The sequence below is a fragment of the Malus sylvestris genome, chromosome 3 (genome assembly GCF_916048215.2).
Source record: "Malus sylvestris chromosome 3, drMalSylv7.2, whole genome shotgun sequence".
NCBI lineage: Eukaryota > Viridiplantae > Streptophyta > Magnoliopsida > Rosales > Rosaceae > Malus > Malus sylvestris.
The window spans coordinates 36,707,326-36,779,414 of NC_062262.1; the positions used below are offsets into that span (position 1 = coordinate 36,707,326).

At 38.8% G+C, this 72,089-nt stretch overlaps 5 protein-coding genes across 6 annotated transcripts; all 5 read left to right on the forward strand.

The window, feature by feature from the left end:
* The first annotated feature begins 2,557 nt into the window (after positions 1 to 2,557).
* Positions 2,558 to 4,497, forward strand: LOC126615073 (uncharacterized). The gene is made up of 3 exons (XM_050282795.1): positions 2,558 to 3,272; positions 3,376 to 3,771; positions 3,870 to 4,497. Exons 1-3 carry the CDS (start codon positions 2,759 to 2,761, stop codon positions 4,232 to 4,234), a joined length of 1,275 nt encoding a protein of 424 aa, XP_050138752.1. The 5' UTR covers positions 2,558 to 2,758; the 3' UTR covers positions 4,235 to 4,497.
* A 10,409-nt stretch (positions 4,498 to 14,906) lies between these two features.
* Positions 14,907 to 16,178, forward strand: LOC126615075 (uncharacterized). Its single transcript, XM_050282798.1, has 2 exons — positions 14,907 to 15,266; positions 15,451 to 16,178. The coding sequence occupies exons 1-2, from the start codon at positions 15,042 to 15,044 to the stop codon at positions 16,090 to 16,092; spliced, it is 867 nt and encodes a 288-aa protein (XP_050138755.1). The 5' UTR covers positions 14,907 to 15,041; the 3' UTR covers positions 16,093 to 16,178.
* A 2,436-nt stretch (positions 16,179 to 18,614) lies between these two features.
* On the forward strand, positions 18,615 to 20,946 carry LOC126615074 (uncharacterized). 2 transcript variants are annotated; one of them, XM_050282797.1, is made up of 3 exons: positions 18,641 to 18,668; positions 18,764 to 18,815; positions 19,153 to 20,946. In XM_050282797.1, the coding sequence occupies exon 3, from the start codon at positions 19,772 to 19,774 to the stop codon at positions 20,840 to 20,842; it is 1,071 nt and encodes a 356-aa protein (XP_050138754.1). In that variant the 5' UTR covers positions 18,641 to 18,668; positions 18,764 to 18,815; positions 19,153 to 19,771; the 3' UTR covers positions 20,843 to 20,946. The 2 variants fall into 2 exon arrangements, with proteins under 2 accessions (XP_050138753.1, XP_050138754.1); XM_050282796.1 differs by having other exon boundaries at positions 18,615 to 18,815.
* Positions 20,947 to 60,856: 39,910 nt separating this feature from the next.
* LOC126615076 (leucine-rich repeat extensin-like protein 3) lies at positions 60,857 to 62,104 on the forward strand. The gene has a single exon (XM_050282799.1). It carries the CDS (start codon positions 60,999 to 61,001, stop codon positions 61,605 to 61,607), a length of 609 nt encoding a protein of 202 aa, XP_050138756.1. The 5' UTR covers positions 60,857 to 60,998; the 3' UTR covers positions 61,608 to 62,104.
* A 4,255-nt stretch (positions 62,105 to 66,359) lies between these two features.
* Positions 66,360 to 67,240, forward strand: LOC126615077 (uncharacterized). Its single transcript, XM_050282800.1, has one exon. The coding sequence runs from the start codon at positions 66,588 to 66,590 to the stop codon at positions 67,038 to 67,040; it is 453 nt and encodes a 150-aa protein (XP_050138757.1). The 5' UTR covers positions 66,360 to 66,587; the 3' UTR covers positions 67,041 to 67,240.
* Positions 67,241 to 72,089: the final 4,849 nt, after the last annotated feature.

Consider the following 72,089-nt stretch of genomic DNA (forward strand, 5'->3'; position numbering starts at 1 on the left):
TGGGCCGTGGCTTTGGTGCCGTGAGCCTTGGATGGCACAGCTCGAGCCGTGGTGAAGGCACCATGGACCTCGCCACGGGTGGCTACCAAGGTAGCCACCGTGGTGGTTCCCATGGTGGAAACTCGTGGTGGTGGTGCTGCTCCACTTATTGTCGCATTTAGCGTCACGGATCTCCGCAATCCCATTTCTTGAACATTAGAATTTTCACTTGTGGAATTTTCTAAATTTCGAGCCATTATATTTTGCTTATATGTTTTATCAAAGAACCTTTGCAAATAAAAAATTCTAATAATAAGAACGTATGAAAAATATTCAAATGGACTAGAAAATAAAGAAAAAACCTTTTTGTGCCAGAGTCTTCTACGAGTATGGATTTCAACTCTCAATGAAAGCACCAATTTGTGGATGTAAATTTCTTCCTCCTTGGTCTTGGACAATTTTGCACCTACAAAACAATTAACACCTTAGGTTAAGGCCAAGAGCCTCACGCGCCCACGATGAATGGGGGGGCTTTGGCCAAAGAACCTCCGATGCCAAAGTTAGAATTTAGAGAGAAAGTGTTTAGAGAAATTTGGGATTTTTGCCAAAGTGTTGGAAATTGGCTTTTTGGTGAGAATGAGAGTATATTTATAGGGATAGGAGGTGGCTAGGGTTTTTTTGGGTTTAATTTAGGTTTAATTAGGAGTTACCAAATAATTAAAAAGGGAAAATGGTGGAAAAGGTAGAGAATATGATAGGATCTTTTTGGATGGGAATGGCCGGCCCTTGGTGTGATTTTTGGGGTATAATGGGTGATTAATTTGGTGATTAATGAATTAATTAGGAATTAATTCATTAATTAGCCAATTAATCTCTATTTTTATGGGATAATTTATAGGTTATGAAGTAATTACATATAATGAGGATGGATGAGATAAATTGGAATTGATTACCTTTTTTGGAGCATTTTTGACTTGGTTGAGGATGATTGTCCGCCGCTCGCGCGTAGGAATCTCGATATGCCTCAAGGGTATTTTTGTCCTCTTTTACCAAAAAATCCACGTGTCGCCTTGTGATTATTTTTGGTTCCACACCCTGCACACAACCGAATGACGTAGTTAGCTTATTAATTACTCAGCCTACACGTCACGTAGGCTTGGTAGTTTTTAAGGTCAACACTAATATATAAATATATAACTCGCAACACAATACGCATTCGAAATACCTTAGGTGTGTGAAACCAAAACTTCTTGTTCAAACATTTACTGCCGAGAAAGGAATCTCTCGGTCTGAATTTTCCACCCTTGAAACCAAGGCCTTGCTGATCGCTTCTATAGTCTGGGTCCTGGACACAAGGCTCAGTCTCGATCACAATTTTCTCAAACATCAAGGTTCGACAAACGGTATTTCAGATTAATCATATAAAGATACTTGAACTTCAAGGTCATTGAGCAATCCACACATGAAGAAGCTAGAAGACTAACTTGTGGGAATGTGAAGGTAGAAGAGTCCCACATTGGTAAAAGAGAAAACCTTGCAAGAGCTTATAAGAGATTGTAGTGCTTTTCATATTGCCAATTAGTTTTATGGTAGAATCTCAACTTTCTTCACAAGTTGCTTGCAAGAGTAAGCAAAGTTTCCTTAGCGAAGCACTACAGTGGAATTTCTTTCGTAGGGATTTTTCGTCGACCTTCAGTTGTAAATTCCTGTGAGTACAACCATTTAGCTTCCTTCACCTTATTAGTAGACGTCGGCGACTTCTGGTTAGACATCAATAATGCCACAAACGAGGCAAAAAATGTTTGATAAAACACATAACCCCCGAGAGAAATTTAATTGATAGATTGATGTGAGGCCTTTTACTCGGATGATCGTACTCTGTCTACGACTCGAATTTTGTTCCCAAACGAAACTCTCAGCGAGAATAAGGTTTGATTCTCGGTGAACCACTTTCACGAAGACTACATTTCCGAACTAAACTCTTAGACGAAATCCTATGAATGGCCAAAAATCAATTTACCCAGAATATTATAATCTGGACTTGGAATCAAAAGGCCCGAAATAACCCAAACAGTTCAACTTTAATCTAAGCCCAAAGGCCATATATGAATTTGGGTGCAAACAAAAACATCTAAAAAGTTGTATAAAATAAAATATCACCAGGTATTTGCACCGCAAAATAAAACAAATAAGATGCAACAAGTGACCATGCACGTTGGCGTAAGGCGAGACTACCCTTCACCATTCATCGCATGTGTCGTGTGTGGCTACTGGTTGTTGTGAAACACTGCTATGAAATTCAGAGGGGGATGGTAATTTTTTAGAGTATTAGAGAATTAAGAGATTTTGTATGTACTTATAAGAAGTTAATTATTAAACCTCAACTTCCTCTAAAAATAAGTGGATAAAAATGTCAAAAACTGATAATCCGTCCTTGATCTGGAATATCTGCTTCGTACGTTATGTCTCTAGTGTTGTACTAGTGCATGTGCTTATCATCACCATCAAGTGGAGGAAAGTGCGAGGAAGCAGCCATAAGGTAACGGACGTTGTTCCCGTGAGCCATGTGGACCTCCTTCATTCGTGGCGGGTAACTTTTCTCCATTTTGGAGATTGTCTAGCCTTTCGTTAAACTTGGACCATGCAAAAACACGAAACATACAATGTCCTACTGTTCACGCTCTCCCTTCATCGTTGATTAGTTTGAGGCCTCCAATTCCTAGCTACGTATCTAGAGAGGAAATTAATTAAGGAAGATCGATCGATAGATAGATATACGATGAAGGACCAGCTACTATTTTCCAGTGATGAATCAACAACAGATCATCCTGATGACTATTCTAATTCTTCAAGATCAATAGCTCCTAATGATAATGATAGTGATAATAACAACTATTATTGGTGGAGATGGGCTGCAGAGTTTGATCATGTAAAGAAGATGCAGATGAAGCTTGATCATGAGCGCCTCATATTCCCTGGCGGTGGCAGGGCATCTAGTCATTTTACAGCAGCAGCAAGGATGCGAGTGGTGAGAGAGTTGGAGAGACTGGCTTTGGTATCAACCCATCAGGAAGGGGTGAATGAGCTTCGGCACAAGTTGCTCATGTATCGCTCGGGTGACTTCTGGATGCCAACAGGAGGTCTTGCTAAGGAAAACATGGACATTCCGCCGGTGGCCACAATTCTCTTGGTTGGCTTCTCTGCTTCTGGTAAAAGCTCTCTTGTCAACCTCATGTACTCCGTTTTGGGTCGCTCTGGACTCGTACCCTTTGCTCAAACATCACCACCACCTGGTATGCTACCTTTTTATTTAACTCCATCACTTCTTATATATGCACATTGCACAGACACATAATAATAAATCATTAATTTTTATAATATTAATTAAAATTGTAGGAAGCTTTTCAAATAATCCGAAGAGTACTAGTATGATTCTGAAAGAGCACAATGTGCTGAGGTCTTTGCGAAGTGGCTTCTGTGTGTATGACTCGAGGGGATTTGACTACAACCGAATAGGCGAGGGCCTTCAAGAATTGTCAAGTTGGATGAGTGATGGGATTCACCATAACCAAGTGTGCTTGAGACCGGGCGATGACGTCGAAGAATCTGTGTTGACGAATCTTCCTGATATGGATGTGATTTCAAAGTTTGCGAGGAGGAAAGTCAATTGTGCAATGGTGGTGGCTAACATGGCAGAAATCTACAAGGCCTTTCAAGCTGGTGATTCTAAGCCAATGGACGCCACAAAACAGCTTTTCTGCTCTGTCAATAATGCTTTCACCAATATTTACAGTAAGTTAGTTTTCTGTAGTCTTAATGTATGCAAATCTTGTTTCCTTGAAATTTAATGAGTTGCTGCATATATATTATATATGTATATATGCATACAGATGATGAGAGCACCATTTTGATCTTGACACATGGTGACATGTTAACAACTGAGGAGAGGATTGAAGGGCGGCTGAAGATATGTGAGTGCCTCGGTGTATCGGAGACGAGTGGAGTATACGACATCGTAACGTGCCTTAGCGAGTATGGATTTCTGGCAGAAGAATCAGACCCGGTTTCAGCCTACGCCCTGAGTGAAGCAGTATATATGGCGTTGCTCCTATCAGACAGGACCCACTCTCCCAAAAAAACCCTTGGGGACTGGGCAGTGCTTATATTGTCCTCCATCATGTGCTTTCTTGCTTCTATATTTGGTCTCCTTGCTCAGATTTGCCTCACACTCGGTCGACACAGCAAAGATGTATAGAATCAATCAGGTTTAGCGGTGGGGGCTGTTGGAAAGTCACCCAGGCCTAGAGCAATTTGGTTTCTTTTTTTTTCTTTTTTTTTTTGCAGTAAGGTAAGGATTAGGATTCATTTCATTTTTTCTAGAATTCAAGATTATTATCCTGTTTGTTTCATGTTCAGGCTTTATATATAATTGCAACTGTAGGAAAGATTAAATCTTATAGAGATGTAGTCCTTTTATTATGTAGTTGTTTTGAAATAAGTTATCATAATTTGTAATCAGTTTTTCTTCCTTTCTCATTTTCAATTTTTTAACATTGGTATCAGAAAGAGTGATATGATTTTTACCACCGGAACAAATAAGAATAAAAATACTTAAAAATACTTGTAAGAATACAGGTTATGCTAGTATAACAGCTCAAGTAAGATCATTTTTCACAGGGATTGAATGAATAATTTATGTAAAATCCAAATCTTAATTAATTATTTGAAAACAAAGTTTGGAAAAAGTTGATTTTATGAACTAAAATATTAAAACTGAATTTAAAATAAAAACAATTAAATAAATCAACTAAAAAACAATTTAAAGAAAAACAATTTGAAGAGACACTAGGGTTCCGCCGTCACCTTAACACTCTACGTAGTTCTTTTAGTTACTTATGAATTACCCATGCATATTTTGACAGTTAGGTTTTCCTAATATATATGGTTTTCCTAATATATATCATACTTGGAACCTCCAACATAGAACATGTATTTAACATGCAATCCATCCGGCCGTTCAGATCATATACAACAACAACAACAACAACAACAACAAAGCCTTTTCCCACTAAGTGGGGTCGGCTATATGAATCCTAGAACGCCATTGCGCTCGGTTTTGTGTCATGTCCTCCGTTAGATCCAAGTACTCTAAGTCTTTTCTTAGAGTCTCTTCCAAAGTTTTCCTAGGTCTTCCTCTACCCCTTCGGCCCTGAACCTCTGTCCCGTAGTCACATCTTCGAACCGGAGCGTCAGTCGGCCTTCTTTGCACATGTCCAAATCACCGGAGCTGATTTTCTCTCATCTTTCCTACAATTTCGGCTACTCCTACTTTACCTCGGATATCCTCATTCCCAATCTTATCCTTTCTCGTGTGCCCACACATCCCACGAAGCATCCTCATCTCCGCTACACCCATTTTGTGTACGTGTTGATGCTTCACCGCCCAACATTCTTTGCCATACAACATCGCTGGCCTTATTGCCGTCCTATAAAATTTTCCCTTGAGCTTCAGTGGCCTACGACGGTCACACAACACGCCGGATGCACTCTTACACTTCATCCATCCAGCTCGTATTCTATGGTTGAGATCTCCATCTAATTCTCCGTTCTCTTGCAAGATAGATCCTAGGTAGCGAAAACGGTCGCTTTTTGTGATCTTTGCTAGATTGCTCCGGTCATTAGTGTGGATAAGTATATAAATGGATAGAGATAGGAAAGCAAACACAAGATGTACGTGGTTCACCCAGATTGGCTACGTCCACGGAATAGAAGAGTTCTCATTAATTGTGAAGGGTTTACACAAGTACATAGGTTCAAGCTCTCCTTTAGTGAGTACAAGTGAATGATTTAGTACAAATGACATTAGGAAATATTGTGGGAGAATGATCTCGTAATCACGAAACTTCTAAGTATCGGAGTGTGGTGTCGTCTTGACTTGCCTTATCTGTCTCATAGGTAGATGTGGCATCTTCTCTGGAAGTACTCTTCCTCCATCCAGGGGTGGTATCTTTAACTGGTGGAGATGCACAAGGTAATGTATCAATTTCACTTGAAGCTTACTTGTAGTTTCAGGCTTGGTCAAGCGCGATACAAACCATGTAGTAGGAGTCCCCCAAGTCGCCGAGCTAGGGGGTCTGCTGAAAGAGGTGACAGACAAGGTAAGCAATCAGAGCTCCGACTGATTGTTCACCTTCTCCCCATCTTGCAGCAGCATGAAGGATAAAGAGAAGAAAAATGAGAAGAGATGATATGAGATACTTTTGCTTTTAAAGAAGTAACTTTCCACAGGCTTATTCTTGAACTGAGCTGGAGGGTTTTCTGGTTTCCTCCAGAGTATAAGGCCGACTGAAGAATTTGAGGGTCAAAACAAGTCCATCAAATCTAGAGTACGTTCCATCCTGCTGATATGGGATACTTTTGCTTTTGACAGAGTAATGGATGTATCGGCACGTGTGCTGTTACGCTTGTCTCCACATGCTTCCTTGTATCCTTCGCACTTGCCCTATCTGTTCCTCAAGCAGATGCGGAATCTTCCCTGGAAACATAAGATGTTGAAGATGAGTACTCGAGAGCAATGCCAGGTAAGTAATCAGGTAAGGGGTTCCAGGCAGTCAGTTCCTGGCTGGAAGCTTGATTCCAAGTGCTGACTGATTGCTCTCTTTCTCCTTGTCTTGCAGGTAAAAACAAGGCCAAAGGAAAAGACAGGGAAAAAGCATGATATGGGATACTCTTGCTTTTAACCCTGATGATATGAGATATTCTTGCTCTAGTATAGCTTGTTTGCAGAGGTATTATCGGGGGGAAAGAAAGCTGAATATTTCGAAAGGCTTCGTTGGGAGTGCCCTCTCAAATATGATGAAGGGTTGAGCATTTTTGTAGGTCTGCCTGTCCGTTGGGGATGGAGGTCGACATATATAGGAGTCTCCATAACAACAAGTAGTAATGCTATTCCTTTACCCTGCTTGGTCATAGCACGGTAGTGGGAGCTGCCAGTTTCACATGTTTTAACTCTGTCAGAGCACTTTGAAAAAGTGGTATGTGGTATCTGGCTCTCGAGATTCGGAGAACGATGCCTCTTCGATTTTTGAGAAAGCAATCATGCTGGGGGTCTGGCTCTCGAGATTCGGAGAGCAGTGTCTCTTCGATTTTTGAGGAAGTAATCATGTTGGGAGTCTGGCTCTCGAGATTCGGAGGGCGGTGCCTCTTCGATTTTGGAGCAAGCAATCCTGTTGGGAGTTTTGTCTCGAATGTGAGTAAAGGTTGGGCATGTTTGCTAGTCTACCTTGCCACGAAGCACAAAGGTTGACACACAGGGACTTTCCAATTATCCAGCAATGGTACTGTTCCTTTACCCTCTCTTCGCTTTTGAGAAAGTAGTCATGTTGGGAGTCTGGCTCTCGAGATTCGGAGGATGGTGCCTCTTCGATTTTGGAGCAAGCAATCTTGTTGGGAGTGTTTTCTCGAATGTGAGTAAAGGTTGGGCATGTTTGCTAGTCTACCTTGCCACGAAGCACAGAGGTTGACACACAGGGACTTTCCAATTATCCAGCAGTGGTACTGTTCCTTTACCCTTGTGGGTAATAATATGGTAGCTAGACCTTCAAAATTTATGTGTCTAAACTTTGTTAGTGCTGTTTCTTTGCTATTCTTTTACCTTTCTTAGTCAGAGCGATGTAGTGGGAGCTGCAAGCTTCACGTGCTCAACTTTGGCAGAGAACTTTGGCAAAGTTATCTGTGATACCCATGAGCTATTGTTGCGTGTGGGAAGTGGGTGATTGAACAGTAAGATTCATGTGCTTTCTACTTCACCAGAAGTCTTCGACAGAATGCCCATAATTTCCGCAAAGCTGAGTGTGCGTGTGACAGGTGCTGACAAGACTAGAAAAGTAGGTGCATCTTCGATTTCTGAGATCGGCCCTCGTGGTCTCTGAGCAGCCCATATTTTGAGAAAGCGAGCGCCTCTTCGATTGATTCGGAGAACGATGCCTCATCGATTTTTGAGAAAGCAATCATGCTGGGGGTCTGGCTCTCGAAGATTCGGGGAGCAGTGTCTCTTCGATTTTTGAGAAAGTAATCATGTTGGGAGTCTGGCTCTCGAGATTCGGAGGGCGGTGCCTCTTCGATTTTGGAGCAAGCAATCTTGTTGGGAGTGTTTTCTCGAATGTGAGTAAAGGTTGGGCATGTTTGCTAGTTTACCTTGCCACGAAGCACAGAGGTTGACACACAGGGACTTTCCAATTATCCAGCAATGGTACTGTTCCTTTACCCTCTCTTCGATTTTTAAGAAAGTAGTCATGTTGGGAGTTTGGCTCTCGAGATTCGGAGGACGGTGCCTCTTCGATTTTGGAGCAAGCAATCTTATTGGGAGTGTTTTCTCGAATGTGAGTAAAGATTGGGCATGTTTGCTAGTCTACCTTGCCACGAAGCACAGAGGTTGACACACAGGGACTTTCCAATTATCCAGCAGTGGTACTGTTCCTTTACCCTTGTGGGTAATAATATGGTAGCTAGACCTTCAAAATTTATGGGTCTAAACTTTGTTAGTGCTGTTTCTTTGCTATTCTTTTACCCTTCTTAGTCAGAGCGATGTAGTGAGAGCTGCAAGCTTCACGTGCTCAACTTTGGCAGAGAACTTTGGCAAAGTTATCTGTGGTACCCATGAGCTATTGTTGCGTGTGGGAAGTGGGTGATTGAACAGTAAGATTCATGTGTTTTCTACTTCCCCAGAAGTCTTCGACAGAATGCCCATAATTTCCGCAAAGCTGAGTGTGCGTGTGACAGGTGCTGACAAGGCTGGAAAAGTAGGTGCCTCTTCGATTTCTGAGATCGGCCCTCGTGGTCTCTGGGGAGCCCAGCTTTTGAGAAAGCGAGCGCCTTTTCGATTTCTGAGATCGGCATTCGTGGTCTTTGAGCAGCCCAACTTTTGAGAAAGCAAACGCCTCTTCGATTTCTGAGATCAACCCTCGTGATCTCTAAGCAGCCCAGCTTTTGAGAAAGCAAACGCCTCTTCGATTTCTGAGCAGGCGCCTCTTCGATTTCTGAAGCTCTGTCGAGTGCAGATTTTTATAGGGGCTGGCATTAAGTTCCAAAGCACACTTGAATCTCCACCAGTAGAAGCTTCATTATTGCACTTCTAAGATCTTGATTTGTCCGACCTCTTCTCTCTTCAACACCTTTGAAAATGTCTGGCCCCTCCGACCGTCGTTTTGACTTGAACCTTGTTGAAGAGGCAGCCCCGCCTTCTCCAGACAACATATGGCGCCCATCCTTCGTCTCCCCTACTGGTCCTCTTACCGTTGGGGATTCCGTGATGAAGAATGATATGACCGCTGCGGTGGTGGCCAGGAACCTTCTCACTCCCAAAGATAACAGACTACTTTCCAAACGGTCTGATGAGTTAGCTGTTAAGGATTCGCTGGCTCTCAGTGTTCAGTGTGCAGGTTCTGTGTCTAATATGGCCCAACGCCTATTTGCTCGAACCCGCCAAGTTGAATCATTGGCGGCTGAAGTGATGAGTCTCAAACAGGAGATTAGAGGGCTCAAGCATGAGAATAAACAGTTGCACCGGCTCGCACATGACTATGCTACAAACATGAAGAGGAAGCTTGACCAGATGAAGGAAACTGATGGTCAGGTTTTACTTGATCATCAGAGATTTGTGGGTTTGTTCCAAAGGCATTTATTGCCTTCGTCTTCTGGGGCTGTACCGCGTAATGAAGCTCCGAATGATCAACCTCTGATGCCTCCTCCTTCTAGGGTTCTGTCCAGTACTGAGGCTCCAAATGATCCCCCTCCGGTGCCTTCTCTTTCTGGGGCTCTACCGACTGCTGAGACTTCTCCTAAGCAACCTTTGTGAAGGCTCCCTCTTGTGTGTTTATTTTGACTCATGTATATGTACATATTTGTAACTTATCGGGGATATCAATAAATAAGCTTTCCTTCATTTCAACGTATTGTGTTAAATACACCAAAGCCTTCTTCGCTAAGTTCTTTGAATTTTCTTTTGTTGAAGCTTGTATGTTGAAGCTTTCTGAGTGGAGCATGTAGGTTGGGGTAGTGTTCCCTTAATTTCCCGAGTGAGGAAAACTTCTCGGTTGGAGACTTGGAAAATCCAAGTCACTGAGTGGGATCGGCTATATGAATCTTAGAACGCCATTGTGCTCGATCCTGTGTCATGTCCTTCGTTAGATCCAAGTACTCTAAGTCTTTTCTTAGAGTCTCTTCCAAAGTTTTCCTAGGTCTTCCTCTACCCCTTCGGCCCTGAACCTCTGTCCCATAGTCGCATCTTCTAATCGGAGCGTCAGTAGGCCTTCTTTGCACATGTCCAAACCACCGTAACCGATTTTCTCTCATCTTTCCTTCAATTTCGGCTACTCCTACTTTACCCCGGATATCCTCATTCCTAATCTTATCCTTTCTCGTGTGCCCACACATCCAACGAAGCATCCTCATCTCTGCTACACCCATTTTGTGTACGTGTTGATGTTTCACCGCCCAACATTCTGTGCCATACAGCATCGCCGGCCTTATTGCCGTCCTATAAAATTTTCCCTTGAGCTTCAGTGGCATACGGCGGTCACACAACACGCCGGATGCACTCTTCCACTTCATCCATCCAGCTTGTATTCTATGGTTGAGATCTCCATCTAATTCTCCGTTCTTTTGCAAGATAGATCCTAGGTAACGAAAACGGTCGCTCTTTGGTATTTCTTGATCTCCGATCCTCACCCCTAACTCGTTTTGGCCTCCATTTGCACTGAACTTGCACTCCATATATTCTGTCTTTGATCGGCTTAGGCGAAGACCTTTAGATTCCAACACTTCTCTCCAAAGGTTAAGCTTTGCATTTACCCCTTCCTGAGTTTCATCTATCAACACTATATCGTCTGCGAAAAGCATACACCAAGGAATATCATCTTGAATATGTCCTGTTAACTCATCCATTACCAACGCAAAAAGGTAAGGACTTAAGGATGAGCCTTGATGTAATCCTACAGTTATGGGAAAGCTTTCGGTTTGTCCTTCATGAGTTCTTACGGCAGTCTTTGCTCCTTCATACATATCCTTTATAGCTTGGATATATGCTACTCGTACTCCTTTCTTCTCTAAAATCCTCCAAAGAATGTCTCTTGGGACCCTATCATACGCTTTTTCCAAATCTATAAAGACCATGTGTAAATCCTTTTTCCCATCTCTATATCTTTCCATCAATCTTCGTAAGAGATAGATTGCCTCCATGGTTGAGCGCCCTGGCATGAACCCGAATTGGTTGTCCGAAACCCGTGTCTCTTGCCTCAATCTATGCTCAATGACTCTCTCCCAGAGCTTCATTGTATGACTCATTAGCTTAATACCCCTATAGTTCATGCAATTTTGTACGTCGCCCTTATTCTTGTAGATAGGCACCAAAGTGCTCGTTCGCCACTCATTTGGCATCTTCTTCGTTTTCAAAATCCTATTGAAAAAGTCAGTGAGCCATGTTATACCTGTCTCTCCCAAAAGTTTCCACACTTCGATTGGTATATTGTCTGGGCCTATTGCTTTTTTATGCTTCATCTTCTTCAAAGCTACAACCACTTCTTCCTTCCGGATTCGACGATAAAAAGAGTAGTTTCTACACTCTTCTGAGTTACTCAACTCCCCTAAAGAAGCACTCATTTCATGTCCTTCATTGAAAAGATTATGAAAATAACCTCTCCATCTGTCTTTAACCGCGTTCTCTGTAGCAAGAACCTTTCCATCCTCATCCTTGATGCACCTCACTTGGTTTAGGTCCCTTGTCTTCTTTTCCCTTGCTCTAGATAGTTTATAGATATCCAACTCTCCTTCTTTGGTATCTAGTCGTTTATACATATCGTCGTAAGCCACTAACTTAGCTTCTCTGACAGCTTTCTTCGCCTCTTGCTTCGCTTTTCTATACCTTTCACCATTTTCATCGGTCCTCTCCTTGTATAAGGCTTTACAACATTCCTTCTTAGCCTTCACCTTTGTTTGTACCTCCTCATTCCACCACCAAGATTCCTTTTGGTGTGGGGCAAAGCCCTTGGACTCTCCTAATACCTCTTTTGCTACTTTTCGGATACAACTAGCCATGGAATCCCACATTTGGCTAGCTTCCCCCTCTCTATCCCACACACATGAACATGAAATACTCATTAAGTTTTTTGAAAACCTTTTGAAAAACCATGCAACCCTTAAAACGTGGTGTTCATCTTAAGTGAATTACCCATGTATATTTTGACAGTTAGGTTTTCCTACTATACATGGTTTTTCTAATATATATCCTACTTGGAACCTCCAACATAGAACGTGTATTTACCATGTGTTTGTACCATACTTGACCAATCTCGAAACTACTGAGCACCGGTCAACGTTATACCGTCAAGGACCCAGAAGAGCTTCCCTTCAACCAGGAGGCCAATCATAATGCGACACGTGTCGACATCAGAAGCCAATCACAGCGCGACACGTGTCAACATCAGAAGCCAATCACAACATGACACGTGTCAATGTCAGAACAAAACTAGAAACTCTCTTCTATAAATAGGGATCATTCTCCCACAATAATCTCTAATGTCATTTTGTACTAAACTATTCACTAGAACTCACAAAAGGAGAGCTTAAACCTATGTATTTGTGTAAACCCTTCACAATTAATGAGAACTCCTCTACTCCGTGGACGTAGCCAATCTAGGTGAACCACGTACATCTTGTGTTTGCTTCCCTGTCCCTATTTATTTACGTACTTATCTTCACTAGTGATCGAAGCAACCAAGCGAATGTCACGAACCTGACACTTTCTGTTGTACCAAAGTCCTCGCTGATTTTGTGCATCAACAACATGCAATCCATCCGGCCATTCAGAACATATATGAACATGAAATACTCATTAAGTTTTTTGAAAACCTTTTGAAAAACCATGCAACCCTTAAGACGTCGTATTCATCTTAAGTGAAATTACAATTATTAACCACAAGAAACCAGTGCCAAATTCAAGAAACCTTTCCACCAAAGTTGCATCAAATTACTTTTCTAAATATTCTATTAGTCGCGAATCACTAAGACAATTAGATAGTTTAAACACGATGATTAATAATTTAAAAAACATCCTGTTTCATTGAATTTCAAATGTTTTACGGGTAGAAGCATTGGTGTTAAAATAAGCTCTCATTTAGTTTTAGGCAGTTCGACTTCAACTGAAACATGATGTTGTGGAAGGAGACTAAAAAATCTTAATGTAAATTATGCAGAAACAATTACAAATTTCACAGCAAATTTAGTATCTTATACAAGACATATGACATCTTACAAGACAAAATCTATTATATGTTTCATCATATTTACATAAAAACCAATATGGCAGCAGATGACTCAACTAATTAATTAGGCCATAACTATGAGATGTATATGTTTGATTTTGTAATTTTTCCAAGTTATGCCTACGATTAATTTTGTTATGTACCGATTAGAGATCTATAGAAGTTTTCTTTGTAATTTTATTCCTTTGTCAAAAAAAAAAAGGGTTTTTATCAATTAACCCTCACCATCAAGATTTTCCCTAAAATTGAAAATCAATCAATGTAGTCCTTCAAATACGTGTCGTAAATTAATGTGGTCATTCCGTTACAATTCTGTTAAGTGCCACATAAATGGGCCCCATAAGTCATTTTTTCTCACAAATGGTCCTTAAAATTGAAAATTGACCAATGTAGTCACACAAGTAAGTGTCTCAAATCAATGTAGTCCTTCCATCACAATTATGTCAAAAATTATGTGATGTGCTAATGCGATACATAAATGGGTCACACAAGTGTAATTAAATTAAAAAAAATTACAAATAGGTTTAATAATTTAATAGTTAATAAAAAAATTGTCAACCCAAAAACCCCAATCTTGCAATCACCTCTGATCCCAGTCTATATTTCTCTACCTCCTTCACTCTCTATTCTCTAAAAAAAAATCAATACACTCATCTTTACACACTTCAACATCTTTCACCGAATTGAACTTAGATCGAGATCACCTTTGGTGACGACTTGCCCTATTGGCAACGACTTCTGGGACATCACCGTTAACATTTAGACGATTAACATCCTCACAACCTTAATCTTGGAGAGCTTATTCGGCGCTTCCCTGGTGGTCTGGTGATGCAAAGAATGGCGAGGTCTGCTTTGAGATAATAAGGTTATAACTGATGTGCTTCTATTGCTGGTTGAAAAATATTTCCACACCCCCTCTTAGGCCTTGGTTAAGCCTTGTGCCTTTGAGAATTTTTGGAAGAGATCTCTCTTTGGAGTAAGCAATACTATAAGAAAAAAATAGCCATTGTGCAAAAAGGTATTTAGACAACTTTTTTAATTAATTATTAAACTCACATCAGCACATAATAATTTTTTTTTACAAAATAGTGGCGGAATGATCATATCTATTTGCGACATCTATTTTCAAGCACTATATTGATTGATTTTTAATTTTAGAGACCATATTGATGGTGTGAGTCAATTTTAGGGACCATCTTGATGGTTTAGGTCAATTTCATGAATCATTTGTGGTAAAAACTCATAAATCTTATGAAGCCCATTTATGTGTCACATCAGCCCTTAATGGATTTTTTAACAAAATTATGACAGAATAACCATATTGATTTGCGATACCTATTTCAGGAACTACATTGAATAATTTTTAATTTTAGAAATCATCCTAATAGTGAGAGTTAATTTCATAAAAACCGAAATAGAAAATGCAAGTCCAACCAAAGCTTCTGGATTCCTCTTGCCTAGAAGGTGACACGCAAAGTACACCAAACATTCTAAACTGTTGCCACGTCAGTACATGTACATTACACTCCCAACCCCACTTGACGCAACCAATGGATCTGTATTCTATTCTATTCTATTCTAGCTGCTTCCATTCCATATGAATAAATTGTAGCAGCTACCAGGACTTCCCGGATCCAACTTTAGTCACTCCAACCCCATCAATTCAGTTTCAAGAAAAGCTTACAACTTGAATAACAATTGATACTTACGAGGCTTTAGCTAGTGAATACTGAATAGCGATCGATGTTCAAAATGCAATATTATTATTCAAGACTATCGTTGGGTGCAGCTTCTGTAGCAAAAAGCAGGTCGATTTGGGGCCATGGTCCTCATCAATTAGCCGCAGCTCGAGTAGTACTACTACGAGGACTTGTTTCTGCCACCGCTAGTCGCACCGGCACTGCTGACCCAGCCATTCACGCTGGTGGGGACTATGAATCTGACCCTGGTCTCACCACCGCAGACAAAGTAAGCTATGTTAACTTTTATATATATGGACATTAATTAATTTGTAGCTTTATCAAGTAAATTAATTCATATAATTCAGAGACATATCTATTTCTAAACTCCAATTATATATAATCAATTTTGCTCTCAAGTAGTGCATTAATTTATTTCTAAAATCCCAACATATACATACATATATGTTTAGGGTCCAGAAGATGTTGCACAGGAGAAACCAGCTGTTGTTGAGCAGCGCGGCGCCAGCGGCAGAGGAAAAGGAACAGAACCTCTTGCACCTCCTAATAAACCCTCGTATACAAACGCGAGTTCCCCAAGGCTAGAGAACACAGGAGTGAACCTGCAGCCCTCGGACCACCCAACCAATTATACTCAGAAGAGACATATAAGTAGCCACGGAAAAGCTGCTACTAGTTTGTTGGAAAAGGTGAGCTGTGTGGGGCTGGACGGCACACCATTGTCAATTGACTCATCAAATGAAATGGACACGCAGGAAAAAGAGCAGTCGATGAGAGATAGAGATAGAGACCGGAAGGAGGAGCGTGAAGAGGATGATAGAGAGTACTACAAGCATCACAAGGCCTCACCACTGTCAGAGGTTGAGTATGCAGACACCCGAAAGCCCATTACGCGTGCAACAGACGGCACGGCAGACTCTGTGTCGGAGTCTGGTGCAGGTAGAGATGTCATTGGATGGAGGCCCGAGCAGTTGGACACGGCTGAGGAGGCACTCCGTAGAGCTGCAAGGATATGGAAAGAGAATGCCATCCGTGGGGACCCTGATGCTCCTCAGTCCAGGGTGCTCAGAGCTTTACGTGGGGAGTCATTCTAACTCTGATCAGTTTACTCATTGTGTATATATATCTGTAAACAATTTCCCAATTCCGCATTTATTTTGATCATAATTAGCTTTATTAATTTACAGTACTGCATAAATATATCAAATGGCGTTAGGTACCGTTTGGTACGTGAGACGAGACGAAACGGGACGAGCCGTTCCATCCCACGTTTAGTGCACCTAAAAACTGTGGAACGGGTTGTTCCATGGGACGAAATTTGGCTGATTTTTCGTTTCATCTCTTCTTCCTAGAACGACATGTTCCACATCCGTGGAACAAAAATTTATAGCATTTTATGACAAAATTTCTCTTTATTCTTTTCAATATTTACATCGTCTGTTTTGTCATGTTCCGTCCCGTCCCATCTCATCCTGTTCCGTCCCGTCCCATCTCATCCTGTTCCGTCCAATCCCGTCCCGTTCCGTCCTATCTGCGTACCAAACGGTACCTATGATACCTATGAGCATGTTGTATGTAGCATCCTTGATCTCGAGCAAAAACCACTCCTTTGTATTACAGTCAGTAATATAGTCGGTTTTGTGTGTTACTCTTCTTAAAACTCAGCTCTGCACATTAGTCTGTTTTGATTTATTTCAATATAAATCAATCTTAAATGGTTTACAATATATAATAGAAATGTAATAGGAATGTAATAGTGGAGATTAATGTAGATATTGTAATTTGATTTTCATCTTTCAATTATAACCATATAAGGTTTACGTTGTCCCCTGCATTGTCCTTTATTTAAATACTAATTAAAAGATTGCAAGGGGTTTGTACCTAAAAACGTAGGTAATAAGTTCGGTTTGCTCTTCCTCAATTGTACAAAAATAGAATCGCAAGCGGGACTAATGCGGTAGCATATATATAAGGTCACGGTTAAATGAAACCTTCAACGTCTTGTTTGGTAAACGGGGTATTTAATCTACATGGTACTATTGACTATAACCATTCGGTTAGAGATACCAGTACTCTTTCTAAAAAAATAAAAAGGAAAAAATAAAAGAAGGGGTTCGTTTTAGGCTTATTGAGTTACTGCTCCCACTTGCGCGCCTAGTCATATGCAAACAATCCGTCATCCCTACACGATGTATGTACTCCTCAACCATTTACCAAGTGCCACAATAGGAATGCATGCTTCATAGGAATCGCTTGCCCAAATGGAAAGAGTCTTTAACACTACGATCTTTGATAGTGAAGATTAGCTTGCATAGGACTTTCACTACATTGAAGACATTTTGAAGGAAAAAGTGGGTTGGAATTCCTAATGAAGAAAATGTGTTTTTTAATGTTATCATATTGTCTGGACCAATGTATTAAATATCGATAATATCGGCGATATTTCGCCGATATTATCATTTTTCAGAGGCTCTGATATTTTCCCACGTATCTGTCTCATTATCGTCAAAATATCGCGATATTATCGATAATATCGCGATATATTCGATATTATCGAAAAAGTCGTCGTGGATCCGTCGACGGAAAGGCAGCCGAGGCTGCGTTATCCCCCCAGCTGCCCAGATCTCTCTGCAATCCATGCTTAAACCCAAGATCTGCACCTCAACGACGCCGATTCCCTGCCGTTGTCGAAGTCGCGGCGAAGGAGCTTGCAGAACGGATCGCAGTTGTAGATCCAGAACCCGTGGTCTGTCCCCACGGCGAAGCAGGCGTGGTCTTGGTTGAAGCAGACGTGGAACAGAGACGGAGGCGAGCGCGGCGCCGGCGGGGCAGGCTCCGAGAGGAGGAGGAGAATGGGTGGTTGTTGTGGAGGTTGAGGTTGGGGTTTGGGGGCGATTGGGGGTCGTCGCTGGAGTCAACGACAGAGGTGGGGTTATTATCGGTGGGATCGGTGAGGAAGGCGGAGAAGGATCAAGAGAACTTGCCAGAGAGTTCCTGGGTTCGCCGATGAGGCGGAATACGCGAACGAGGAGGAAGGCGAGGGAGGAGGAGAATGCCATGTGGAAGAAGGATCGAGAAAGGTCTCTGTGCGTGTGTATGGGAGAAGGGAGAAGAGAGAAGGATCGAGAATTCGAGAGATCTGTGAGATCTGTGTGTGTGTTTGTGGGAAAAAGGAGAGGGAGAAGAGAGAAGGATCCAGAGACGAGTTGTGTGTGCGTGTGTTGTTGTGCGTGTGTGGTGTGCGTGTGTGATCCCTGTGTGTGCGTGTGTGTGTGTGTCGGTGGCGTGTGTGTGTGTGTGAGAAAAGAAAAGCATCTAAATAATTCAACTTTGACAGCTTTTAGGAATGGTACAATTTTTTACAAGACAAAAATAATGGTGGTTTCATGCATCAACATTCAAAACCGTGTGCCACGCGTGATATTTTTTCACATTCTCAGAGGTGGAGTATCAGATGATCACACATTTTTTGACCATGGACAAAAATAATGGTGGTTTCATTCAAAAGCATCTAAATAATTCAAAACACAGACAACTTTTACAATTACAACTTGTACAATTTCAGAACATGGACAAAAATAATGGTGGAGTATTAGACCATGGACAACTTTTACAATTTCAGACCATTCAAAATCGTGTGCCACTGTGTTATTCTTTCACATTCTCAGAGGTGGAGTATCAGATCATCACACATTTTTTGACCATTCGAAAATTAAAACCTCTATTACACCTTTTCGTTTCTTCTTCTTCCCTTACCCCTTTCAGAGTCATTCCAGATCTATTCCAGAGGTTCAACACAAAGGGTTCCATATTTAAGGTAAGTTTACGAACTTATATTTATATTATTGTAATTTATACTTGCATGTTAATTTTTTGAAGTAATTAAGTAATGTTGTATAATTATTCCCTAGAATAATTTTAATATGTTTAATGTTATTTATTATTTTATTATCAAATTGGATTATTATTCATTAATATTAGGTTTTATTATTCCATATTATTTTTATAATTACGTAAATTCTTACAATCATTTTCTTTACTTCCTATTTAATTCTTCTGTAAAATAACTTTACTTCCTATTTAATATGTTTCTGTCACTACTATATTTTTTGGCCAAAAAATAATTGCCTAATTTTCATGAAAAATAAATATAGGTACGTTTAAGATGTCCAGTGGAGTTACTAAACGTGATCCAGCTTGGGAACATGGAGACCCAAAAGACGGAAACAAACAGGGCACAATTTGTAAATATTGTGGTCGGGTAATGAAGAGTGGCAGAGTGACACGACTTAAGTATCATCTTAGTGGATTAGATCCAGCACATAATGTCCAACGATGCGATAATGTCCCCCCAGAAGTGAAGGCATTCATCAGCACATTATTAAAAAATAAAAAACAGCAGAAGGAAAAGATAACACATGGAATGAAAAATATTCGAGCTGGGCTACGTGGAGAAGTCTATGGCCAAGCGGTTGACAGTGATGATGATGACGATGAGGACGAATGTGATGATGACATGGGACCTGAAGAACGACGCAGTTTGAAACAAGCATTACATGCCTCCAAACAATCAGCATGGGAAAGAGAACACCTTCATAAAATTCCTAATAGAGCACAAGGTTCCGGGACAAATGGTGGTGCACAAATGAGACGGGGAGGCAGTCTTAGAGAATCACAACCAACACCACCAATAGCCCCAAGTTTATATAAGTCATCCAAAGCACGTCAAAATAGTGTTTGAAGTTATTTCACTGGAGGTAATGTGAAGGAGGAATGGGGCGTCTAATTAGCAAGTTCTTTATCTATGAAAATGTCCCTGTTGAGAAAGCATCATCACATCATTTCAAAAATATGGTAGTGGGATGTCAACAGGCCGGTGTTGGAGTACAACCTCCCACTCCCTATGAGATAAGAAACAAATATTTGGATATGGAGTATAAAGACATTGGTGAGTATGTTAACAAGTTGAGGTCAAAGTGGGAAACTAATGGTTGCACAATCATGTGTGACGAATGGACTAGCCCGACCAGATTGTCTATCATAAACTTCATGGTATACTCCAAGGGAAAGACAATTTTTTTGAAATCTGTTGATGCTTCAGACAATATAAAGAACTACAAGTATATTTACAAATTATTGAGGGATGTAATCATAGAGGTGGGAGAGCATAATGTTGTCCAAGTCGTGACCGACAACGGTTCTGCATTTGTCAAAGCTGGAAAAAAGTTAATGAAGCATCATAATGTGTTTTGGACATCATGTGCAACACATTGTATTGATCTCATGTTTGAGGCAATGGGGAAGAGAGAGAATGTTGCTACTGTGGTAAAAAGAGCTAGAACGATCACAAATTATATTTATAATCACGGTTGGTTGTTGACAAAGATGCATGAATTTTGCAAAGGAGAAATTATTCGTCCAGCTACCACTCGATTCGCCACCAACTATATTGCATTAAACAGTCTACTTAAGAAGAAAGCAGGGTTGAATCAACTATTCACTAGTGACGATTGGGCCAACCACAATTTCAGCCGCTCAAATGCAGGTCGTATGGTGGAAAGTATAGTGCTTGATCATGCTTTTTGGACTCAATCAAAACATGTGTGCCAAATGTTTGAACCTCTTTACAAAGTTTTACGGATCGTTGACATAGAAGTGTATCCTACTATGGGGGCAATATATGAGTTGATGTGTGTAGTGAATGATGAATTGAAAAGAAAACATGGTGCAAGGTGGGTCATAAAGATAATTGAAGACCGATGGTATAAAACATTATACCACGATTTGCATGCAGCAGGTATAAATTATGTCATAATTTGCAATTCATTTATTTTAGTTGCATAAGTATTATTTCTCTTATTAGAGTATGTGTTTCTTTGAACAACATATTATTTGAATCCTCGATACCAATACAGACGCGATGTTGGAGATGATGGTACCCTTATACGTGTTGTACATAATGTATACTCTAAATTAGACCCTGCATTACTAGCAGTTGGCCAATTTGGAAATGAAGTACACAATTACTTAAATTATAATAATTATTTTGTTGGATTAAACTAACACGATTTATTGAATTCAGCTAACATGGTTTAAAGATGCAAGAAGAACTTTCGGAGAACCAACATCAGTTGCTGCTCAAACAAAAATGTCTCCTAGTGAGTGTAAACATATTTCACGATAAGTTTATAATAGAATTTGTTGGAGTTATTAGGCTTATCAACATTGTTTTTCATTGTAGCTGAATGGTGGATCATGTATGAGACCGATGCACCAACTGTGAGAAAGTTAGCAATCAAAGTATTATCACAAACAGCTTCTTCATCTGCTTGTGAAAGAAATTGGAGCACATTTGCACTCATACACACTGTTGATGCACAAAATCAGCGAGGACTTTGGTACAACAGAAAGTGTCAGGTTTTGTGACCTTCGCTTGGTTGCTTCGGTCACTAGTGAGGATAAGTACGTAAATGAATAGAAACAGAGAAGCAAACATAGGATGTACGTGGTTCACCCAAATTGGCTACGTCCACGGAGTAGAGGAGTTCTCATTAATTGTGAAGGGTTTACACAAATACATAGGTTCAAGCTCTGGTTTAGTGAGTTCTAGTGAATAGTTTAGTACAAAATGACATTAGAGATTATTGTGGGAGAATGATCCTTATTTATAGAGGAGAGTTTCTAGTTTTGTTCTAACATCGACACGTGTCGTGTTGTGATTGGCTTCTGATGTTGACACGTGTCGAGCTGTGATTGGCTTCTGATGTCGACACGTGTCGCATTGTGATTGGCCTCCTGGTTGAAGGGAAGCTCTTCTAGGTCCTTGACGGTATAACGTTGACCGGTGCTCAGTAGTTTCGGGATTGGTCAAGTATGGTACAAACAGTGCTCCCCTAAGTTCCCGAGTGAGGGAAGCTCCTCGGTTGGGGACTTGCAAGATCCAAGCCGCTGAGTAATCATGAAACTTCTAAGTACCGAGGTGTGGTATCATTTTCACTTGCCTTATCTGTCTCATATGTAGATGTGGCATCTTCTCTGGAAGTACTTTTCCTCTATCCAGGGGTGGTATCTTTAACCGATGAAGATGCACAAGGTAATGTATCAATTTCACTTGAAGCTTACTTGTAGTTTCGGGCTTGGTCAAGTGCGATACAAACCCTATAGTAGGAGTCCCCCAAGTCGCCGAGCTAAGAGATCTGCCGAAAGAGGTGACAGACAAGGTAAGCAGTCAAACTTCCAAGCAAGCAACCCAGGATCGAAGGTTCGTCTTCGGCTTCCGGTTGATTATTCTCCTTTTCCTTGTCTCTCATTCAGCTGCCAGGATAAGGAGAAACAAATGGAGAAGAGGTGATATGAGATACTTTTGCTTTTGAATAAGTAACTTTCCACAGGCTAATTCTTGAACTGTGCTGGAGGGTTTTCTGGTTCCCTTCAGAGTATAAGGCCGACTCAAGAATTTGAGGGTCAAAACAAGTCCATCAAATCTAGAGTATGTTCGACCTTGATGATATGGGATACTGTTGCTGTTGATGGAATAGTGAATGTGGTATGGAAAGGTGTCGTGCTGTAGTGATCTGTTTCAGCTCACCGTTGAACCTTCTGCTTCAATCTTTTGCATGGCAGAAGTGGTGTGCAACCTTTGCATTTAAATGGTCATTCAGAACATTCCTTCATAGTGACTCATCCACGCTTGGCAGCTTCAGTGTAAAGAGCCAATATCTGATCAACTGTCATGAGGTATTTGCTGGTGGAATTCGTGACCTTGACAGCAGTTGAGGATGAGTACTCGAGAGCAATGCTAAGTAAGCAACCAGGCAAAGGTTCCAGGCAGTCTGTTCCAGATTGGAGGTTTGATTTCAGCTTCCGACTGACTGCTATTTTTCTCCTTGTCCTGCAGGTGTGGACAAGGACAAAGACAAAGACAGGGAGAAAGCATGATATGGGATACTCTTGCTTTCGACCCTGATGATATGAGATACTCTTGTTCTTGGTTTGGCTTATTTGCTGAGGTATTATCGGGGGGAAATAAAGCTGAGTATTTCGAGAGGTTATGTTGAGGGTGCCTTCTCGAATGCGAGAAAGGGTTGAGCATTTTTGCAGGTTTGCCTGTCCGTTGAGGAGGGAGGTCGATGTATATAGGGATTTCCCAATAACAAGTAGTAATGCTATTCCTTTACCCTTCTTGGTCACAGCAATGTAGTGGGAGCTGCCAGCTTCACGTGTTTTAACTTTGTCAGAGCACTTTGAAAAAGTGGTATGTGGTATCTGGAAAGCTGAGGTTACGTGTGAAGATTACAGACAAGCTTTGTCTAAGGAAATCTGGCTCTCGAAGTTCTGAGAGTTGTGCCTCTTCGGTTTTCGAACAAGCAATCCTGTCGAGGATCTGACTCTCGAGATTCGGAAAGCGGTGCTACTTCAGTTTTTGAGAAAGTAATTATGTTGGGAGTCTTTTCTCGAATGTGAGTAAAGGTTGGACGTTCTTGCCAACCTGTCTTGCCGCAAAACACGGAGGTCGACACACATAGGGACTTTCCAGTTGTCAAGCAGTGGTGCTGTTCCTTTACCCTTGTGGGTAATAGTAGGGTAACTGGAACTTCGAAATTCTCGTGCCTAAAATTTGTCAGAGATCTTTGACAAAGTTATATGTGGTACCCGAGGAGTTGATGGTGCATGTGGAGAGTGGTGATTGAACAGTAAGATTCACGTGTTTTCTACTTCACCAGAAATCTTCGACAGATTGCCCGTAATTTCCGCAAAGCTGAGTGTGCATGTGACAGGTGCTGACGAGGCTGAAAAAGAAGGTGCTTCTTCGATTTCTAAGATCGGCCCTCGTGGTCTCTGAGCAGCCTAACTTTTGAGAAAGGAACCGCCTCTTCGATTTTTGAGATCAGCCCTCGTGGTCTCTGAGCAGCCCAGCTTTTGAGAAAGCAAACGCCTCTTCGATTTCTGAAGCTCCGTCGAGTGCAGATTTTTATAGAGACTGGCATTAAGTTCCACAGCATACTTGAATCTCTACCAGTAGAAGCTCCCTTCTTGCACTTCTAAGATCTTGATTTGTTTGACCTTTTCCCTCTTCAACACATTTGAAAATGTCTGGACCCTCCGACCGTCGTTTTGACTTGAACCTTGGAGAAGAGACAGCCACGCCTTCTCCAGACAACATATGGCGCCCATCCTTCATATCCCCTACTGGTCCTCTTACCGTTGGGGATTCTGTGATGAAGAATGATATGACCGCTGCAGTGGTGGCCAGGAACCTTCTCACTCCCAAAGATAACAGACTACTTTCCAAACGGTCTGATGAGTTGGCTGTTAAGGACTCTCTGGCTCTTAGTGTTCAGTGTGCAGGTTCTGTGTCTAATATGGCCCAACGCCTATTTGCTAGAACCCGCCAAGTTGAATCATTGGCTGCTGAAGTGATGAATCTCAAACAGGAGATTAGAGGGCTCAAGCATGAGAATAAACAGTTGTACCGGCTCGCCCATGACTATGCTACAAACATGAAGAGGAAGCTTGACCAGATGAAGGAATCTGATGGTAAGGTTTTACTTGATCATCAGCGGTTTGTGGGTTTGTTCCAAAGGCATTTATTGCCTTCATCCTCTGGGGCTGTACCTGGTAATGAAGCTTCAAATGATGAACCTCCAATGCCTCCTCCTTCTGGGGTTTTGTCAAGTACTGAGGCTCCGGATAACCACCCTCCGGTGCTTTCTCTTTCTGGGGCTCTACCGACTGCTGAGACTTCCCCTAAGCAACCTTTGTGAAGGCTCCCTTTTGTTTGTTTATTTTGACTCATGTATATGTACATATTTGTGGCTTTATCGAAAATATTAATAAATGAGCTTTGCTTCATTTCAACATATTGTGTTAAATACACCAAAGCCTTCTTCAGAAAGTTCTTTGAATTTTTTCTTTTGTTGAAACTTGTATTGTTGAAGCTTTGTGAGTGAAGCGTGTAGTTTGAGGTAGTGTTCCCTTAATTTCCCGAGTGAGGAAAACTTCTCGGTTGGAGACTTGAAAAATCCAAGTCACTGAGTGGTTGTGAGACTGTCGAGTATCAAGGTGCAGTAGCATATGGTGGGAGTCCCCCAAGTCTTCAGGCGAAGAGAGTTGCCGAATGAGGTGTCTCGCTTGTTACTAATTTGTCAAAGTAACGAATCCTTGTTTCGATGTCACACATTCGTATATGCTTTATCTAAAAATATTTCCAACTTTTGTGTGTTTGATGCTGCATGCTATTGACTAGACAAGATCAAGTGCAATTAGTAGCTTTTCTCTCTTTTTCATCTTTTCTTTGGTGGAATTGCTTTTCGTTTCCACTAATCAGCCTGAGTGGATGCAAGATAACACCATTCTCTATAGCTCAGATTGCAAAGTCGTCTTCATGAAAGTTGTTCCTTATCTTGTGAACTACAACATATCCAAATTTGAGATCCATCGGAGTAGTACAACTTCAGAAATTCAAGTATGATGAGTAACTATTCATCAATTTTCTGTTAACCCGTCAGACTTGTTGTGAGCTTCGAAACTCCATTTTCTCTTGTTCAGATCAACATACTTTCTTCATCGAAGTTGTTCCTCATCATCTCTTCCATAACATATCAAAAATTCAGAACAAACTAACGGTTGAATATTTCCAGATCTTCGAAACACCGCAGCAGCTTTGAAGCTTGCAGAAATCTGACCGTCATGTTTGGAGCTTCAACACTCTAACTTCCGTCGCTCAAATAGAAAAATTTCCTTCGTGAAAGTTGTTCATCTGCTCAAGAACTATAAGATGTCCAAAATTCAGCTCCACTGGAATTAGCTTCGCACTATCTTGATGAAGAGTGTGTGAAGCTTTTATGTGTTTTGGTGTTGAAATTTGGTATTGTAGGTGAAGCATTGGGGTTGAAGCTTGATATGTGAAGCTTTGGTGGTGAAGCTTTATAGGTGAAGCTTTGGTGTTGAAGCTTTGGGGTTGAAGCTTTATAGGTGAAGCTTTATAGGTGAAGCTTTGGTGTTGAAGCTTTATAGGTGAAGCTTTGGTGTTGACACCATAAATTGATTGTGCTTCGCACTATCTTGATGAACATAGTGAGAAGCTTTTGAGATTGATATTTGTCCTCCATTGATGAAGCTTTTGTTGGCACCATAAATTGATTGTGCTTCGCACTATCTTGATGAATATAGTGCGAAGCTTTTGAGATTTGTAGTTGTGTTCCATTGATGAAGCTTTGTTGAATTTCCCAATTTCCAATTTCCTCTTCTTTTTTTTTTTTTTTTTTTTTTTTTGGGAAAACTAGAAATTTGAAAATGTGGGAGAGACAACGTATACAAATTTTGCTTCCATACTGTTAAGCGAGAGATTGTGATGCAAGCCACCTCTTGTAGTAGTCGAAGGTTTGGATGAACCATATAAATTGAATTTGCTTCGAACAGTCTTGATCAAGAGCGTTTGAAGCTTTCTATGAGTTGTAGTGTTTGCATTGTTACAGAGGAGAAATGTCTGAAGCAGATGCAAGAGGGCTGAAGAGCTTGATCTTCGTATACCATGCATTAAAGCCATTGTGGGCTTGCAATAAGACTTTGTTGGTGACTATAGCTCTTGTTAGGCATAAGTGCTCCCCTAGTTGAGTTGTAAAGCTTGATGGTTTTTTATTATTTGTGAATGCTAGGAGTTCACATGTACAAGTTGTACCACTCGTCTTCTGGTTAATGGAATGAATGATAGGTTGCTTTCATCACTTGGTTGGTGGTACGAATGTGAATTCCTTAATCACCTTTCATCACATTTCATCACCTGGTTGGTGACATGAAGGAGAGTACGCGTTGTACATTTCATCACCTGGTTGGTGACATGAAGGAGAGTATGCGTTGCACATTTCATCACCTGGTTGGTGGCATGAAGATGAGTTCCTTCTTCACCTGATTGGTGATAAGGGTGGCAAGTTTCCAAATAATATTAGAGTACGGGTTGTACATTTCATCACCTAGTTGGTGGTACGAAGGTGAGTTCCTTCATCACCTAGTTGGTGAGAATAAGGGCAAGGTGTCGAGGCACATTGTGGCAAATGTCGAATGACACAAAGTGTGTTGAACCCTTTCGAAGCATAGTTGGCTTATGTATGGATGTGTTGGAATGTATGATGTTTATGCATGAATGTGTTGGAATGTATGATGTTTATGTATGAATGTATTGGAATGATGATGTTTATGTATGAATGTGTTGGAATGTATGATGTTTATGTATGAATGTGTTGGAATGTATGATGTAGATCCTTTGTATAGTCTTGTTGACACATACTTAGATTTTGTTTTGTATTGGAAACATTTGCGTTGAAGCTTCAACACTTGAGTGTTTCATTGCTCAGAATGGAAAAGAGTTTATGGCCGAGTTGGCTAAATCACTTCTTTATTGAATTCATACCAAATGGTCTTTGTTACATAGGATGCCGAACGGCTGTAGCTTAACACTTGTACAATGTGAGTCTATTTGTAATAGTACTTCAAGTGGTCAGCATTCCATGGATAGCCAAGGGTCTTGCCGTCGGAGTTTCTGAGCTTGTAGGAGCCAGGGCGGCTGATGCCGACGACCTCGAACGGTCCGTCCCAATTAGGACTGAATGTTCCTTCACTCGGGACTCTATCACAGAGTAATCTTTTCTTCAGTACCCATTCTCCCACTTTGAAAGAGCGAGGTTTGACCCTTGAGTCGTAGTAGTTGGAGATGCGCTGCTTGTAGGCGACATTCCTCAGGTGAGCCTGATTTCTGTGTTCCTCGACTAGATCCAGGTTGAGGGTGAGTTGCTTGTCGTTCTCACTCTGTATGTAGTTCTGGATTCGGTATGTTGCTTGCTCAAGCTCAACTGGGACAACTGCTTCTGTACCAAAAGCAAGTGAGAATGGAGTTTCTCCTGTGGAAGTCCGATATGAAGTGCGGTATGACCAAAGGACTTGGGGTACAAATTCTGGCCAACAACCTTTAGCTTTGTCCAAGCTAGTTTTCAGAGTGCGCTTGATTATTTTGTTAACGGCCTCGACTTGTCCGTTAGACTGGGGATGGGCTGGAGAGGCAAAACATAAGTTGATGTTGAACTTAGAGCAGAACATCTTGAACTTCTTGTTGTCGAACTGCCGCCCATTGTCCGTGACTATCGCATTGGGAATGCCGAATCTGCAGAGGATGTTCTTCCATACGAAGTCTTCTATTTTTCCCTCAGTAATGGTTGCCAAGGGTTCTACTTCAGCCCACTTTGTGAAGTAGTCAACTGCAACGATTGCATAGCGGACCTTGCCTTTCCCTGCAGGCATTGGGCCGATCAAATCAAGTCCCCATTGGGCGAAGGGCCAAGGGCTGATCATAGGAGTGAGCGGCTCGGGAGGGGAGTGAGGGATAGTTACGTAGCGTTGACATTTATCACATGAGCGAGATATTCTGATGGCATCTTGGTGGAGTGTTGGCCAATAGTATCCTTGGCGAAAAGTCTTGTGTGCTAGGGATCGAGACCCAGCATGATCTCCGCAGACTCCTTCATGTATTTCCCGAAGGACAATTTCCGCCTCCGCAGGTGTAAGGCATCTTAGGTATGGCAGGGTGAAACCGCGCTTGTAGAGTTGGTCATTAATGATCAGGTAGCGGGCAGACTTGTAACGAATCTGCTTAGCTTGGACTTTGTCAATTGGGAGGGTGCCATGAGCAAGGAATTTATAAATTGGGGTGATCCAACTATCTTCTTGTTGTAAATTGCACACCTCCGCGACCATGGTGCTTGGTTCTGCCAACAATTCGACATGAATTTTTCTCCCAATCTTGTCTTCCACTGCCGAGGCGAGGCGAGCCAAAGCGTCTGCATGACTGTTTGCCGCTCAAGGAACTTGGGTGATTTGGTAGTGGAAGTGCTTGAGCAAAAGTCGCGTTTGCGCAAGATATGCTGCCATGGAGCTATCCTTAGCATCAAAGTTGTTTGTGACTTGGTTGACCACTAATTGGGAGTCACTGAAGATATCAATTCGTTTAACCCCAAGATGTTTGGCTAAACGTAAGCATGCTAGAAGGGCTTCGTATTCGACCTCGTTGTTCGATGCCTTGAATTTGAAACGAATAGCGTATTCCATCGCCACTTTGTCGGGGGTAGTGAGGACTAATCCTGCTCCGCAGCCCTGTTGGTTGGATGAGCCATCAACATACAGACTCCATGTTGGGGTCGTTGATTCTACTTTCTGAGCTTCCGATGGTAATGAAGCTACTGCTTCAGGTGTAGAAGCAATGTCAACAGGATATGTGAAGTCGGCGATGAAATCTGCTACTGCTTGACCTTTTTCGGCTGGTTTTGGTTGGTAGGAGATGTCAAACTCACCCAATGCTATCGCCCATTTGATCATTCGTCCAGACGTGTCAGGACTCTGGAGTATCTGTCGAAGAGGGTGATTGGTAAGCACGATGATGGCGTGTGCTTGGAAATAAGGGCGAAGTTTCCGAGCAGACATGACCAATGCTAGAGCTAATTTCTCAATGTTAGAGTATCGTGTCTCCGCATCTTGTAGGGCCTTGCTAGCGTAGTAGACTGGCCTTTCGACCCCATTGTCCTTTCGAATAAGAACAGAACTAACTGCTGAAGCCGAAACCGATAGATAGATAATGAGAGTGTCACCAACTTCTGGTTTGGAGAGCAGAGGGGCTTTACTCATGTACTCTTTGAGGTTCCTGAATGCCTTGGCACATTCCTCCGTCCATGTAATGTACTTCTTATTTCCCTTGAGTGCTTTGAAGAAAGGAGCACATCTGTCTGTGGCCTTAGAGATGAATCTGGTTAAGGCTGCCACCTTGCCAGTAAGGCTTTGGATGTCTTTTGAAGTTACTGGCTCTTTCATGTCGATGATTGCTTTGATCTTTTCGGGGTTAGCTTCAATGCCTCGTTGGCTAATCATGAAGCCTAAGAATTTGCCAGAGCCCACGCCGAAGGCACATTTGTTGGGGTTCAACCTCATTCGATACCTCTTTAGAATGGTGAAAGTTTCAGATAGGTTGGTGATGTGTTGGTCAGCATATTTGCTCTTGACTAACATATCATCAACGTAAACTTCCATGCTCTTCCCAATCTGTTCGGCGAACATTGAATTGACCAGTCTCTGATAAGTTGCTCCTGCATTCTTTAGACCGAAGGGCATGACTTTGTAGCAATATAATCCCCTATCAGTAGTGAAGGCTGTGTGTTCTTGGTCTGAGGGGTTCATGAGGATTTGGTTGTATTCTGAATAAGCCACTACAAAACAAAGTGTCATTAGTGAGGGTCAAATACTGTTGGAAAAGGCATTTTGTCGTCGAAACTATTTATTTCCGACGGGAAAAAGCCCTCGCTGAGCGTCGGAAATTGTCCCATTGGAAATACTTTTGTTCCGACCAGCCGTTGGAATTAATGCATTTTCGACACACATGACTCGTTGTTAATAGTTATATTTATGTTGGAAATGAATGTTCAAAATGGCAAACTTATTTTATTTTCGACATGGAATTTTGGTCGCAAATACTTATAGAGTTGTCAGAATTACTTTTTAAGTGACGACAAATGTTTTTTGCAATCACGTTTTTCCGACCAAACAATTGTGTCAGAAAATCATTTTCCAACAAAATCATCTTTTTTTACAAGAGTGCACAATCATCGCAATTACAATTACTGACCATACAAGGTTGTCGAAAATACATAACGGCTTGACAGAAATAGGCATAAAAACATATTTGCTATGATCAAGCATCGTCGAAAATATGTACTTCCAACGGTGAAGTTTTGTCGGTAATACATATTTGCAATGGCAAGCTTCGTCAGGAATATATATATTTTCGACAATGAAGACTCGTCGAATATATATATATTTGCAATGGTAAAGTTTTGTCGTTAATATATATTTTTGACGGTGAAGCTTCATTGGAAATAAATATTATTGACCATATTTAGTCGTCGCAAATTTTTTCATAACCAATATTTGGTTGAAAATGGATTTTTTCTATATGAGCGTCTTTGTTAGAAATGTGCACATTAACAAGAGGAATTTACAATCAAAAAAGCTATTATTCTATTTATAATTAAATTATATATTGAAATTAAAATATGATAAAAATAGGTATGTAATCGTTACTAATAAATTAACCAAACCATTGTATTAAATTTCTCAATATCCAAGCAAGATTATTCATAAATTATTTAAAAAAGAAAATGGACAATAGTTAAATTGGAAAAAATAAAAAGAACAATATCCCACGAATAAAACCTAACAAGTTCAGATATTTGATAATATCAAAATGAAAGTATGATGCACTACTAATCTTCATGTTGAGCATCTGACTAACTTTCAACATTCTCCTGTCAAACAAACAATAAAGAGAGTAAGTAAAGAAATAATATATTATTCAACAGTAAGACAAACAATAAAAATGAAATAAAACAATTTACCATAGAAGCAGATGGTCCTGAGCGCGCATAATTATTTGAGTTGTTTGGCATCAATCTTTCAACTAATTCTTGCAAAGAATTCAACTTATTTGTTAAGTGTGGACTTGGTCCTTCAATTGCTCATGGCTTTCTTCACGTTCTAAGCACATACGTTTATTACAACTTTGGCTATTTGAGGGATATGCATCTTTAGTACTAAAGCCAGCACCTACACCAAGAAGACGACCATGACTTGGGCCACCAATCACCTCCTTGTATATAACCCAATCATTTACTTCATTTTGTTCTTCCATAGCAGTATTCTTTTTGTTGTCCATTTTTTCCTTCAATAAAATTGTAATATGTAAGCATAGGTAATACACACAATATCATGTAAAAAAAAGATTGAAATTATGATAACATACATAAAGTTCTTTAGCCTTTTCAAACCGATATAAATAAGGTACCTTGGACACTTGAAGGTTGATTCTCAATAGATGTTTGTTGTGTCTCATGTATTTCGCTACCATGTGATGGTTGGGTAACACCAAGTTGGTCTGAAGAGGATGTAGGTGAATGAGTAGTAGTGTGCGGTGCTCTATTTTGACTCATTCCTCTTGTTGCCGTGGCTACAATTTTACAAAGAAAACACAAAGCTAAGTAAGACATAATTATGAGACAATTAGTTTCTTTTAGCATGGGACAAAGTTTATAAAACAAACAACAACCTTTGAATCATGAAATTAAGCAAACGAAATATCACTCTCTTTTATCTTCAAGTATACTTTGAAGTTAAACTATACATTCCAATTTAATAATTGGTTTTATATCTAACCGTTCAACACTAGTTTGATATAATTTTTTTTAAGGATATATTATTAAAAATCGAACCAAATTAAATTGAATTTGTGCATATATTGTTTTTTTTTTTCATCATGATTTTAATAAGTGTGAGGCAAACGGGGTTAGTTAATTTAAACTGCAAAAAAATTAGTTTTTAATCAAGTGCATGGCAAACATGGTTGGATTGTTTTTAGCCTAACATCAAGATTTAAGAGTTGGCCTACTTGAAATTGACTTATTTATTTTGTTAACCAAAGAATAAAGTTTTCAACTGAGCATATGATTTACTTGTTTTTAATTTCTATCAAGCTTATTTGAACTCGGGGATGGGAGAAAAAAATTAGAGACGAATCATCTAGTCCTCTTAGTTGATCTTCCTTTGTCTTCAGGTATTTGATTATAAATTTTATGATCAAACCCATACATTTTTTATTTTAATTTCATGATGCGTGTTGTCAAACACAAAAATTGTTAGAAATTAGAATGATTCAAACTAATCCATCATATATATCATGGAAAAGCTACAAGTTTGATCGTCTAGTCATAGACCTAAAAACTACCAAATCAAAAAAACTAAAAGTTTGATCGTCTAGTCATAGACCTAAAAAGCTACAAGTTTGATCGTCTAGTCATGGAAAAGCTACAAGTCTGATGGCCAAGAACCCAGACTTGATTAGGCAAAGTCAAAATCCCATTGTAGCTTTTCTTTTTGTACATATAAATTAAAAATCCACATATAAAATTACCTTGTATATTTGCATGTTGGGTCTCTTGTATTTCATTGTCATGTAGTTCAGTGGTGGTATCATGTTGGTTTAAAGAGAGTCTAGATGACAGACGACGTGTGCTAGATGAATTTTTTTGGCTCCATTCCCTTTTTTGCCATATCTATCAATCATACAAATACAAGAAAATTAGATGCCAATAGTACCGAAAGATAGAAAAATGAAAAAACGAAACCATGAAAGCTAAAATAAAATCGACTAGAATTAGGGTTTCAATGGCAGAAGGCAAAATATATACATAAACCCTAATTGTTAGAAAATCCCAGCAGCCATGAAAAATGAATAAAATTGAAATTTAATATATACATAAACCCTAAACTTAAAATTGGCACAAGGAGAACTCATTGTCACAAAACCTAAACTGGACGAACTAGACAAACATGATGACTTTAGGGTTACCTGTATGCTCACGGTTGTGCACTTCCAATATTGATTATGGAGAGTTTTTGTTCCCTCCTTTGAAGGTTGGAGGCATTAATATAAATAATGGCATAGATGCAACCCTAATCTAATCAAGAGTGTAGTTTCCCTCCTTTTTTTTTTTGGCCGTGGGCGGAACAAATTTTAGGAAACATTTTTGGAAATTGGGGGAGAAAAGGGAGGGACATGCCAAAACCCTAATTAATTTGGAAAAAAAGCCAAACTGCTTAAATTGCATAAAAACAAGAGTTTGGGAATTGTGGGAAAAAGAAGAGGGAAGCCAAATTTATTTTTGGGAAACGGCAAAACACTAAATTCTACAAACATTTTTTTTTAAATATAAAATAATATTGTTCCATACCATTCATTTAAGGAAAAAAGCCAAAACCCTGAACATTATCAAAAATTAATATTTGCAGTATGGAAAATTAATTTGAATGATCTAACCGTCAAACTTGTTTCTATATGCTTCAAGATCACATACGTAAAAGATTGTAAAAAACAGACATTCAGATATTAGGTAACGAGACGAGACCTTTTGACGGTTATAAACGCAAACTCACGATTTAACTGTGATCTTAACTCCGATTTTGATGATTTTTTACAAATACAATCCTCAGCCCTATAAGACTATGATGAATGAATTTGATCATCAATTTAAAATATTTGCACTAGTGGATACCACAAATTATTATGTTCAACTTAATGTAAGTATAGAATAAACTCCAAGTGTTTTTTGAATCTGTCGTTTTGAAGGAATACACATTCTACAAAACTAGTTTCAACGATCCAACCGTCAAACTTATTGGTATATGCTTCAAGATTGCATCCGTAAAAAATTGCAAAAAACAGACATTCAGATATTAGGTAACGAGATGTGACCTTTTGACGGTTATAAACGCAAACTCATGATTTAACGGTGATCTTAACTCCGATTTTGATGATTTTTTACAAATACACTCCTCAACCATATAAGACTATGATGAATGAATTTGATCTTCAATTTAAAATATTTGCAGTATTGGATACCACAAATTATTATGTTCAACTTAATGAAAGTATAAAATAAACTCTAAGTGTTTGTTGAATCTGTCGTTTTGAAGGAATACACATTTTGCAAAACTAGTTTCAATGATCCAACCGTCAAAATTATTGGTATATGCTTCAAGATCGTATCCATAAAAAATTGCAAAAAAAAGACATTCAGATATTAGGTAACGAGACGAGACCTTTTGACGGTTATAAACGCAAACTCACAATTTAATGGTGATCTTAACTCCGATTTTGATGATTTTTTACAAATACACTCCTCAACCCTATAAGACTATGATGAATGAATTTAATCATCAATTTAAAATATTTGCACTAGTGGATACCACAAATTATTATGTTCAACTTAAAAGTATAAAATAAACTCCAAGTGTTTTTTGAATCTGTCGTTTTGAAGGAATACACATTCTACAAAACTAGTTTCAACGATCCAACCATCAAACTTATTGGTATATGCTTCAAGATCGCATCCGTAAAAAATTGCAAAAAACAGACATTCAGATATTAGGTAACGAGACAAAACATTTTGACGGTTATAAACGCAAACTCACGATTTAACGGTGATCTTAACTTCGATTTTGATGATTTTTTACAAATACACTCCTCAACCCTATAAGACTATGATGAATGAATTTGATCTTCAATTTAAAATATTTGCACTACTGGATACCCCAAATTATTATGTTACACTTAATGAAAATATAAAATAACCTCCAAGTGTTGTTGAATCTATCGTTTTGAAGGAATACACATTCTACAAAACTAGTTTCAACGATCCAACCGTCAAACTTATTGGTATATGCTTCAAGATCGCATACATAAAAAATTGCAAAAAACAAACATTCAGATATTAGGTAACGGGACGAAACCTTTCAATGGTTATAAACGAAAACTCACGATTTAACGGTTATTTTAACCCCAGCTGATTTTTACAACTACACTCCTAAGCCCTATAAGAGTGTGACGAACGAATTCGATCTTCAATTTAATATTTGCACTAATGGATAATACTATTTTAATATGATTTTGTGTTTTTTTTGGTCGAAAATACGGTTTTATTGTTGTGTGTATGTAATATTTTAATACCCAAATTAATGTACACAATCCCTCCACTTTAGTACTGCTTAATTATACCCAAAATAAACCTACGAATAATTTTAGTTGGGATAAACAACTCTTGGATTTGTGAACTCCAATTCCTCCGTTTTATGGTTTGGGCATTCTTGACTTTCTCCCTCCATTCCGTCGGACGTCCGAAATCGCACGGGTTGGAATGCTGCTATTCTCTTCCTCCGCTGAGAAGTTTGTGAAATCACACGGGTTGGAACGCTGCTATTGGTTTGGGTATGCTCTCTGTGACTCCACTTTTGCTTGATTCTATTTTCCTTTCTTATTCAGATCAATGGAATTTTGGGTTTTCTTTTTTATGTTTAATTTTCTATAATTTTATTTGGCTCTGTTTGCGGTTGAGGGTAGTTGGAAGAAAAGCATGTATTCTGTAATCCATTGCAAACCCAAATGGACCGAGGATGCAGAGGAGATTCGGTTCCCTTTTTTTTGCTTCTAAAAGCATATTTACTTTTGGTTGTATTGGACTCTCTGAGATTCTTAGGAGAAGAATGTTTGCTTCTAAAAGCATATTTTGACGGTTATACTTTGTTCAATGTCAATGACAAATGTTATGATTTAACAAAGGCATGCAAATTATTTCTTTATCATAGAATACTATATTAAGTTATAAACTTTTTTGCTCAATGGTTTTATTTTTAATTTAATGGTCCAATTTTCTCCATATGTGTTATAAGTTATATGATGTATTTATTGTAGAATTTAAATTAAGCATCAAACTTATTTCAAGAATATTCAAATGACACATGTGACCTTTAGTAAATAATTGATTCCAACAAAACCATATGCCTTAAAATTTATTATGACAAAGAAAAAATCTTGTCGGAAAAATATGATTACTTTCGACAACAACTAATCACTCTCGAAAATATAAAAGCATTACCGAGAGGACTTTTTTTCCCTCAAAATTATAAAAACATTACCAAGAGGACTTTTTTTCCCTCGAAAATGCTAAATCAATTTCGTCAACATGTTACACCTTTGGAAATAACCATTCTATTTCCAATAAGAACTTTACTTGTCGTTAATACAACTGGCGCCAATTCTTACCGCCAAACAAAAGTGCAATTCCGACGAAACTTGAGACTTGTTCCGAGGATATCATGTGCGTTGGTAATACAAATTTGTTTCATGCCATGTTACCGACGACTCATATTTTATGGTCGCAAAATGTGCTTTTTACGACGGTTTTTTTGGGCCCTTGAAAAATCTTCGTCGGTAATGGCTACTTTTTTTGTAGTGAGCGTCCATGAAGCTCAAGAGCTCACACCCTGCCGTAGAGTCTATAAGTCTATCAATGAGAGGAAGGGGGAAACTATCCTTCGGGCATCCTTTGTTTAGGTCGGTGTAGTCGACACACATTCTCCACAAGACCTTTTGAAGCAGGAGACTTTCCTTGGTCGGATTTTTCTTAACAATGACAACATTTGCTACCCATGTTGGGTAATTGACTTCACGGACGAAGCCTATGTCCTTGAGTTTTTCAACTTCTGCTTTCATCGCCTCGTATCGTTCAACATCATAAGATCTTCGCTTCTGTTTTACGAGTTTGGTCTTGGGATCAATACTCAAGTGGTGACAGATGATATTGGGAGAGATGCCCGGCATATCTTTATATGACCAAGCGAAGACCTCGGCGTTCTCTTGTAAAAAGGAGATCAGTGACAACCGAAGAGGTGGTGACAAAGTAGTGCCAATCTTCACCATGCGGTCTGGATGGTCTTTGGAGATAGAGACATTCTCTAACTCTTCAGCGGGTTGTGCTTGCTGGGTGAAGGAGTCATCTCGAGGGTCGTCGGGTTGACTGTTGCCATCCTGAAGACCTGAGTTGGATTCATTTGGACTGGTCTTTACGACTTGGTTATGTACAAAGAGAGTCTCCTTGGGGACAGGCAGGTGTTGTTGTTTGACTGAAGTGTTGTAACATGATCGAGCACTAAGTTGATCTCCCCTGATGTACCCATTGCCGAAAGGGGTTGGAAACTTCATCAACAACATATGTATGGATACCATGGCCTTGAGATCATTGATGCCTGTGCGCCCAAAGATGACATTGTATGCCGTCGGGCAGTTGACCACTAGGAAGTTAGTGGTAATAGTAGCTGTGTAGGGGCCTGTACCAATGGTGAAGGGTAAGTGTATTCTCCCTAAAGGTTGCACGATATCACCAGAGAAGCTTATCAGAGGAGAAATCGAGCGATCGAGCAAGTGTTCAGCTACATTAAGTGCCTTGAAAGCTTCAGCAAACATGATATTGACTGAAGCACCTGTGTCTATCAGGATTCGTTTCACATCAAAATTTGCTATGTGAGCCTCCACGATCAGCGGGTCGTTGTGAGGGTAGATGATACCTCTTTCTTCCTCAGGGTAGAAACATATTGGATCCCAGTTAGGCTTTTGATACTTGCCTCCCCTGATGTCTTCCACATGAAACACTTGATGGCCAGGTCTCAAAGTTCGTTCACTGCTTTTCATGGGTCTATTGGAAGATTCAGACATGGGTGTGCCGCCGCTTATGGAATATATCACATTCACCTGGCGTTGGTTACGGTTATCCCTTGGAGGGTGAAGGAGGAACTGATCAATTTTTCCTTCACGTGCCAAAGCTTCAATATGGTCACGGAGGATAATGCACTTCTCACTATCATGGCCATTATACTCGTGGTAGCAGCAAAACATGCCCGTGTTCTTCGTGGACTTGTAATCTGGTTGTCTTGGCTTTGGCTTTGGTATCAGGTGAGCTATACTGGGGTAGATGGCAGCACATGTAGCATTCAAAGAGGTGTATGTCTCATACCTTGGGGTAGGGCCTGTCTTGACACGTGATTGGCCCACTGCGTTGACTGCTTGGGGGCGGGCATTATTGTGACGATATCCTGAGTTATCGCTATAATGCCCCTTATTCTTTTTATTAAAATGAGATTGGTGAGGATGGAAGTCTTTCCTTTTGCCCTGAGATTGATATGTCTGCTGACTTGGCGAAGCATTAAATGAGGCAGGGGGGTGTGCTGCTACCATTTGGAAGGTTGAGGTCTTTTCATTCGGTTGGATCTGGCCTCCACTCCCTACTTGCTGATATGGGGTGACTGTAGGGGGTTTCCCTTGATATGTCCTTGCCTCGGCGGAGGCATGGTTGTAAGCTTGTGTCATCACCTCAGAGTAAGTCTTCCAAGTGTTGGCATTGATCATGTACTTGAAGAAACAGTCACGTAAGCCTGCCGTGAAAGCCTTGAGGGCGGTCTTGTCATCTGCCTCAGCGCAGCGAGAATACTCATGGCTGAAGCGGCCAGTGTACTTTCGTAATGACTCGTCCGGCTTCTGGTGAATAGTGTACAAGTCATCTGCGGAATGCAAGCGATCGGTCTGGAAGATGTGTTGAGAGACAAACAGCTTCCTCAACTCTTCAAATGAGTCTACTGTCTCAGGTGGAAGACGGCAATACCAGTTTAAAGCTCCGCCAGAGAGGGTGGAGGGGAAGAGAAGGCACCGTTCTTCGTCGGTGTGTCCCCGGTATACCATGGTGGACTCAAAGAGGTTAAGGTGTTCAATCGGGTCTTCCCTTCCAGTATAGAGCTGTAAATCAAGCTTCTGCTTTGTCTTCGCTTGGAGGGGAGTGTTGAGGATCCTTCTTGTGAGAGGGCCAGGCCTGGGTTGGTTCCAGTCAGGTATCTCGGCTTGACGTTCAGCCTTCAGCTTGTTTACTTCCTCAAGGAGCTGCAGGACAAGGGGGTCCTGAGCGGAGTCGTGCACCACCGAAGTTTTCTTCTTTAAGCCCACATCGCCTCTTGGAAGTAGGAAAGTTTGATCAAGATAGCATGATCTTTCTTTGGACTCGCCACACTGACTTCTAGAGTGAGTATGTCGGAATGTTTCCGAGTCCCCAGTACCTTCATATTCTTCTGGGACTTGTTGCCCCTTCTCTAGATTGGCGGCTGGCCTGGGTCGTGGAAGAGGACCGAGTCTTTCAGAAACCCTTGGGTCATTGATCTTCGAGCTTATGTGGATGGGATTCTCTCGACGTTGCTTTAGGAAGTCTCGACAATCGCGATAGACAGCTTTTGATCCTTCCACACCCTCTGTGAGGAGGTGTTTTCCTCTACTTCTCCTGCTTCGGGTTGAAGCAGCTGGGTTGAGAGAAGTCTCATGTTGATTATCACATTGATGTGTAGCTCGATCCTTATCAGGGATGTCCGTGTCGGATATCGGTGACCCTCCGTGTTGGGGGGCATTCAGTTGATTGTTGACCTCGACAGGGGCGACGGGCTTGTGTGTTTGAGCATGCCTAGCCTTGTGAAGCATCTCGAAAAGTTTTTCATATTGTTCCTATAGGACTTCATTCTTCATCGCTATCTTGTTGTTCTGAACCTCTAGCTCATCGACTTTAGCTTGAAGAGTAACTCTATTTCCTTCCTGCTTTCGTTGCTTCATACTAGGTCCAGCAAGGGTGTCATTCTGTGTGCTGTGGCTTCTTTCGCTCCCCATGTCGGAGAGAGATGCTTGGCCAAAAGAAAGTGTACGAATGGTGGAAACCAGCTTGACAGAGCTGTAGAGAGTAGGAATAAGTGCGTTTCCCACAGACGGCGCCAAATGTTGATGCACAAAATCAGCGAGGACTTTGGTACAACAGAAAGTGTCAGGTTTTGTGACCTTCGCTTGGTTGCTTCGGTCATTAGTGAGGATAAGTACGTAAATGAATAGAAACAGAGAAGCAAACACATGATGTACGTGGTTCACCCAGATTGGCTACGTCCACGGAGTAGAGGAGTTCTCATTAATTGTGAAGGGTTTACACAAATACATAGGTTCAAGCTCTGGTTTAGTGAGTTCTAGTGAATAGTTTAGTACAAAATGACATTAGAGATTATTGTGGGAGAATGATCCCTATTTATAGAGGAGAGTTTCTAGTTTTGTTCTAACATCGACATGTGTCGTGTTGTGATTGGCTTCTGATGTTGACACGTGTCGAGCTGTGATTGGCTTCTGATGTCGACACGTGTCGCATTGTGATTGGCCTCCTGGTTGAAGGGAAGCTCTTCTAGGTCCTTGACGGTATAACGTTGACCGGTGCTCAGTAGTTTCGGGATTGGTCAAGTATGGTACAAACACACACAAAGCAAAGAAATAGGTTGGCTCATAATAGGTTGGAAAAATTAGTTTATTGCTACTACAACATGAAGCTTCAAATTCGAGATAAGGAGGCAGAAATAGATCATGTCGACCGTGGTGACCCACTAGATGTGTTTAATATTGTTGCTGAAGATGATGATACAGAGGGTAACCAACTTTATCAATGGATTAAACCTCTTCATTTAGATAATGATGAAGGCAACCCAGCTCCCAGAGTTGCTGAAGAAGCACGTAATGAAGGGATAAATGTAGAAAGAGTATTAGCGGAGGAGGTGGGATCTAGCAGCGCTGACTCTTTGGAAGAACTTTTGCGCCCAAGACCAAGATACACTGGAATTCCACCTTCTTCCAATCCTACACAACCAAAACATCGTGCTGATACTAATGATAGCTTTAGTACAAGATCAGGAGGAGACTCATCTACCACCGGAGGTGGGAATGATGAAGGATATAGTGGAGCTGGAGGTAGTGGTGGTGGATATGGAAATTATGTTGAACCACCTCCCGGATTTATGAGCCCTTTCACTGGTGAGGCAAACTTCACGCATGCAACATAGGATGAGGACCATGGCAGTAGGCGGGCAGGACCAGGAATTGGTGTCATAGGGAAGGACTATACTCATTGAGAAAGAGGCAAGAGGATTTTGTCAAGTCAAGAAGATGACTCGTTATCTATAACTTCGGACTCTGTTGGATTGGGAAGTAGTAACTATGGTTATACTCATAACCAACCATTTCACTACCCTTCATATCCTATTCCTATTGGGATGGAATCGAGTGACTCATGGAAATAATCCGAGACTCAATCTTCAAATGATTTTGCTTATGGACAAGGTCAACCAATCTCGGATCCATATGGGTGACATGTTAACAATTACATGCAAAACTATTTTGGGGATTTATCATTTGATAACTACTCTTCACAATACACTCACTCTACACATAGAGATGATGAAGATAGTGAAAAATTTGAACCTCATAGGAACTCTATGTGGTACTAAGTCACTCATGTATCTTACCATGCAATGTATAAAGTGTAAAATATTGTACTAATTCATTATATATAAATTATTATGGTGTGTTTAAACTTCTTTCATTAATTACTACATATTTTCTACACTCACAATGTTTGCCAGCTCACTATATAATCAACTTGATAATGTTAAATCCATCATGCAATGCATTTCCTTCCAATTTTTTGTGATAAACTAATAGATAATTGACTAAATAAACATCCTACAAAGTTTCAATAAAAATTTCCAAATTTTTCTTACAATTTCCGTGGTTTTCATATTATTTTTATCGATATCGATATTATCCCGATATTTCCATCGATATTTCTGTGTTTTCGGACTACCAATATTTCCGATATTTCCGATATTATCGATATTTAATACTTTGGTCTGGACTAATAAGAACATCTTTTCTTCATTAGTAATCTTTAATTTGGACAAAATATGAAAGTTCTCATTTATTTCTCCTTCAAAATGCCTTCAATAGTCTTATCTAAATTAGTCCTCCCTATCAAACAAGGACTATGCGTTGTCGAACATCCTACTTCCGTCACCATTTTGGTAAAAGTTTCTCCTGAGAGAAATTTCTTGCTCCACACTGGCTACCAAAAATCCTACCCGAGCTCATTTCTGTCACCTAGACATTTCTTTCCCAAAATTTTTGGCCTAGTAAGCTTCGCCGTATTTGTTTGTTGATCCTTATTTGTGGATCAAGCAAGAGTAGGAGGGAGTGTAGAAACTAGTAAACGTGGCGGTGGGTTGGTATCATTTCAAAAAGAGAGCCTTCTTTTATTTTATTATTTTAGATTTTTAGGGAGGGATCTCTTGTTGACAAAATTTGAGTTTTTATAGAGTACGAAGAAGTATTCAACTTCATGGACATTGGGGTTTGAGAGGAGAAAGAGTGTTTTTTTTTTTCAAATATAAAATAAAATGATTAATAAGGTGAAAAGAGTGTTCGATCTTATTAAAATAAAGTAAGAGGGGAAATTTTAAACATAGAACGTATGTGCAATATATAAGACCTTAAGGGTGAGTTTGTTGTACTAAACTATCTCAGACTGGACTAGATTCAATGACTAACGTGGACTGGGTTAGACTAGACTATTAGGAAAATGTATTTTCATTTCACAAACAAAATAAAGTTACACTTTGAGTATATATAAAAGTTGTGAAAGCCAACTATACAGTAACATCTTTCTAACTAAGGAAATCTTATCATAACAAACAAATAGTTTCCTTAACATCTAAGTATTATCCCTAGAAGATGAGTTTACAATATTGCGCTTAATATCCCCTCCCAACGAAACTGTGGAACTCGAAGTTGAAGTTTGTCTCGAAGAAACAGAAATCTAGATTTAGAGAGAGACTTGGTGCATATATTCGCCACTTGATCTTCTGTACAAATGAAGTGAAGAGAGAATTGCTTGGTCAAGACTTTTTCCCTAATGTAGTGATAGCCGATTTCATTGTGTTTCGTCCTAGCATGAAAAATGGGATTCTTGGCAAGGGATATGGTTGAGATATTATCACACCAAAGTTGAGGAGAGCAAGGCAGACAATAACCAATATCAACTAGCAATTACATATCCAAGTTATTTCAAATGCAGTGTTTGCAAGGGACATATACTTTGCCTCTGTTGATAAACGAGCTACAATTGGTTGCTTTTTAGCACTCCAACTTATGATTGAATTTTCCAGAAAGATACAATAACCTACAATGGATTGCCTATCCAAAACACAACCAGCCCAGTCATCATCTGAGAAGGCTTTAATGTAGGGATTAGTGGAGCATTTAGAAAACCAGAGGCCAAGATCAATGGTACCTTTGAGATACCTAAGCATTCTCTTGACAGCTTGGAGATGGTAAACTCTTGGAGTATGCATGAATTGACAAACAAGATTAACTGCAAAGCTGAGATCTGGTCTTGTCCATGTCAAATATTGGAGAGCACCAACCAAGGATTGATACTCAGAAACATTATAAATGAAAGAAGAATCATGATCAAGGTTGAAGGTGCTGAGTGGTGTACTGCAGGATTTAGCTCTAACCATTTTGGCCTTAGTTAATAGGTCCAAAATGTATTTAGTTTGAGATTTGAAAATACCAGTGGAAGACCTTTTTACCTCAATCCCAAGAAAGTAATGCAAAGCTCCAAGATCTTTGATAGAAAACATAGTGATGAGTTGTTTGATCACATCTTGACAAGCTATAGATGAAGGACCAGTGACCAGAATATTGTTCACATAAACTAAAATGAACACCAATGTAGGATCCTTTTTAACAAAAAGAAAGTGATCACTTTGAGAGCCAACAAATCCGAGATAATGAAGAGTAGCATGTAATTTGTCATACCAGGCTTGGGAGCCTGTTTGAGGCCATACAAAGATTTATGTAGCTGGCACACATGCTTTAGTTTTGTATAGACTTCAAATCCAGGAGGCTGCTGCATGAAAATAGATTTATAGAGAGTGTCGTGCAAAAAGGCGTTACTGACATTGAGTTAATTCAAAAGCTAGTCAAATTAGGCAGCAAGAATGAGTAAGAGTCTGACGTCACAAGTTTAGCCATAGGGCTAAACGTTTCAGTGTAATCAAGGCCTTCATGTTGATGAAAGCCTTTTGCAACAAGTCGAGCATTGTAACATCAAGCTTTCGTTTAATTTGGAATACCCAATTGCAACCTACAATGTTCTTAGATGAATTGTGAGGAACCAAAGACCATGTGCCAGTGTTGAGGAGAGCATTAAACTCTTCCTACATTGTATGGCACCAATGTTGGGTTCGGAGGCCTAAATATAGGTTGTGGGAATGTAATCAAGTGACAAATGAGAGGGTAATGGATCTTTAGTTGCAGTGAGAGCTTTACGTTTGAATATACCAGACTTAGATCGTGTTTGCATAAGATGGGTGTTGAGTGGTAAGGGGGAAAGATCACTAAATGAAGTTGACGGATCTGATTGAGGTATAGGGAGGGGAGTTGGATTTGATTGCGGTGCATGTTGAGATATAGGTTGGGATGTGGGTGGGGATGCTGCAATGGTTGTATTGATTATTGTAGGGATATGAAAAGGAATGAACTTAAAGGTTAGGGTTGATGGTATGGAAGAAGGTGTTGTGGGAGATTGAGTGTGGGAAATAGATGAAGATTGGTGAACCTAATGGAATGGAAAAGTGCACTTATCAAATAAAACATGCCAAGAAATATAAATTCTTTCTGTGACTGGATCAAGACATTTGTACCCCTTATGGTTAAGACTGTAGCCCAAGAAAACACAAGACTTACTCTTGGGTTCCAACTTAGAGGAGGTATAAAGCTGCATCTATGGGAAACATAAGCAACCAAAGACTTTCAATGTTGCATAGTTAGGAACTTTCTTAAAGAGAGACTCCTAAGGTGAAGATCGAGACATTGTAGGCAATTTGTTGATGAGATAGATTGCGGTTGCAAAGGCTTCAACCCAATATAGATGACTTATAATGGTTTCCTTATGGTACATGTAGTGGATACAAAAGGCAGTTTAGAACATTTTCCTAATGCACAGTCTGAGCAAAATGATTTATTTGTATTCTGTAAAACTAAGATACATGTTTGAGATGCAAGTTTATTGATAATCTTGACAGAAAGGTGGCCTAACCATTTATGCCAAAGATTTTTTGAAGCTTTCATAGTAGCAGTGAGTGCTTTCTTCTTGTCATCAATATGAGAAGAGAGATGAAATGGATAGAAACCATGTTTGACATGACCTTTAAAACATATTCTCCCCGAAGAAAGGTCATTCACAGTGAAGTGAGAATGATAAAGATGCATAGAACAATAATTATCAATTAAAAATTGATTGGCAGAAAGGAGGTTATGTTTCAAATCAAGCACATATAACACATTTTTTAGTGTAAAACTGATATGTGAAGTATTAATAGTAGAAGAACCAGAGTGAGTGTGAGAACTCATATTTTTAATTATATATATATAAACCTAGTGGTATAGATATCTACAGTTTCACGCATTTGCATTAGGTTAGTACATACTACATAGCCATGTGTCAATTCCATAAGTATTCCATCTGTTTTCTTTATCCCATTCTAGATAGTTGTCAAGTTAATCTTATTTCTATAGTTATATTTTACCTTACCATTGTTGTCAAATTTAGAGTAGTTGATATAGGCATACAAATCCTATCTTGGTGGCTTTTGTATTAGGAGGACACAAGTGCAACAGATGTCTTTGGCAAGTTAGAGATAACACCATCCAATCATTCACTCCAATCTTATTTGCATAGTCATTACATTAGAGCTTGAGGTTGCTCCGCGTGTACCATTCATCCTCTTTAAGTGACACCTATTCTACTACCCTAACATGTGTCAATCTCTCATACCTTTATCTAATGATAGTGGACACCTCCTGCTATACTTGCCGACTTTCTACATCTATAAATAGCACCCCACCTTTCACTTTTATTCAGACAAGTCCTCCAAATCTTTATATCTTGTTCGTTGCATGTAGTTTCCATGCACAATACGTTGGTTTGTATAATATATATATATATATATGTATAGTGATAAAGATTAGAAAAGATAAGTGTGGTAGAAATACATAGTATTTGGACGTGATCAAGGAATTTATTCAAGTACGTGGAGTCTAGCTATTGCAGTAGTGACGTGGATCTTCGTTTTAGCTTTGGGATCGAGGTATTGGTGAGGAATATTGCTTGCTTGGCTTGGAGACTAGGTATGGGGATCCTCACTTACCCTAGTTATGGAATTTTGTGAATGTACGTATATGTAAATATACGAATGCCTGTGCAAGTTGCATATATTTTGCTGTGATAGAACCATGAGGAAAAATGGTTTGTTTTATATCATGATATGCATGTTGTTTTATGCTACAAATCAATTGATGACTTGAGAGTGAAGGGGGCATAGCGACCGCCTTGGGTTTCGATCCCCTAAACCTCCGGAGGGGCTACTACGAAGGGATTAGTACCGCTACCTTTCTAGGAGAGGTACTTAGATATCTAAGGGTAGAGCATTAAAGGACACTCTCGCTACACCTTACCATAAGTATATTCATTTGGAGTTGGTCCAGGTAAGGGGGTAGTTGGTCATTGGACCGGTCATCAGGCATGTTGCGATTTATAGGGATCCCTGTTTTCTTTTTAAAAGGGAATTGTGTGAGCATACAATCTATTTTTGAAACTAAAGCTTTTGTTGTGCATCAAACATTTTTCTATAGTATATATAGTGTTATATACTATTTTCAAACCTAGCTGGGGTGGATTCCCTAAGGGGGAGCGATGAACGTTTGTGATGCTCACCCCTACTTTATTACAGGACCGGTGCACCTACAAATAGACGATCTGGACTAAGGTCGGGACAAGCGTCGTTTGTTACTTGTCAACTTCTTAATCACTCATTGACTTTCCACAGGTTTTTGTTTGTACATATGCTTGATTCCCTCCGTCTTGAAGGAATCTTTTGTAACTAAACTTAGCACTTTGTACTCTCCAAATCATGCCTAAGAGTTGGTTAGTATATTTACTTATTTTAAACTCTTTGGTTTTGTAGTAAGTTGTAAACTTCATCTTTGATGTAAAAAATTTATCCAAATTCCGTTGCCTTGTATTCTTCATTTTGCCAAAATGATTTCCGCTTCCGTATTGTTTAAAAATAAATTATTTTACTTCCCCTTAAATAGCCTTACGTCCTATTAGAAATGCAGTGCTACTATGGTGGAACGGGCTCGGGATGTGGTGGACCCGGGCCGGGATATGACAGTGAGTGATAGGCAAACCTTTGCCATCCCTAATGTACACTTGTTCAGGGCCTGTGTAAGATTCCGGATTTTGGAGAGTGGCATAATTGTTGGTCCTGTGGGAGGCTGCACCAGAGTCAACAAGCCATGTAGGAAAAGAATTAAAAGTGCTGGAAACTAGGGCAGATTGAGATGACTTGCCACTGTAGTGAGGATCCATGCGATGAGGGCAATCACAAGCTTTATGGTCAAATTGGTGACAAATTTGACAAGAAAGTTTCCTGTTAGATAAGGAAAAATTGTTCTAAGCTCCACGATTGTAACGTTGATTGCTGCCACGGTTGTAATTATTGAATCTCGGATTATTATTTGTCTTGAAATTTCCACGATTGTTGTAGTTGCCTTGATTGAAATTCTAATCCATTCCACGACTTTGAGTGTTGAAAGTAGATGAATTATGAGCAACATATCCTTGAAAGTTAGAATTGATAGGCAGAAGAAGAATACCAATTGAGGTGTTATAGGCTTGAAAGGATGATGTTGATGCACTTTTCTTTCGATTATTTAATTGGATATCTTTGCTGAGTAGCAGACCATGTAACTCATCAATTGTCGTAGAACCAAGGTGAAACTAAATTGCATCCATAAAAGAATCAAATTCTAGAGGTAATTTGTGGAGAATAACAGAGTTAATTTAGAATCTTCGACTAGAGCTCCAGCACTGGCAAGAGCATCAACGATTTCCTCAATGTGTTGAAGATATTGAGCAGCAGTGAGATCACCTTTGGTTAGACTGCGAAGACGAGATCGGAGTTTGTGGATGTGAAAATGTGAGGCGGTTGCAAGACGCAATTCCAATTTAGACCAATGTCCTCAAACTGAGCATACTCCAATAGTATAGGGAATTAGGGATTTAGAAAAAGTTGAGTTGATCCAGATGAAAATGTTTTGATCATTCTCAAACCAAGCAACATATGCCAGATTAAGATTGCGATTGCTAGAAGAATCAATGAGAAATTGAGGTGGTGCCACCGAGGATTCATCAATAAGACTCGTGAGATTATACCAACGAAAAATTGGAGCAAAGATAGTGCTCCATGTCAGGTAATTGGTAGTGTTGAGCTTAATTGTAACCATAGATTCGATCTTCTGAATTGTAATGGAAATAGAAATCGAAGAATTAGGGTTTGAGGGTGCAGCCAGAGGAAGAACTTAAGAATCCGATTCTGATGAAGGAGAGGCAGATGTCGCCATGGCCAAAGACGAAGACTTGAGAAATCACAGAAACGATCAAGATCAGAGAGACGATCGACCAATCTGCAAGAATCGAAGAGGAAGGCACACATAGAGAAGCGGGAGAATTTTGGATCGAAGAGAGAAGTCATGAGATGTCGGCGGGTGATACCATATTAGGAAAATGTATTTTCATTTCACAAATAGAATAAAGTTACACTTTGAGTATATATACAAGTTGTGAAAGCCAGTTGTACAATAACATCTTTCTAACTAAAAAAAATCTTATCATAACAAAGTAATAGTTTCCTTAACCTCTAAGTATTATCCCTAGAAGATGAGTTTACAATATTGCCCTTAATATAGACTAGCCTAGACTATTAGTAAAACGTTTTGAGTAGTGTCAGACTAAGAAACTTGACTAACAATAAATTATTATTATATTTCAATTTATTTTCTATTAAAATATTGAAATGAACATATGGAAAAATAAAAGGAAAACTAATGAAAAGGGCTTGAAAACTTTGAGTTTTAATGATAAGGACAAAATAAAGGGTAAAATGAATAGTACCATGATTGACTTTTTAGTGTAAAAATGTGGTTTTTCGTTAAAGTGAACAGTACCGGGTGCTTTTCGTTAAAGTTCCCAAAAATAAAAGGGCCCTCTGCTTCTTGATAAGTTCATATTTATATATATTTTACATAAATTTCACTTGTCTTTTATTAGTTAGTTCCTTATATTTTTGAGCTATTTACTTTGTTTTTGCGTATTATAGGATTTGTCTAGCAAAGAAAATAAAAATAGAACAAGTGAAATTTTATGTAATAAATTCGTCAAAACTGTCTGTGTAGATCAGCTTTTAAATTAAATTAAAAAATATATATAATAATAATAAGTCATGATGATGTTTGAAACATCATCATGATGGTTTTGTTTTGTAGAAGGAAAGAAAGGAACGGATGGAGGAAAAGAAAAGAAAGGAAAAGAAAAGAAAAAAAAAGAAAGAAAGGAAGGAAGTGGAGTGCAATTGGGACGGAAAGGGAGATTGACAGCAAGCAGAAACGAGGAGCGGAAAAGAGTAACGTGGTATGCGCAGAGAGAAGTGGACGGACAGCGCGGAGAAGAATAAAAAAAGGAAATATAAATAAATTGGAAAGCAGAAGGCGCATAAAAAATATATATATAGAAGAGAGGGCAGAGAGCAGTGAGGTGGATGTGATTTTGGGGGAATTAGCAAGCTGCCTTGCGCAGCTTGAGCCTCGGGGAAAAGAAACAGACAGCAAGACTCGGAGACAAAGAGAGCAAACGGAGAGCAGAAAAACAAGAAGAAGAAAAATAGAGAGCTCACGCCACTGCTTGACAAGGGAAAGAGGAAGCCTCTGCACTTTCTTATTTCGGTTCTATTTTCCCAAACTCATGTTTAACTTTTGGTTTAATTTGATAATGATGTGTAACTAATTTTTAGTAGTTAGGGGCTGTTTTGAAGCTCCGAATATGATTGTAAATTTGTTGTGATATTTTGTTTGAATGACTTTTATGAAAGGATGAAAATTGTTTCACTACTTATCTCATTGATAAATTCTTTATGTGTTTCTATGGATGCATACATAGTGAGCATATCTAGGATTTTAATGCTATGAATATATGTCTGCCTGCCCTTGTTGAATGAGGACCTACATATGTTTTAGAGTAGCACTTGTTAATTGTGGTTAACATGTGAAACGATTTCTAGGAGAAGTAAGACAACACCAGTACTTACGATGCCTTGTGATGACTCAAACTCTTTTCATTCTTAATGATTTCTACTTGTTAAATCTATGAACACACCATTCTAGATTGCATGCTAGGGACTAAGTTAAGTTGAAAACGCCATTCTCTTAACATACTACGTAAGAAAGAGTAATAGGTTGTGTTCTAACATTGAGCCAACTTGAGCATCTTCATCCGGAAATAAAAGGAATTTGAATGAAACATAACATACTTGCATGATTATTTGGTGGTGGATAGCATGTCCCCTAACTCGTTTTCTTAACTTGTGAATTAAAATCTATTGGTATTATTTAAAATCTGTTTCTGTACTGTTTTTGTACGATTTAATTTAAATAGCAAATCAACTCTAAAAATCCCAAAAATTTGTGAGACTGTCGTACTGTGTGTCTAGTTTATGTGTATAAAATTTCGTTGCATTTGGATAAGTATAAGTTAGTTTAATAATTATTGTTTGGTGGCTGGTCAGTGGAGACAGCCACCCGTTTTTGTGACATTTTAAGTATTTGGATAAAACAATCTTCTGCGGGAAAGACCCTTATTTTCATATGCTACAATTGACAAATCTTAGTGTTAATAAGGAAAATTAATAGGATTATTGTGTGCTACTTTGTGGTGCGTTATAATCACTATCAAATTTTTGGCGCCGTGTCGCCGGGGATTGTTATTTCTGATTGCTTATATTTTATTTTTTATTATTTTATTATTATTATTATTTTTTATTATTCTCTATTTCTTGTCTACTTAGTGTTTTTGGTTTTGGGTTTATTTCAGGTACTTTTTGTAGTATATGCAGACACGAAGGTCCAAGAGCATTGATATAGCTCCTTACAATCCTGAGCAAGAACAAATACTTCGAAAGGTACTAGAGAAGTAAGACATGGATTTTGCGAGCATTCAAGCTCAATTGGCAAATCTTACTTCTCAATTGTCACAATATGCCAAAAGGACCACAATGCAAAGTGCCTCTACATTTGATGTGCCCTATGGGCAAGGATATCAAAGTCCTCAATTTTCTGCAAATGAAGATGTTTGGGGATATCAAGGCCATAACCAATCAAGGGGCAACATGTTTTCCAACGCTTGCAATTCAGATTGGAGAGGTAATTCAGATTATATGTGGGATGAACCTCAACAATTTCAACAAGGTGCATATTGGCAGCAAGACGAGTTCTATTCAATACCTATGCAGCCACCACAGCATCCCCCACAACAATTCCAATCAAATCAAAGTATGCCCGTGAATTATAATGAAATTCTTGAAGGACTAATTTCTTTGACGCAGGGTTCACAAAAAGAAGAACAATTGCCGCCATCGGAAGAGTTCTATCAGTGGCCATATGAACCATTTCAGCCTCAACAACAACAAGCTCCAAGTAAGTCTCTTGAGGATTTAATTGCTTCTTTAGCTAACTCTACTCAATCTCATCAACAGAAAACAGACAAAGCAATTGAAAACCTTGAGCGCCAAATGAGTCAGTTAGCAAGTTTGATGGGGCAACAACACCAACCAGGAAGGTTGCCTAGCCAAACCGTGGTGAATCCAAATGTGGAGCAGTTAAATGCTATGACTTTAAGGAGTGAAAAAGAAATTCTAGAAGCCATTCCAAAGGTACAAAGTGATATCCCAATTCTTGGCACACCAAATCAAGTTCCAGATTGTGTTGAAGTGTTCAAAGAACCTTGTACACCAAGAAGAAGGATTCAAGATAATGAAGTGGTTGAAGCATATCAAGAATACATCCAAGAGGCTGTGCATGAGACAATCAAGCCCAAAGCAGTTGAGTTTGATGACACGGGACAAGCCACAACCATCATAGTAAACCTGGCCAAGTTCAAAGTCCCGGAAATGTTCAAAGATGTGGTGTTTGTCATTGAGTTTGTGTCGGAAAAAGAAAGTAAGCCATCTTCTCCAATTTTAATTTTAATTTATACTAACATGTTTCTGATTTTGATGATTCAGGTACCCACTCTTGAATTTAAACCATTGTCGAATCATTTCAAGTATCACCTCCCATTAAAAGATAAATTCCATGCTTTGGAGCCGATGGGAGTTTAAAGGAAAGATTCGTCCGGCTAAAGACGTTAAATCAAGCGCTTCTTGGGAGGCAACCCAAGCATTCAACGAAGGGAGACTTTGGAATCGCTAACCCAATCAGCTTTGCATTCTTCCACCCTTATCTTTACTGCTTTCATTTTGTTTTGTTTAGTTAGTTGTGTTATTTGGTTGATTTCTGTGAGTTTGTGTTATTTAGTTTAAGTGTGGGGGAAGGTTAACCAAAGTCTCTTTACATTAATTTACATAAAAAAAATATAAAAAATTAAAAAAAAATACATAAAAAAATTAAAAAAAAAAGTACAAATATTTTACAATGATGTAAACTAATTGCATTCATTGGTCAGGTGGTGCTTCAGTAGTCGACGGAGCTTCAGCAGTCGGCGGGGCCACAGAAGGAGGAGGCAACAGAGGTTGATTAGTTGGAGCTTCACTACGCGATGCCGCTCCTGAAGATGAAGGCAGATGCTGTTGGAACAGACCCACAAACTTCCGATGATCCAGTAAAATTTGACCATCAGTGTCCTGCATCTGGTCAATCTTCCTCTTCATGCTGGTGGCATAGCTGTGTGCGAGCTTGTGCAACTCTTTATTCTCATGCTTAAGCCCTTTAATCTCTTGCTTGAGACTCTGTATTTCAGCCACCAACGATTCAACGTGACGGGTTCGAGCATATAGGCGTTGGGCCATGTTGGACACAGAACCTGCACACTGCACGCTAAGAGCCAGAGACTCCTTCACAGCCAACTCATCAGATCGTCTAGCGAGCAGTCTGTGATCTCTGGGAGTGACAAGGTTCCGGGCCACCACCGCAGCAGTCATGTCATTTTTCATCACTGAATCCCCAACGGTAAGAGGACCGGTAGGGGATATGAAAGATGGGCGCCATATGTTGTCTGGTGAAGGCGGAGCTGCCTCTTCACCACGGTTCAAGTCAAAACGACGATCGGAAGGGCCAGACATTTTCAGAGGTGGTGTTGAGAAAGAAGAGATCGGACAGGTTAAGATTTCGGAAGTGCACGAAGGGAGTGTTTACTGGAGGGATAAGTGTGTTGTGGAGCAAGATTAACGCCTCTATAAAAAGGAAGAAATCAAAGAGGCGCTCCTCAGAAATTGAAGAAGCGTCCTCTCGCAAATCGAAGAGTCGGGGCTCCTTTCTCAAAAGCCGGATTCTTTTCTCAAAAGAGGAGTTTTCGTTCTCAAAAGCCGGATTCTTTTCTCAAAAGAGGCGTTCATTTCTTAAAAGTTGGGCTTGCTCAGAAACCACGAGCCGAACCCCGAATTTCGCAAGATCAATTCGTCCAGACGTGTTGTCACCCGTCACACGCACACTCAGCTCTGCGAAAATCACGGGCAGTCTGTCGAAGTGCCGATTCCAACCATCTGTCTCTCTCAGCCTAGTCAGCACTTGTCACATGCAACTGGCAGCTTTGCGGAAATTACGGGCAGCTTTGTCAGAAAGCGCGTAATTTGTACTATTCATCCATCCACCGGCTGCCGACAATGAGTGAGAGAACAGTTCCAGTTGTGAAAACAAGTCCTATAAGTTTCTACCTTCGCCTTCCACAACAAAAGCACACTCTCTCAGCACACCCTCTCAACACTTCTTCATCTCCGAAAATGCATTCCCAAAGAATCCTCTCGAGTCACTCTGTGTTCCTCATTCCTTGGGATACTCCTGCGAACAACCCATTCAAAGCAAAAGTATTTCATATCATAAAGGTTGAAAGCAAGAGTATCTCATATCATGCTTTCTCCCTGTCCTTTCTCCAGCCAACACTTGCTCTCGAGTACTCATCATCTTGTGCTTCCTCTTCGTCTCACGTATAAGGGAAGTGAAGATGATACCTCGAAGCATGTGGAGACAACGTGCTGATTCATCCTCAACTAGGGACAAGGAGAAAGAAAGCAAGAGGTGGGCACTTGGAAAGATTGAAGAAAGAATCAGACCAAAACAGCTACCTTGTGCCTACCCGCCATGCAGAGGAAACAAGCAGAGAAGAATGCAGACTGTGCAATTCTCGCTCAGAATTCCAACCCAGTTCAAGAGGAAAGCTGTGGAAAGTCAACAAGCACGACCAATGATTACTTATTAGTTTTATTCATTATCTTTTATCGTAATTTTCAATTTTTCGTTTACAAATTTTTTTTAATTAATTTTCTTGCGTAATTAACTGAATTATTTCTTTTCTTTGCAGGAACTTTTGGTTATTTCCACCCTTGAAGTTGATTGCAGAATTCTAGCTTGGGGGTCATCGCTTGGTTTTACTGCAAATTAGGGAAGTTTTCAGTCCAATTGGTTTATTTTGTTTCTTTTTATTTATTTATTTTATTTTATTTTTATTTGCATTATAGTGTTTTCTGACATTGGGGACAATGTCAAGTTTAAGTGTGGGGGTAGAAATCTCTAGAATTTCTATTGTTTCTTTGTTGTTGCTTTTTGTTTTCTTAAAAAAAATAAAAAAAAAAAAAATCCAAAAATTTAAAAATCCAAAAATATTTTCTTGTTTCCCTTATTGTTTTGAATTAGATTTTTGTTAGTTTCCCGACCCAATGATATAATTGGATAAAATTTAAACCATGATCATCAAGAACTTAGTTAACATGTGTTTTGTGAAATTCCTAATTCTCTTGTTAGTTTTGTACATGTTTGACCATCTTTGAAAAACCAAATGCACATAGCCCTGTTAATGTGAAACTAAAGTATGACTTAAAACTTCATATGTGAATTTAGTGACCATATACATCCTATGTGAGTTTTTGAGCCGATTGAAAGTGTGTGCATTTTTCATACACTTCTATTCTTTCATGTGTGATGAACTTATGTGAAATACATCTCTAGAACTTGCATAACGATCTTTCGAAATGTTTGTCATTGATTGCATGAACTTGAAAATGATAGAGGCACTAGGTTTACCACCATGGCCCAAATAACCATGTTTCCTAAAGAAAAATGATATCATTAGATTGCCAATTTGAGCCGAGTATGTTGAGCCTTTTATTTCTTATCACCAGATATGTCTACCCTTATACCTGAAACATTTTTCCTTACCCTTTCCAAGCGAGCAATGCGAGATTGTCTTATGAGAAATGTTTGTGAAGTACTTTGAAGGTGTTTGGCAAAAGAATAAGTGTGGGGGTATTTCATGTTTGTATTTAGTTGTGAAAAAAAAAAAAGAAAAAAAAAAAAAAAGAAAGATTGTATACAAAAGAAAATAAAAAGTTTTTAAAGTTTCAGTTTAAGGTTATGGTTGGAGGTGCTAGAAGAATCGCTGGAAAAATTGAGTTCTTATAAATCTAAACAAAAGAATTGCTTGCAATGCAGCTTGGAACTTGTATTTACCTATTCTTTCATTTCAATAACCCTTTCCCTAAACCTCATTACATCCAATAAAAGTCCTCTTGATTTAAGTTTTGCAATTATGATTGTGGAGATGAGATCTTTATGCAAGCTTATGGTAGAAATTTCACATTTGATTCTTTGAGCGAAACACATTAAAACTAAACACATGTGTGATTGAGTGCATATCCCGTGAGAAGATCGCTAGTTTGCATATGATGATTTTAAAAATAAAAACTTGAAATTGCATTAGCATGGCTATCTCACACACTACACTTCAAGGATGATTCAAAGATTACTGTTAATATTTGAATAAGGAAGATGAACTTGGATTAGTTCCTTGATGCTAGCTATGGTTCTTGATGATTTGTTTTCTTGAATGAAATTCTATGAGGGTCACATAGAGGGAAGCTAATGTTTTTCTTGTTACTTCTTGTTCTAGTTTTCTTTGTTTTGCTCGAGGACTAGCAAAAGCTAAGTGTGGGAGTATTTGATAAGTTCATATTTATATATATTTTACATAAATTTCACTTGTCTTTTATTAGTTAGTTCCTTATATTTTTGAGCTATTTACTTTGTTTTTGCGTATTATAGGATTTGTCTAGCAAAGAAAATAAAAATAGAACAAGTGAAATTTTATGTAATAAATTCGTCAAAACTGTCTGTGTAGATCAGCTTTTAAATTAAATTAAAAAATATATATAATAATAATAAGTCATGATGATGTTTGAAACATCATCATGATGGTTTTGTTTTGTAGAAGGAAAGAAAGGAACGGATGGAGGAAAAGAAAAGAAAGGAAAAGAAAAGAAAAAAAAAGAAAGAAAGGAAGGAAGTGGAGTGCAATTGGGACGGAAAGGGAGATTGACAGCAAGCAGAAACGAGGAGCGGAAAAGAGTAACGTGGTATGCGCAGAGAGAAGTGGACGGACAGCGCGGAGAAGAATAAAAAAAGGAAATATAAATAAATTGGAAAGCAGAAGGCGCATAAAAAATATATATATAGAAGAGAGGGCAGAGAGCAGTGAGGTGGATGTGATTTTGGGGGAATTAGCAAGCTGCCTTGCGCAGCTTGAGCCTCGGGGAAAAGAAACAGACAGCAAGACTCGGAGACAAAGAGAGCAAACGGAGAGCAGAAAAACAAGAAGAAGAAAAATAGAGAGCTCACGCCACTGCTTGACAAGGGAAAGAGGAAGCCTCTGCACTTTCTTATTTCGGTTCTATTTTCCCAAACTCATGTTTAACTTTTGGTTTAATTTGATAATGATGTGTAACTAATTTTTAGTAGTTAGGGGCTGTTTTGAAGCTCCGAATATGATTGTAAATTTGTTGTGATATTTTGTTTGAATGACTTTTATGAAAGGATGAAAATTGTTTCACTACTTATCTCATTGATAAATTCTTTATGTGTTTCTATGGATGCATACATAGTGAGCATATCTAGGATTTTAATGCTATGAATATATGTCTGCCTGCCCTTGTTGAATGAGGACCTACATATGTTTTAGAGTAGCACTTGTTAATTGTGGTTAACATGTGAAACGATTTCTAGGAGAAGTAAGACAACACCAGTACTTACGATGCCTTGTGATGACTCAAACTCTTTTCATTCTTAATGATTTCTACTTGTTAAATCTATGAACACACCATTCTAGATTGCATGCTAGGGACTAAGTTAAGTTGAAAACGCCATTCTCTTAACATACTACGTAAGAAAGAGTAATAGGTTGTGTTCTAACATTGAGCCAACTTGAGCATCTTCATCCGGAAATAAAAGGAATTTGAATGAAACATAACATACTTGCATGATTATTTGGTGGTGGATAGCATGTCCCCTAACTCGTTTTCTTAACTTGTGAATTAAAATCTATTGGTATTATTTAAAATCTGTTTCTGTACTGTTTTTGTACGATTTAATTTAAATAGCAAATCAACTCTAAAAATCCCAAAAATTTGTGAGACTGTCGTACTGTGTGTCTAGTTTATGTGTATAAAATTTCGTTGCATTTGGATAAGTATAAGTTAGTTTAATAATTATTGTTTGGTGGCTGGTCAGTGGAGACAGCCACCCGTTTTTGTGACATTTTAAGTATTTGGATAAAACAATCTTCTGCGGGAAAGACCCTTATTTTCATATGCTACAATTGACAAATCTTAGTGTTAATAAGGAAAATTAATAGGATTATTGTGTGCTACTTTGTGGTGCGTTATAATCACTATCACTTCTTCTTCCTCACGAATTGCAGGTGCTCCTCTGCAACTTGGAGAATTATTGAATTTTCAATAACAAAGCTAACCCCCAATCAAAACCCAAAATACAGAGATCCAAGTTCCAATAACGAAGAGAAAATTTTGATTATTACAAATAAAAAATACCCTAAAAAGACCCAATTAATTGATGGTGCTCATCTCGCACCCAGGTCTAATACCCAAACCCATGGATGTGGTTGAAGATAAACATGGATGGCTTTGCTAAGGCCGTCGTCGAATAGTCGAGCTTGATTAGGCAAGAAATCGTGGGACAGTAGAACCGATTCGGTTTGATATTCGCATCGGAGGCGACCTCGGGGAGGGAGTCATTGATAAATTTGTTGATGACCTCGATCCAGTTAAGAGAGGGAGATGGAGAGACAGAGAGATGAGGAACGAAGAAGAATGAGACATCGTTGTGAGGAAAGCGTTCTCAGCAATCCCATGGTTCAACATCAGACTAATTTTGACGACCTAACAAGGCCCAGAGTCCACAAGTCTGACTTAAGTTAGTTCCCAAGGATATCAAACAGGGACAATAATCCTAGCTAGTCCAGTCCCACTTAAGAAGGTGAAACAAACACACCCTAAACGTTCTTTAGGGACAAAAAAGAGAAATAAGAATTCTTAAAAGTAGAAATACAAAAGTTTGACATAGAATTAAATGAGTGTTAAAAGTATGATGTGTACAACCAAATGTCTATTAGGGGAATGAGAAATTTTTCAGTGTACCGAGAATATGGCTCGGTATATCAAATGTCATAATATAAGTGATTGCAGTAGTGAATTTAGAAGAAAAAAAATTATTCAGAGGGTCACATGAAAAATTCACACACATTTCTTAGACATATAATAAACTTAAAATCAAGACATAATTCCATCATTCATAATTTATAGAACAAATAACAATACATATTACAATTTTCCACGACGCATATTCATATTTTGAAAACTTGGCATTATAGCTTCATTGTTTAATGAATGAAAAAATATTGCTCTCTATATAAATCATCATGCTATCACTAAACCATTTATCTCCCATTCGGTTACGTAATAGACTTTTCACAATATTTATAGTGGAAAAAGCTCTTTCCACTGAAGTAGTAGCAACCTGTAGAATAAAAGCCCATGTAATTAGCAAATACACATGATTATATATTATGTTCCTTCCTTCTTTGCCATTTTTAGGGAGTTTTAACGAAACACTACCGGTACTATTAAATTTTAACGAAAAACCATATTTTTACCTTTCACTGGTACTATTTACTACACTTTTATTTGTCATTTTTTATTAAAACTAAAAAAAAATTGGACTTTTCGTTAATTTTTTTTTTTTAAAGGCTACCAACTTCTTTTAATTGGGAAAATTACTACTTGAATGCATATCAAGAATATCATGCCCAAGTTGATATGTTTTTTAAAATAATAAGAACAGGAGCTCCTCTTTGAGGCATTTTATCAAGCGTTTGGAGGGCATATATGAAGGACAACTCCAACCTTCAAAGAAGCTGCACCAAGTCATTCATGTAGATTCACCGAAGTTCGGGAGGTCAGCTGACCCCCCTTTCCCCTCACTAGATCCACAAGTGGTGATTGGATACTTGAAATGAAAAAGTTCAACCACTTATATTATAAACACTTGATATACGAATCAGTGTTCCTGAGACACTGAAAAATTTCTATATAAAAGTGTTGTCTAACTATTAACATTGCAGTTTTTTATTTTATTTTATTCTATTACAACGGTATATTTTACACTAAGGAGATGAGGAGTTTGGTTAAGCCACACAATGGGCAACCTTATTTGGTATCGAACTCGCCGTCTACGAGATTCGAACTTACAAGTGAAGAAGAATACTACCAGACCGTAATACTGAGTGGCATTAACATAATTTAACTTGGTCTGACATAGTTTCTCAAAGTAGGGAAGTGATTTTTTTCACACCCTTTTTTAATTATGGCCTTTGATTTTTTTTATTATTTGTTCAATTATAAACCATAAGAAAGAAGGTGCATCCATAAGACGAAAAAGAATGTATGAAATAATTTTCCTTCATAGTAAACTAACCTTGACTACACTGAACAGAAAACTAAAGGGGTGTGTTATCCACACACTTCATTTTACTTCTTACACACCCCTTGTTAATTTATATCCGTTGATTTTCTTCAATTCATCTAATCCAACGGAAGAAAATTAGAAGGGTATGTGAAAAGTAAAATAGGATGTGTGAATATCACACCCCAAACTAAAAATATAACTTGAGTTACTCACATTTTAACTTAAAATTTCACCACAAATAAGAAGGTATATGAGCTTGTGATGCATTGTCCTACATTTGAAAGTTAAAATCTTTGCATAAAATTATAAGAGTTGGGTCATACTTAGTATTGTGAATTGATTTTGGAGTGAAACTCCAATCTCCCTTCCACTAGGAGCTAAAAAATGATGTAGAAACTGGATTGAATAATACATAATACCGATATACGTGTGCGCGTAATTGAGATTATAATTTTTTTAGCTATCTATTTTTGTTATTTATCTATGTTAAACTCTTCAGTGGAATCAGGGTATATCGTAGAAGATAAAACACCGACAAATGGTGCGGTCACCAATACACATGCGCTCTTGGCTCCCATCTCTCAACGAAACCAAATCAACATTGTCTTTTATATATACCCTGGTCAGCTGGACCAGTTGCTTCACCGGTCTCCCATCTCTCTTCCTTAACTAAATTGCCTCTGCAAGTGCCCCAGATTTCCATGAAGTAGCAGTCAACAAATCATCAATATTAATAGTAGCATTGAGACTGGAGAGACTTGAGAGGATATGGCAATTCCAATTCCAATTTCAGTTTCAGTTTCAGTGCGAGTTGCATTTACCATCACTACTCTCCTTCTCATGCTACTGCATTCGAAAGGTAGTGTAGCAGTGTCCAAAGAGCAAACAAGCTGCACGATGTGCAATGAGTGCCACAACCCATGCCCCGCGCCATCTCTACCTCCACCATCGCCACCACCACCAGTTATCATTGAATGCCCACCACCTCCTGCGACTCCTTCTTCACCACCACCATTGCCGCCACCACCGGTTATCATTGAATGCCCACCACCTCCTGCGCCTCCTTCTTCACCACCACCAGCTCTCCCTGAATGTCCACCACCACCTCAACCTCAACCACCACCACCTGTGAGGCCTCCGTGTCAAGACACTTGCGGATCCTCCTCCTCTCCTCCCGCGGCAGATGTTCCCTCATTAATCCCGAATCGGCCTCCATTTGCGCCCTCTATAGTACCACCAAGCCTTTATCCTGTAAATCCTTACAGTCCCCCGCCACCTTATTTTTCTAAATCGGTTCATTTGAGAATGCACTTCCACCCTCATGGTCTTACTTCCATCTTTGTCTTGTTCACTTTTCTTTGCTTCTTCTTCTTTTAATTGTCAAGTAATTACGTACAAATAACTGTCAAGTAGCTAGCTAGATATATATATATCTAGCCAGTATATGTGACAATATATATGTCCCTCTCTTATTTCTCTATGTATTGATCTTTTATAATTCTTTAATTTGGAAAATCATCTCTAGCTCTAGCTAGTATTAGTATTACTTGATATATATCATGCATGTACGGCTGCGAACCGGCCGGTTGGCCCTCTAATTGACTAGCTAGGACGCATGCATGTAATATAATGTAATGTATAATGTATATTGCCCCGGACGAGTGTTCTCTCGTTCATTAATGATGCGAGCTTCCAAGCTAGCTACTGGAAAAAAGACGAAGAAGAGAAAGCAAGCCATATGCATGTAATATGATTTTCCAATTTTGAATTCTTATAGTTAATATTGCTCTGCTATTTCGTGCAACTCTTTCACTTAGTGACTTCATCCTTATATAGTTGGTGAATGCCTGTTATTAATCCATCCTTCTTTCAAATCTCTGTAATTGCCCTTTTCTTTTCTTCCAATGCGCGCTTAAGATTTGGGACAATTCTCTACTCTCTATTTCTATAAGCATATCAAGACTCACTACGTATATGTACTTTGATCACGACATGCTTCGAAGATAAGACTATGAAAAAGGGCCACAGAAATAGATTCCTTTCTTGAAAATGGAAAGTGTTTTTTTTTCCTCTCATATTCAATTATTATTTTAATCAGAAATATTTCATTTATCATATAAAACGAGAAATATCATCGACAAGGAATACAATTTCATGTTTACAAGACTATACACAACATTAGCCACATAATAATCTTGCATCACCACCTACTAATGAATTTGCAAAAGACGATACTCCTTCGGCACAAAATCATTCAATGAGGCATCACGAAAAACTCCCATCACCTGAAGACCTTGCAAAGATAAACAAGAAAATAAAAAGGCTTTAAATCCCCTCAAACCACCATAAAGGCACAATGACGTAAAGACTGCTATGAGTCACTTCCAACAAACATCAAGTCCCTCGCCAAGCACACAAGCCATAAAATCACCACCTCAAATTTGAACAACATTCACTGCTCTAAGATATGAGGATCAGTAGTAAATAGTGACTGCTACAAAACACTCTCCTCATCAAAGAACGATAGCGACTACAACTACGAAAAACTCTTCTCGAACCAGCGAGATAATAAAAAGATCATATTGAAAAGGGTTGTTTAGATATAGACCCATACAACTCATATACTTCAGATAAAAACCCACCTATGAATAAACATTCAATAAAAACCCAAAATTTAAATAAATTACCACATAAGAAAATAAGTAACCTATTAATATAAGTTATTTACAATTTATGCCACAACTTTCTATAACTGTTCTCATACAATCATTATTAGCCAACCATTATGGCTAACGTTTTTAACAATTTCTTATATCAATCTAATAATGAATTAATATAATTCATTAGCATATCTCTTAACTATATAACTTTAGATAAATTATTTTGCGAACACAGAAACATATATATGATAGTAAAATATAAAATAGAAGATACATTTTTTGAAAAGTTAAATTGTAGGTAAACTATATTCATACAAAAACAAAATTGTAGATACACTATTGTTGTGAAAAAAAAAGGTAAACTTGTATGTAAAATTGTAGATATATAATTGATACAGTAGGTAAATTAGTTTCATATAAAATTAAAAAGTAGGTAAATTATATTCATACAAAAATAAAATTGTAGATACATTATTGTTAAATAAAAACATGTAAATTTTTATCCTAAAATTTGAACAATAGATAAATTATTTTTGTACATACATTAATTTTTTTTTTAAATTAAACAATAGGTACATCATTAGCTTCACCAATTATACACAGTAGGTAAATTATTTTTGCTAAAACTAAACAATAAGTAAATTATTTTTTAAGATACATTAGTGTTGTAAAAATTAAATAACAGGTACATTATTACTCCACAAATTTGATACGATAGATAAATTATGGTAAAAAATTATAGTTGGCAATATATATATATATATATATATATATGTATATATAGGTACATTATTTTATTGATAAATATTTTAAAAGATAGACTATTTCATTAAAATATATTTAAATTGAAAATTGTTGTTAAAATTAAGAAAACTTTCCAAATTAATTCCTATATCAAATTAGAAGCAAATTTTATGAAGTGAGAGAAACATGAATCAACCAAATTCATATAACATGCAATGCATTTAGAATATTAGTGCCTTTTTTATTATTTTATTTTTGTAAAATCATTAATCCTCCTTAAAATCTGCATATGTTTAATTGTGCACATTAAACATGCAAAAAGGGGTATTTTAGGCATTCGAAAATTTTAAAATGTGTAAAGTCAAACATAATTAATGAATTTGCTTATGTGAAGTCTAGTCATTGGGTTTTATTCGAGTAAAAAAGTTATTTCGGGTTTTATATGAAAGAAATTGAGTTTGAGGGGTTAAAGTCATATTTTCAGTATTGAAAATGGGGAACCAAAAAAATCACATAACAAATCTCACTATAATTATATATATATATATATATATATATATATATATATATATATATATATATATATATATATAAAATACTTTCTTGTCTTCCTCGAATAACCAATTGCTTTCAATGACAACGAAACATCGATCATATATAAATTAATCGGAGCAAAATCACAGCTGCAAATTTCCATGGATAGTACATGGTAGGGTAGGCAATCCTCTCCTCTAAAGAAATATGTGCAACCAAACCAACAACGAATCCTAGATCTAGTGTTGGAAATTGCATTATCTTGAACTTTAAGATTTAGATTTCTGAATTCTAGTTAATGTAGCGCTTGATTAAGTTAAGGATAAAACCAAGAAGTGAGACAATGCAAAACTCAATTTGACACGAAAGCCCTCCCCTCCTTAACCTTAATGTCCGTGGAAATGGGATGGAACGACTGACGGCACACTCGTCTCCTCAACACACGTGAAATATTACGCCACTTTCGTCGTCCTTTTATCATTCACGATAACATACTAATATATGGAACTCATGCATTGCACGCATGTACTTCCTATTGTATTTTCCATTAATTATTAAGTTGAAAATGGAGTCGGACTATGCTTTTTTTTTTCCTTTATCTCCACTTCAAATCAAATGTCTTTGGGTTATGCTAGAAGACTAAATTTGCAAACTAAATGATGTGTTACCAATAAGAAATAAACACATTAATCAATACTTAAGTAATAATCTAATTATCAACTTCTATGTTATTTAATTTATAAAATATAGTCCAAACATTTTATCTTCCATAGCATTACCCAATGTCGTCGCTGGAAGAAATTAAATGATGTGTCACATATAAGAATGAGCACGTTTATCAACATTTAAGTAATAAATCAATCATCAACTTTTATTTTTTTTATATTTCATTTTTTTTAAAGGAGGACAACTGGTGGCAAGCCACGATTATCCACCCATTTCGAGGGCAGGGAAGACTCACAGAGACATTCTTTTAGTTTTCAAAATTTTGTCTACAATTTTAATCTTATTGACATTACCTTAAAAATTAAAATAAAACTAATTGGACAAGTAGCTGGGTTTGGAGAAAATTTAGAGGGGTGTAGTCAACTTAGGATTTGAAAGGATTTTAATAGATTTTGCTAAGTGATGGATTTAATAGGATTATGAGCCTTCTACAAAATCCATATGGATTTTGAAAGACTTGAGAAGATTTATATAACAGATTTATGTGGATTTTGATAAATTTTACAGCGTTGAATCTTGACCGTTAAATAAATCAAATGATGATAAATGTATCTAGGTTATGAATCCACCAAAATGAAGCTGAAATAAAAAGTCAAGATTATCACATAAACCCAACTACTTAATAGTCTCCAGCTGCACTCCTTTCCAATCCTATTTCCTCCCCACTTTATTCTTCTCTCTTTTCCGTTCCAGCTAACCTCTCTCCTCCAATCTTTTTTTTTTTTTCATCAATACTCCTCGAATCTTGTTTTCCACGACTCTCTCTTACTCCTCTTCCTTCACAACCCAATTCCAATTCCCCCTCTTTGCCGTGAAGAAAAAATTGCACAAAATTGCAAAAAGAATTGTAGAAAAATTGCATAGGTGAAATAGAAAAATTGCAAAGATGAAGGAAGAAGATGAAGTGTGAGAGGAAGAGGGAGAGGTTCTTGGATTTGAAATCCTAAGGTGTGAGGTAGGATTTTATTTGGTTTTGATTATATATATTTCTTGCTCTCAAATCCCACAAAATCCACAAAATCTTTAATTTTTCAATACATTTTGATTTGGACGGACTTTAAAAATGCTTTAAAATCCTTTAGTTGATTACACTAGGATTTTAAGGTCTTTTAAAAAGGAAAACTAATAAAAATGGCTTGAAAATTTTAAGTTTTAATGATAAGGACAAAATAAAGGGTAAAGTAAATAATACCAGGATTGACATTTTAGTGTAAAAATATAATTTTTAGTTAAAATGAACGGTAGCTTTTCGTTAAAACTCCCCTTTTAAAATCCTTTCAAATCCAAATTTGACTACATCCTGGTTTAATATCCAAGGATCAAAATGCAGCTGGCTGCTAGCACATACCATCCCCCCACCACCCACAAACGCTGCTAGAACGTACCATGCCCCCGCACCACAAAAACATTCAATATGGACAGCGACACGCTTGTGAAATGCACCTCCCTCATTTATGTTCAGTAGATCACCACCCCTGACCCCTCCTACTCCTCCTCTACCAGACTTACTATTATAATATAAATACACTCAGAGAGAGACTGATTTTGTAACGTAATATATTTATTAGAATCGCTTTTCAACCCGTCTCACCCACCTCTCTCTCACTACTCCTCTCTCTCTCTCCCCATCTGTCACAAATTCACAATTCACAAACACTTCTAACAAATTAAGAAACGAGCGGCAGCGGCCGCCATGGAAGGTGTCTCTACAAGCGTTTGCAAGGGTTTGAGAGGCTACTGGAGGAGGAGGAGAGGCTACGAGAAGCTAAGTGGGTCGGGTCGACAGCACAAGAACCGGACGGAGCTGGGTTCGATCCGTAAAAGGCGCGTATGGCGGATCCGGATCAAAATCGCTCCGAAGCTGAGCTTCCTCAGAAGAATCCCTTCGCCCAAGAATTTGTTGGTGTGGCTACGGGACGCCTATGTCAAGCTGATGCTGGGATTCGCTAACTCGCAGGTCTTTAGTACCGGCTACGGTGGGTCCGTCTGCGACTACGGGGTCGGCTCCTTTGGAAAGGGTCCAGTTAAGGAGTATGATGAGAAAATGATCATCGAGATCTACAAGTCCCTGATGCTGGCGCAAGGTCAATTGGTGCCCCGCGAAGCACCCAAGCTCGGCTCAGAAATCGTTCACCACCGGCTGTAAATCTAGAAGAGAAAATCACTTCACCCGCACCAAAAATAAATAAAAATTCACTCTTATTTCATTTGTTTCCTTTGCCCTTTTTTTTTTCTGGTAGTTTTATTTTGAGTAACCTTTGATTGTAACGGGTAGATTTGAAAGCGGCTGGGAATAAATTAAATTGATAAAATGTCATGATTAATGAATTAATTCGTCTTTGTTCACTTTCTTTGTTCATCAATTTCAAGCAGATTAATTAAGCAATAAGTATTTTTCCTTGCTGGAATAATTAATCCAAGTAAATTAAAATGCACGTGGCTGGCTCTATATAGGAGGCTTTAAAATAAGGAAAAAGTAGGGATTAGATGGGGTAGGGATATTCGGTTTGGGAATAGATATGCTATGATCATCTTCATAACCATAAAAATTAACCATCGTAAATTATCCGTCGGAGATTATCTATAACTATATCTACCAGGTAACGAATTCTTTATCGGTTAACGGTATATTCATTTTCATCAATACCAAAATAATATTAGATACTAATTTTGTCATTATAATATAATAGATACATTTGCTTATGCTTGATCTCTTCCATAAGCACCATTAGATTTTCATTGGTTTTGATTCAAAACTTTTGAATTTTCTCAGAAAATCCAACTTTTGTGATTGTTCAGATAATGGGTTCGGTGAATATGCATATATATTATACAATACTATATTTATTATATGTAAATTATATTATATATAATATATATTATTCAGGTCAGTTTCGGGGACGGATATGGATCAGAGACCCTTATAACCATATTCGTAATCATAACTAAATAATATTTTCGATTTTTTCCCATATCCAAAATATAATCGAATTTTCATCTCCAAATTCATTTCATTCGAGTGGTTATCTACAGTTATCAGGTTTAATGGTTTAAATTGACATCCCTAATTATAGGGACTACATCAGATCAAACTTAAATGATCTGAACGTTTTATTTTTCAAATTGTGTCTGTTGACCCTAAAAACTATCAAGCCTACGTGGCGCGCAGGCCGAGTAACTAATAAGCTAACTATGTCCTTTGGTTATATGCGAGACGTGCCAACTTCAGCCGAGTTCGGCCGGAGAGTAAAATATGTTGATGTGGCGTCGGGCGCTCTGCTGACTTCTTGATCTTGCAACTGCAGCCGAGGAAGGAACATGTCTCGGCCTTTAGGTTCTAGAGCCTGAAGACAAAGCTGATAATCTCTTCGAAGTTCACAAATCGTCGGCGCCAAGTTCGATCTCGGTAATTATATTCGTGGAAGTATAAGTACACCGAACTGGCATCAAACTGTACAGACACAAATACTCAAAAAAGATAAATGTCTTGATTGTAAAAGTGGTTCGACCGTCGAAATGCCGAATTCTAAAATGTACTTGTGAATATCCAATCATAAAATAAAACTCAATGTGCCGAGCCTAATAACCTGGTAACACCTCACTTCACCGAGAAGGTTGATAAAATGACATCTACCAACAAGGACTCAGAAATCCTTGTCGACTGAGAATTGGATAATAATCAGTCGGTCTCGAAGCAATGTTGTTTATCCAAACTGAAGGTGCTCATCGGTCGGCTGATTTTACGGCTCCAGTGTTGTTTATCCAAATTGAAGATGTCGCCAGTTGCCTTCATAGTGATGTTTATCCAAACTGAAGATGTGTTGGCGGGAAGAAAAGGAGAGAGGAAAAAATCTCAGGGTTGTTGAGAAGCTTTGCGCAGGGCAATTTGTGTGTTGATTTGAAGGGGCTTTTCAATGTGGCTTTGTATTTATAATTCATCAGTAGCCTTGCCATCGTAAATTCCAAGATAATATGTGTGAGATCCCACATCGTTCGAGGGAGAGGAGGTAATGTGCCTTATATGTACATGCTCACCTCTCTATAGTAAGACGCGTTTTGGGTGGAAACCCAAGAACAGATCCATAAGGGTATGGCCGAACGCGGACAATATCTTACCATGCGGACTGGGATGTAACAATATGAATATTATCTTTCAAGTATGCATATTCATGCAACTTGGCAAGGCTTGATGATTTTGTAGAGTCCAATTGGGATTCTACTACTTCCCGAGTCTGAGAAAGAGTCCCAATGGTGCTGGTAAGCGAATTGCTGCTTGCAACCTCCTTTTATTTAAGATATGAAAGTGGCAAGATAATTTAGTAAGTTATTAAGGGATAATTATCATGATTAAAAATCATGATATTATCACTCAACTCAATAATAACTAAAAATTATCTTAACATCTCACGTACTCAATGGTCTAGAACTACTCACTCAACAGCCTCAATTGCTCGGGCCGATGGTACAAAATTTGGTCCAAACATTGCCTCCCAAATTTCCTTGGAGTGCATTTTTGCTCACCACCATTTAGTGTGGTGTATGCTCACTACCCTATTTATCATCGTTAAATGAGTTTGAATTTTGAGATTTATACTTATCTATTACACGAATCTCGAAATTTAAACTCATCTAATTATAATAAATAGGGTGGTGAGCATACACCACACTAAATAGTTGTGAGCAAAAATGCTCCCATTTCCTTTAGCTTCGGCTCGTAAGTCGAAAGGTTGAGAAAATTAATCATTTTCGCTTTGGAATTGCCGATTTCAAGTCCTTGAATAAACCCCCTCTCTGTCTAAATAACACTCCTAGACCGAATAAACATCCTTAACAATCTCACCGAAGAAGATTACCTTGAGCCGTCCTTGCAATTTAATGACTTGAAAAAACGGTTTGGCCTTCCATGCATATGGGGCTTTTATGCACATACCATTGAGCCTTCCTTGCAATTTAATGACTTGAAAAATAAAAAATAAAAAGTTTGACCCACTGAACAGTTCCATGGCAACACTTATCGACTTGGCAGACGATCAGAACTTGGGATTTAACCGAGTTCAGTCAAATTTGAAACACTGCACCGAACCCCTTGAAACATAAAAGAAATCCAATCAATGTCAAACTGGACATGGCGTTGGTCGAATATTTATGGCACCAATGACTTGGGCATCCATCCCCTTCTCGTCTCAAATTAGCTTCTTCTTTGTTATTTTCTCATGCTATTTCCTTTGACAATAATTGTAGTGTTTGTCCTTTAGCCAAACAAACATGACTTCTGTTTTCTTTAAGTTCAATATCGACTCATGCACCGTTTGTTTTATTACATTGTGACATATGAGGTCCTTACAAAATTCCCACTCACTATGGGGCTCGTTTCTTTCTTACAATTGTGGACGATTTTAGTCGATGCACTTGGGTGCTTTTAATGTCTCACAAATCTGAGACACAACCTCTTTTAAGGTCCTTTATCACCTTTGCTCACACTCAATTTCATGCCACAGTTAAAACCATCATAGTAGACAATGGGTCTGAATTCCTATCCATGAGGGACTATTTTCAATCTAATGACATCGAACTTCAACGCACTTGCATTTACACCCCCCCCCCAACAGAATGGGGTTGTTGAACGCAAACATCGCCATATTCTTACAGTGGCACGTGCTTTACACTTTCAGTCCAACATACCCTCATATTTTGGGGTGATTGCGTACTCACTACCGTCTATCTCATCAACTGTTTACCTTCACCTTTACTTTCCAACAAATCACCCTTTGAACTATTATACAAACGTCCTCCATCCCTTGAGCATCTATGCGTTTTTGGATGTCTCAGTTATGCTACTGTTGTCCACCCTACCCACAAATTTGAACCTAGGGCTCACCGGTGTGTTTTCATTGGCTATCCCACAGGTCACAAAGGGTATAAACTTTACAACTTAGAAACTAAAAAGTTTTTTATAAGCCGTGATGTAAATTTCATGAGACTTCATTCCCATTTTCTAATCTTTCAGAGCAATTCCACCCCTAAAGGCTTTGCGCCAGCACCAAGCCCATTTAATCCACTCAGTGAAAAGTGATAAACTCTAATAAACAGTAATAGGCCAATGCATATCCACCCCTAAAACTAAATGGCCTAGTCAATTTTATTAAAATATTATTAATTTTTATTATAAAATAATAAAAATTAATAATTTGATTTTTAATTTTTGAGTTTCTCCCAAAAAATGCTCCTTAGACCAGAGCACACCAACCCACCCCTCATTTCCACCCTCCATCAAATCCCCACCTCCCCTTCACTCTCTGCTTCCTCTCCACCGCCATCTGTGATTTGACCCGCCCCAAACCGGTCTACATCAGCGCCCAGGCTCGCCAGCTCCAAACCCGCCGCCTCTGGACCTACGCCCCGACCTTCAGCTGCATCGCCGGATTTGTATGTCATCGTCCTCAACAGCTTCCAAAACCAGATCATCCTCAACAGCAAGTTCCGTGTCGGCGACCTCGTCCTCAAAGGTAGCATCGTCCAACCGTCTTCCTCGCCGGAGATGGAGTTCGTTGTCACCGATTTCAGATCATGACTTTAGCCTAACGTCATGTAGGCCGGTCCCAAGGTCTGTCAATTTTGGTCTGGCCTGATGACCAACTTGGGTTGGGTGCCAGGCAATCCTGTGGGCTGGAGAGACTTCCTAGGTGCCGGGCCATTTTTTTAGCTATGTGTCGGCCTATCCCACCCCCGGTGGAAGTGCTCTCATCTCCTGATTCTCATACCACCACCCTTAACCCCATAAATCAGGACCCTACCTCTTTTTCTCCCATTTCCCATTTTCCTCTACTGTTTCATGCACCTGCCAACATCATTGATCAACCACTTCTTGCACCTGCCAACATCATTGATCAACCTCTTGCCTTAACCCCACATGGCAATGACCCCACTACTACCCCTTCACGGACCGACATTCCCACTCCCATTATCCCACATATTCCCCCCTCACTGACATCCATCCATAACCTATGCCCACCTCTCCTCCATTACTCCACGTCCTCACCCATCCTACACCTCTTACACCTTCTCCTACGCATCTTAATGCCTCTCATCCCGACCCTGATATTCCCATTTCTTCACCACCCATTCTCCCTTCTCCCAGGCACTCCACTTGTCCCAAACAGCCACCGGCATGGACTAAAGACTGTCACATGTCTCA

What these genes read in the sequence shown, in the direction of transcription:
- LOC126615076 (XM_050282799.1), top strand. Translation starts at nt 60,999, where the DNA reads ATGGCAATTCCAATTCCAATTTCAGTTTCAGTTTCAGTGCGAGTTGCA.
- LOC126615075 (XM_050282798.1), top strand. Translation starts at nt 15,042, where the DNA reads ATGTTCAAAATGCAATATTATTATTCAAGACTATCGTTGGGTGCAGCT. An exon ending in GTCTCACCACCGCAGACAAA is followed by an intron (nt 15,267 to 15,450) that starts GTAAGCTATGTT and finishes ATATATGTTTAG; the next exon opens with GGTCCAGAAGATGTTGCACA.
- LOC126615074 (XM_050282796.1), top strand. Translation starts at nt 19,772, where the DNA reads ATGGGGCGTCTAATTAGCAAGTTCTTTATCTATGAAAATGTCCCTGTT.
- LOC126615077 (XM_050282800.1), top strand. Translation starts at nt 66,588, where the DNA reads ATGGAAGGTGTCTCTACAAGCGTTTGCAAGGGTTTGAGAGGCTACTGG.
- LOC126615073 (XM_050282795.1), top strand. Translation starts at nt 2,759, where the DNA reads ATGAAGGACCAGCTACTATTTTCCAGTGATGAATCAACAACAGATCAT. An exon ending in TCAAACATCACCACCACCTG is followed by an intron (nt 3,273 to 3,375) that starts GTATGCTACCTT and finishes TTAAAATTGTAG; the next exon opens with GAAGCTTTTCAAATAATCCG. An exon ending in TGCTTTCACCAATATTTACA is followed by an intron (nt 3,772 to 3,869) that starts GTAAGTTAGTTT and finishes ATATGCATACAG; the next exon opens with ATGATGAGAGCACCATTTTG.